The sequence below is a fragment of the Sardina pilchardus genome, chromosome 21 (genome assembly GCF_963854185.1).
Source record: "Sardina pilchardus chromosome 21, fSarPil1.1, whole genome shotgun sequence".
NCBI classification, from domain to species: Eukaryota; Metazoa; Chordata; class Actinopteri; order Clupeiformes; family Clupeidae; genus Sardina; species Sardina pilchardus.
In genome coordinates this window covers 21,490,679-21,562,767 of record NC_085014.1, presented here as the reverse complement: position 1 = coordinate 21,562,767, position 72,089 = coordinate 21,490,679, and the positions used below count along the sequence as shown (strand labels likewise).

Below are 72,089 nucleotides of genomic sequence, written 5' to 3'. Positions count from 1 at the left end.
GTGAAAATGCACACCACATTGGTCTGTCTCAAACTTATTTATTTTCTATGAGAAAGATTATGCTGATTCTGTGAATAGACATGATACACAATAAAAACATGTCATGCAATACCATGACATGCAAAATGCAGAGTTTACTTTTATAAAAAGCTAGTGTAATTTGACCGTAATTATAAAGCTATTTGTTTGCTATTGAATAGCATGTACAGACCCAACCGTTGATAAATCATCTTAATGCCTCAAATGCCACACAGCTTTACTTCATGCACAAGATACTTTGTTCATTGCACACAGACAGACAGGTGGACAAACAGACAAACCACACAACGTAGTGGAAGGAGATCATTTCTGACAAACTCACTCAGCCATGCAGTGCAGCAGTGGGCATAAATGACATAAGCAACGTGTACGTGAGTACACATTGTTTCCTTTATGTCAAGGGTCATATTGCCTAACACACATATCCTCCTGCATAACATCTCAGATTATCTCCAATCCTGCACAGAAACAAAACAAAAGATTGCTTTTTCTCATAGCCTTGACCGGCAAGGTATAATAGATTAATTGAAGACATGTCATGCACTTGGCCTCAGAAAGTTCAAAGAAATTGTTTAATTGACATTTTACTACTATGTGCCGCCTATAGGCCCTTCAGGAAACCCTCTGTTTACAGTATAAACTTTATGCATGAACTCAAAAACTTTCCACGCATCAGTGTACTGTAGGTTATAGGTACCATGTATATAAAGAAAGACTTCAATACCCAATTCAATTTAATATTGTCATCCGACATTCAGAGTGGGTAGTGTGACTTCTGCCACAGAGCTATACAGAATATCTATCACCACCGAGGGCAGCCAAGACTAACATAATTGTGTGCAAAGACTTGAAATTCTCAGGTCTGGCTTCTAACACTACTACCAATATTGGCTCATAACCAGTGTGGCTCACCACTGACTGATGATAAAAATCAAACAAAATAGATACCATAGTATTTCACATCTCTCAGAATACTTGCTCATCAGCTTTCTTTAATCCATATGCAGTATGCTTCACAGATTGTTCCCCTTCCTTACAGCCGGAGATCCATAAACCTTCACTGTCTTCAAAGGGCAATAATAAATGGAAAAACTCAATTTGGTACATGATGGCACTCTATTTCATAGAAGAAGGACTTCACAAGGTTCATGAGAGGAACTGAACATTTATCACATGCAATTTGTTTATCACGGACAGTTTGTGTGCTACTACTGAATGAGTGAACAACCTTTTCTGTGATACACTGTGGTTGGAGAGCAATGGCAGCAGCTCTTCAGAACTGTACCGGTTTTATTTTCGTTTTTCAAATGTAGAAAGGTAAAATGATGGTGGCATGTAACTGTTGTCAGTGAAACCACCATTGGAAATATTTTTCTATTTGGCTTGCAGCCTGATGCTTTGATACTGACTTAACATATTTGAAAGGAGAAACTACTTGTCAGGGCCGTAGAGTATTCAAAGTAAAAGTTGCTGATTTACTTTGCAATGCCTCTGGAGTCTGGACATTATCAATATATCACAGACCATGTATTTTGTGTTTTGCATTTAGGCCTACACCTGGAGTCCTGGAAACAATCAAAAGACAAGAGTATCACAAAGTAAGTTTTTTGCCCAAAGACACTTTAATTTGAAAAAAATAAATATATGTACAAGATTTAAACCAGAGAAGGTTGAAGTGGAACTGTTTAAACCAAATAAACAGAATTAACAGAATAAGCAGGATCACATAAATGGCTAATTTTGCAGAGTACAATTAATGAGCGTAGAATATGTGGTTACACTTTAGTTGAAGGCAGGTTGAAAAAGGGTTTTTAAGGATCTTTGCTGAAAGTACTGTATCTACAAAAGAGTGACACTGTCATGAATGTGTCATAGGCTAAACATTAAACAAGTCATACACGTTTATGACACACTTCTGTCATTAAGTGTCATACTGTTTTTATTATGACAGGTTAGGGTTAGGGATCATGAGTCATGACAGTGTCACTCTTATGCCGATATCTTCAAGTACATTTTTATCGAATATGTTTTGCAGTTTAAAATAGCAACAAAGTATTGTGTATCTAATATCTGAAAAAAATAAACAGGTTGTCTCATAAACAAAACAAAAACAGAATAACTTGCATGGTCATGTTTCAAATGTATACCGGTAGCCATTTTCACATAAAGGAAAGCAGAAGCTTAACCTGAGCCAGGACCATGCATGCATGGGAGACCCCCGAATCCTTTCTCACTCTCCAAGTCGAACATTAGTATACACAACATCCTCTAGCTCCATATGAGTCATCTCCTCCTGACGACTATCCTGTTCTGGTAGTCTTTTCAGAGACACATCAGCGTACTCCAGTTCAATAGTCTCAGCTAAAGAGGGAGAGGGGGTAACAGTAAAAAAGAAGTAGAAACAGCTTAAACGTTTTCAAACCATGTCCAAATCAGCTGGTATTGCCTAGAATATATAAAGCCATAATTACAGGAAAAAATCATGCCAATAATTGATTGTCTGATATTTGGTTTCTTTTTTCCTTTTTTTTCTGGTATAGTTAGAAAAGTCAATGTTCTGGTATAGTTGGAAACGTCAAACTTCTTTACCCTTTCTTGGGTCTAAGTCATTGCACGTTGTTGTCTGACCGGGTCTGTGTGTGTGTGTTCTCCTCCAGAGGACATAGAGCACTCCCACAGCTCCACTCAGCAGGATCACGGCAATAAAAGCTGATGCTGTATTCAGGTTAGTGGATGTTGCATTCTGTGCATCTAGAAATATTTACATGAGCTGTGAAGGTGCATGGTGGATAAATGTACAGACACTTTCACAATGTATAAATGCTACATGATAATATGATAATGATTTTTGCACATTTGTTCTTTATCATGTCCTTTATATATTGTGTTATAAAATCACAACTGTAAAAAAAAAGTTGAAATCATCATTACTATTTGAAAATTATTTGCTTCTTAATGCTTAAAAAGAAAGGGTGGAAAATTACCTTGAATAATAATCTGAATTGTGATGTTTGCCACATTTACCCCTGAGTCATCATTGACGATCTCTACTCCATATGTTCCTGAGTCTGCTTTTGTTGATGGGTTTATAGATATAGTCCCATTCATAGCAGTAAAGTTCCATCTCTGCATTATAGATGAACTGAAGGGTTCACTGGAGAACATAATCGTGTTTTTGCTATATCTAAATATCAATTTTTCAACATTCTGGGTTATTTCTTTAAAAAGTAACCGATTTCCAGTGACAAAAGTCTTCAGTTGTAGATAAAGAGGTTCTCCTTGAACTCCTTTACATGTGCCAGACTCGATAACTTCACAGACAGAATTGTTTCCTGTCAGTGAAGGCAAACAAAGAGATACATTTTTAGAAAAGCTGCAGGGGATTATGACAGACAATATCAGAATGATCCATTTATCCTTAAGCAGAGATATGATTAATATATATTCTACGTCACATTTTTGGTTCGACAGAGACAGTAATCTATGGTTCTTAGTGCAGATTCAGCAACATACCGACAACCAAATTCATGCACTTACTGTGAATAAAGAAAGAAAAAAGGTAATTACAACATATTTAATTGCCTATTCTGTTTTTGTTCTGAACCAAAGAAGCCATATTCTACATCAGCACCACAGTGATAAAAAAAAACTTCATCTCAAGTTTAGTGAAATATTAATATGATAAAATATTTGAGACAGATTTTGAGATTTCTAGAGACAGACGAAAACTGATTCAAACTGTATTTAATATTGATGAAAGATGTACATATTCCCATGAATTCTTACCATCTGAAACTCCCGATAACATCAAAATGAGAAAAACACACATCATTTCTGCTGCCAGGCCATTAGCTTTCTCATTTCTGTTTGCAGCCTTTCACAGAGATGTGCTATTTTAGGAAATAGAAACCTTCATAACTTTTTTTTATTATGGTCAACCCCCTACCCACAATGCAACTGCACTATTCCACTTTACAGGTTGCAGGGGTGCAGATGGGGCTTTCATCAGGCCCAGCTCTGAAGGCTTCAGCTGAAAAGATCTTGTGATATGTTCTTGAAAATAGTTGCCAGTTGAAATAGTTGTCAGTTGACAAACGTTCATATCTGGTGTCCAAGAACCAAAAAACTTGTCATTGAGCCTGGCCACCTAAATCAGGTCTTTCACAGTTAACCCATGTTATGCGCCCATCACCATCTGTTGGAAACGTCTCCACATTTCACAAAGTTTGAGTCTGGTTTTAACCAGGCTAGTTGATCTGGGCATGCAATGATTACATTTTGATTTGTTTGATGTCTGGTGGTGTTCTACTAACCACTTCAGTAACACACCATTAATACCTCCTGACTTGGGAAGAGTTTGGTATGTGTGTGCATGTGTGTGTGCTGTTACTTTGTCCTACAAGTTGGTCTCAAACATGACACGCACGATTTGAGTTGGCCAAATTCTCTATTCATGGATTTCATCAGGTCCCTTACCACTGGTATAAAATCAAGCTTCTATGAATGCAGACTGCATGGTGCTTGATTACTGTAATACATGTTGTAATGATTCACTCTCCACTTACTGTAAATGTCCACTCAGTGGCGCTGTGTCCATTGGAGCAGTGCAGATGTTTTTAAACTGATCACAGTTTGGATCCCCCGTTCTGTACATTATTTCATCAGTTGTTTATGCTCTATGAAGATTCTATAGTCATTTTCACAGTAATGTTTGTATCACAAATTTCAAAAGGCCAAATTTAAAATTCCACGTTTATTATTAAACTGAGAAAAGCTGCGAATGTAGAAATTGTTTGAATAGAAATCATATGACAGAAGAAGAACATGACATGCAGTGACATTCACACTACAGTCTTTTATACTGATCGATTAACCTCCCTACAGTTTTCAAGGTTTACCAAGAGGAGCACATGTTCAACACGGTTAGGTCTGGTCTCAAAATAAGACATGGCCTCTCCTATGTGCCAAAACCTGCATATGACGAGTAGAGTAAGTGGTAGCTTTGGATGGCACACCTATGCTGTTGTTTCAAGTAGGCTAGGCTATGCATATTGTGAAACATTTCATGCATATTGTGAAACATTTCATTCGAGAGGGAATTTAGAATGACAGTTTCTTTAAGAGTAATTTCATCAACAACAAAAAACAGCAATAGACATCATACAAATACATACAGAAAAAAAATATTTTAAAAAAAGATAAGAGAGAGTTTACTACCCCCTCCCAGGATCCCCTTTCCCATTGCCCACCCCAAGGGGTTGCTGCACTTTTCTTTCTTTTTTTGTTATCAGCTGCATATGAGTCAGCGGTACCGACTACAAAATATCACCCCTCCAGAGTGCAGCCTCTCCCTCTGATCTGATGCATTCAAATTTGCCAACATACACAAAACTTTGCAAACGTTTTTGTTTGCTGTGAGTTCTATAAAAAACGTTTGCAAACCCTCACAACCATTTGAGGAGGTAGTTCTCCAGAGAGATAAGGGTTAGATCAGATCATGGCCTTCACACTGATATTTTTACATCTCCTAAAAGCAAGTACTCAATAATAATGAGTGTTAAACACTTGCAAGATGTGTGGATGTGGTTGCTCTGATAGGCTCTAAAAGTAGCTCCCTGGTCAGGCAAGCGCAAGTTAAGAAAAGCTCAACTTGCGCTTTATGCTCTTAGGTGGTGCTTTCAGCTTGCACTTCACTCATATAAACGTGAGGTAGGTTACAGCCAATTACAGTGCATAGTATATGGCTTATTTCTATACAGCCATTTGTTGCAACGCCAGTCACATTGTTCCATAGCCTGGGGTGAAAATAGTAAGTCAGTGTGATTGACCCCTTACCACTGAAACAAAATGTTTACTGTTACACCCCACTATAAATATGGCCCTTTAGGGGTGAACAAGAACCCACCACTGACCCCAAATCCTAATAAACAAAGAATGCCTTTTTAAAATTACCCAACAAGTGGGATTTATTAACATTAAGACATACAGTCACAAGACACTAAATAACAACATGACAAAAGTCCAAATCAAGATGACAAGACAGAATCCCAGACGAGAGGCAGTAAGACAGTCAGCAGTCCCCATGCAAAAAGCCTCTCCTGAGGAACTGGATCCTGGAGCCTTTAACTCCCAGTCAATCACCAGGTCAGGTGCTGCCAATTAAGGTCGTTGCCAGCATGAGCACCTGAGCAGAGATAGAGAACGGAAGAGGAACAGGGACAAACAGTACTGGGAACACACACAACACAAGAAACGCATACAGTCGTAACACCCCCACCCTTAAAACAATGAATAAATAGTTTGTCATGCACACACAATTACAGAACATTACTACATAACTATTCTGTGCAATATGCAAAGCAAAAGACAAAAACACCATCACTATTTATTCATTGCAGTCTTCACCACAATTTAACAATTTCATAATGGGCGTACTCAAGACTGTATGGTTAAAATCACACTAAACTGATAACAGCATGGCAGTTACAATTACAAAGACTTCTTTACTTAGGTATTAAACATCTTACCTCACTCCCGAAAAAGAAAAAAAGCGTGAGTCTTCCGGGTCCACTTCCTAAACCTGCACTAACTAAACCTAAGCTACAAAAGTGCAGGAAACATGCCACCACAACCAGTATGAAGGACAAACAGACAGATGACCTACTGAGTCCCATCAAGGAACTTCACATTGTGCAAAAACTAGTCAAGGCTATATGCTACTAATTTGTTTAACGAACAGACCAAAAATGTCCACCAAACAAATCACACCACAACTTGCAATGTGGACTACTGCAGAGAACAAATAGTCTGACATTCAACATTAGAAGACATAAGCCTAATAGCCATAGAAAGGAGACTAACCTCCAGCAAAGAATTTGCAATAAAAAGCAACATAATTTGGGACTGCTGCTGACAAAAAGGCATTGACTTAGGGTCAAGGTGGTTCAAAAAGATCTTGCAACAAAATGGGCCAATTAATGTACTGCTACTAGATTTAGAACTGAGCAGCCAAACAAGTAGCCATATCAGTGAGTGCCACTCCCACTAGACAAAATGGCTACCTACCATGAGGTGAACAGAATTGAACAGGTTCAAACAAAACAAAGTTCACTGCATTCTATTAACATACACAGCAACACAGGTGACCATGACAAAAAGTGGACTGCAAGTCACAACCAAAAAGGGTCAACAAGTAGACCAACTACAATTGTTGCCACTGCAACACACACAGACCCAACAAAATGACTTGCCATTTCCACAGCAAAATGGACACCATGTGGTCTTCAACCACATCCGACAGCTACTGTATGGTGCATAGAATCAGTAACATGACTGGACACAAATTGGGAAGCCACACCCACTGCACAAAGATCCACTGATCTGTGGAGTGACTATCCTATCCCAAACGAAGAGTTTACAAAAACAAATTAGCTGTGACTAGACAAACACAGTAACACACAAGTGACCGAACCAAAAATGGACTGAAACTACCACGACAAAATGGGCCACAGTGTAGTCAACTGCTACACACAAATGTTGCCAACTCACACCTAAGCTGCAACCAACAGTGACCCAACACATGTGGAGTTCAGCTACCACAAGGTCACAACACTAGTTACTATACACTAAAGTCCATCACAGCTACACAAACTTAAGGACATTATACCTCACCTCATGGATGGTTCATCCCGGACGAGCCCCCATTTGTTACACCCCACTATAAATATGGCCCTTTAGGGGTGAACAAGAACCCACCACTGACCCCAAATCCTAATAAACAAAGAATGCCTTTTTAAAATTACCCAACCAGTGGGATTTATTAACATTAAGACATACAGTCACAAGACACTAAATAACAACATGACAAAAGTCCAAATCAAGATGACAAGACAGAATCCCAGACGAGAGGCAGTAAGACAGTCAGCAGTCCCCATGCAAAAAGCCTCTCCTGAGGAACTGGATCCTGGAGCCTTTAACTCCCAGTCAATCACCAGGTCAGGTGCTGCCAATTAAGGTCGTTGCCAGCATGAGCACCTGAGCAGAGATAGAGAACGGAAGAGGAACAGGGACAAACAGTACTGGGAACACACACAACACAAGAAATGCATACAGTCGTAACATTACACAAAATCGTTCAAATTGAGCTGTTTAGAAACAACATGTTTGTCAGAAATGTTTGCCATTGTTTGTTGAATTTCAATGTGTCTCCGGGTGCTCCTTCTGTCTTTCCAGTACATTAGACTACTCCAACACCTGAGATGAAGGCAAGCATTGAAAGAAGAGGGAGAGGCAGAGAAGAGATAAAGAAACGTGCCAAGTCAGTCAATGGAGTACAGCCACAGGAACAACACAAGTCTGTCATCAAATATTGTTTTGTTTTTCAGTATTTTTTTATTTGCCTATATACTTGTTATCACCAACATGTCTTTTTGGACGTATGTCTACTACCTCTATGTGCTTTCACTCTTTTGAGCAGATTAGCATAACATATGTGTTAAGCATCAGCTTAATTTGCACACAAGCCAAGCCAGGTGTTGAATGTTGTTTTAATGCTGTAAAATACTTAAGCTTACCTGCCCTGATCCTCTTTCGTTCTCTGTAGAAGAAGAATATTCCTCCTGATACAGTCAAACACAGAAAGAAGACTCCAAAAGTTCCTGATACAACCATTACGGCTAAAAAAAAAAGGGCAAAAAAAAAAAACATAAACACATACAGATCAGTGATACAGTATACATACAAATGTTGTCATTCAGCAACTGAAGGGTGACATCAGAAAAATGATGCAGTGGTCTCTTTTCTTTCCAGATCTACATACACACGCACACACACACACACACACACACACACACACACACACACACACACACACACACACACACCCACACCCACACACACACACAGAGATTGTAAGTGTGAGTGAAATTACAATGAACTGACTGATACACAAGCCAGAGGTGTATGACTACACATGAATACTAGGTCAATGGAAATACCACAATACCACAATAATATCACAAGTATCTTACTGTAGAAAAGCTTCTGTTGTTCCTTTGGTAGTGTCTGCATGTAATTATGTTGATGGGGTTTGTTGTTGGAGATTGACGGGTTGTTGGTGGAGTCTTGGTGTATTGTTAGTGGAATTTCTGCAGTCTTGATGGTGGTCGCCGAAAACACAGGTTGCACTGAGACAAAAGTAGCACAATGTACAGTAGGAATCTGATTACTCTTAAACAAACACCATAGTGCCATAGTGCAATACCAGGCATTCTGGGAATGCATTAGCAATGTCAAAGACTCTATTGTTCTTATTGTAAAGCAGTGTGGCATTAAAATTGATTTGAATTTCCAAAGCATCCTGAGACCATTGTGTCTTAAGTAAATAAAGTACTGTACCACAAATAAGTGCTATTGCTGTCAAAAGTGATCATTTACCATTCATCAGTGTCATGTTGGTACTTGCCATGAAGGTGCCATTTGTCCAGTGAATCTCTACTTTGTAATTTCCAAAATCAGTCTCCTTCACAGGGTTTATAATCAAGGTCCCATTGGCTGAACAAAATGTCCATCTTGACTTGGTCAGTGAGTTTTTCTTGAATCGGTGTATTTTGGATTCATTGCTGCTATTGCTGTGTATTTGCAATTTAAGTTCATACTCTTGTTGCATTCTCTGTGCCTTCTCTTCTGAGATCATCTGTAGATACAAAGGCTGTCCCACAGTCCCGTAACATGAAGCATCCTGCGTAGCATCGCAAGTGGCCTCTATTTCTGTGCAAGAATGCAACATAAATATTGTTTGATTGCTTTGCCCACATCAAAATACTATCAGATTTCTCAGCACTGTGACAAAATTAGGGTAATGATTAGATGAATAATGCAGAATACACTAAAGATGAGGTTGGTGAGAAGCTCTGTTGCCTGTAAATAGTGAGAAATCATTATTCACACTGTGAAGATGAACAACACTCCCTATTATATGGCATGTTGGAGTAAATCTCCAGAGAAAAATGCCTGTATAGCACCCAATATACTTCTGAATGTTGGCACGTTCCATGATACATCAACATCAAGTTGTGAAAATTTGACAGGATTATGCAAATGTATGCTAGTTATTAGTCTATAGTTTGTGTATTTTATTCTTATTTTATCACCTTTGTCAACCAGCATCACAATGTTATTTGGTGCAGACACTTGGTCTATTCCAGTACTGTTGCACTAGATTATGAAGATCATTAAAGGCACCATAGCATGGGTTATGACATTTGGTAGCAATCACCAAATGTCATAAGTCAGTAGGTGAACCACTGAATCTTGCTGTCAACACAATATTTTAGAAAAGGTGCAATGATCATTTAGACAGTGTGTTGGTACCTTAGTGTTGTTTCTCAGGCCACTTACCATGAATTGTCCCGGCAAACACCACAACCAAAGCTAGTATAGTTTGTATTCCCATGTTTCAGCAGGCTGTATACAGTAGCTCTTGGAGAAATGTCTAAATGTGTCTGATGAAACACTGAAAAAAAGACAAAAAAGAACTCAAACTATACAATAACTATACAACGCATCTTATAGCCTAGCACTGTGGAAGGGACTGTCCGCAGTGTTCTGTGGGCTCCCTTCTATAAGTGATTGTGGTTTCTGTGAGTTTCCGGAGGATTAACACAAATAAATGACCAAAGAGTTCAGCAACACAAAGCACAATAGAATAGTAAAAACAGAACCTTGACATACAAGACGGCTTCTATTGTTTTCTATTAAAAAAAGATGGTGAGCCTTATGTAAAATGTATCTTTTAGAGGTGAAAGAGGCCTCGCTTTAAGCACTACAGTACACTGTCAATACTGATTAATTTGGGGTTTGTTAACTGAACTACAGCAGAGTGAATGTGGATAAACTAGACAGGCTAGACTAAGTCTGAAATTATTTACACAGATGCTTTAAGCCAATAGCCGTCACTAATAAGTTCTCAGAAGGTTGACTTGCATGTTTATGGTGAACCTGCTAAGATTTCATTTCAATAGGCTATGTTCACTAATGCAACAAATGCACAGCAGCAGTATAGAACAGGCACAATTATCTGTCAGTATCAAGATCATCACATGTGCTCAGAAATGTGCCATATTTAGGAACCCTTCACCTTTGCTTCTTGTTAGCCACCTTCCCATCATGCAACAACGTATGCGTGTATGCGTGTATACATCAGAATGAGCCCTGCATGTCTATTTTGAGAGAGCTAGTCACAAAACAGCGCACAGTCATTTCGGACAATGGTTGAGCTATGAAAATGCACTCCACATTGGTCTGTTTCAAACTTTTTAAACTTTTTTTTATTGAGCAGAAAGACTAAATATACTGTCGGCCTACGCTTTAATCTTTCTCCTCAATAAAAAAAGTTTAAAAGATCTGTAGGCTGTATAGGGCCTACACAGTAAAAAAAAAGTATGTGCAACATGCAAAGCCTAAGCATGTGAGCAATAGCTAAGTAGCATATGCTAGACCCCAAGCACAAACAGCTCATCTTGATGCCTGATGCCTCTAATGCTTTACTTCATGCACACAATACTTTGTTCATTGTCTTTGCACCTTGTCTCTAATTATGGCCGTATGCAACAACTTGCAAATCTAGGTTTTTTTTTACTGAAAGACCATAGTTTATACAGTAGCTGGTGCCAACATGCCAACATACTGTAAGCATGCTACTGTGTAGGCTATAATGCTATGCTAACATGATATGGACAAAGCATTCAGACAAAGCATGACAGGACCAAATAAAACTAAAATAAAACTAGAAAAGCATTCAGAGAGCGCAGACCTCCGCCTCCGTTCTTCCTAGGTTGTCATACATTTGAACCTAAACCACAGGTGTCAAACTCAAGGCCCGCGGGCCAAATGCGGCCCGCCACGTCATTTCATATGGCCCACGAGAGCTTTAAGGGTCTGATACAGTATGTGGCCCGCGAGAGCTTAAAAGGTCCGATACAGTTTTTGCGTATAGGCAATACACTGCAATACAATGCACGCATGTGAGACTGACAGGGAGGCAACATCAACCGCCTTCCTCTATGATCAGTGCAACTGGCTACATCAGATGTGATAGCAACGTAGCAACGTGTACGTGTGAAAACAAAATAGACCACTATTCTAATCTAAACTATTTATAGCGAACGGAGCGCCTAAATTACGCGCTCGGTTTAGCCTGCCTGTGAAACGCATGATTGTTTGAAGTGCGTGTGCTTCTTTGAGAGGGGAATCGATGTAAGTTGTAAACTACGTGATACGTTTACGTCTACGTTTAAAAGGCAAGTATAATTGTGTGTATAGTCCTATTATCCAAAAAATCCAGCTCCAAATCCTTGCTAATCGAGCAAGTAATTGTTTGGCCAAAAGCGAAAATAAGCCTATTCTGACCGAGAAGAGGTGCATTCATATCAGGCAGGCAGAGGTATGCTAGAAGTTTGTAGTAATCGCCCTGTTGCTTTGTATTTTCATTTCAGTTTAAAACGAACAACATAGAATCCACACAACACCACAACAACTTTAAAACTTCAAAGAAAAAGTCCACCGGGACCGTTCGCTTCTACTGTATGTGTATGGAACGGTGTAGGCTAGTGACGCATTTCATATGGATGCACTTTTTGACATGACAGTTAGCCTACTCGTTTGCATCACTTGCTAGATGTAAAACTGCATTTCTTTACTGTTATTTCACTCGTGCAATGACAGTAAAGTTGAATATACTCGAATCTAAAAACTCAGAAATATGAAAAAAAAAGAATCCATGGCATGATCTCTTCCTGACTGACCAATGACCCTCATTGAAAAGTCAAACTGTATGGAACTGACAGTGGTATTTTGTTTTTACAAAACATAACAATAATAAAAAAGAACATGTCATGCTGATACCTTTTGCTCTTCTCGATTTTAGAAGTTTTACCGATGCTAAAGATTTTGTGGCTGGTGCTACAAATCTTAGAAGTTACATCTGGCCCTCTGAGGGCAACCATTGGGCTGATGTGGCCCTCGGTGAAAATGAGTTTGACACCCCTGACCTAAACTATTCAGATTGCCACCACGTGGCCATACCATGGCATTACACCACTAAGCGAAACACATAAACGGCTCTGGAATCCCGTCGGAATTACGGATCAATTTTCGTTTCTTCCTTGGGTCATGCCTGACATTCGCTGAAAATCTCATCGGAATTCATCCATTATTTTTGAGTTATCTTGCTAACAAACAGAAAGACAGACAAACAAACAGACAGACAAACAAACAAACAAACGCCTGTCCCCGATGAAAACATAACCTCCTTGGCGGAGGTAATAACACTTGAAAAGTGAGTAGCCTAAATATGTCCTACACATAGCCTACCCAATTTTGCAGTTGTTGAGAATTTTTTAAAGTATGTTTTTTGGGCTTTTATGCCTTTAATGATAGGATAGTGAGAGAGCGTTGGGGTGGAATCCAAAAAGGACCACAGGGTAGGAATCGAGCCCGGGTCGCCAGTGTGCAGTGCAGGTGCCCCAGACAGTCGCACCACGGCTGGGGCCATACATGTACAATTGTGTGGAGATTCTTGCATTTATGTCCTTCACTCTGTCATGACTCAAGTGATACATAATGAGATCGGATGATGTGGCGTGCCTACTAGAGGCCAGCATACAGTACAACACTTGCTGAATAATATTTGGTGTAACAGTTGTAGAATAATTGTGCAAAAAAGGCTTAGGGGCAGCTACCCAACTTCGGGCCTAGCTGTTCTGTTTGGGGAAACTCCCTCTGCGTTCTTTGGTGGGGAATTTACCTCAAGAGGCCTTGAACACTAGAAGACAAACCATGTGTGAATGTCATCTCATACTAGCAGTGAGGTTTTAGTGCAATCCTGCACACTGACAGACAGATGGACAAACAGACCAACCACACCACCTAGTGGAGGGGAATCATTTCTGACAAACTCTATACAGTCATGCAGTGCAGCAGTAGCCTGGCAAGCCAAACTACACAGAAATGTATAGTCTGGGGTCGGACCATTCACAGAACTGAAGCCTGTGGGTGGGATGAACAGTTGTCTTTCAAACTGCCTCTACACGTAATAGGCCAGCATTTGTGACCAATCGTAGCCGGTCGGCAAAACGGCAAATACATCCTTCTTTAAAACGAATGACTTGAGTGCTTCTTTCTGCTCAACCTTCAAAGAAAAGCCCAAGTCTAACTCTTCCAAATCCGATTAAAACGAGCACGCTTCGTTAGCCTCATCCATCTTTCGTTTTTCTCTATGGTTGTGCAACATGGGGTGCGTTCCATGTAACGATCTATCGGTCCTTCCTTCCTCCCTCGATCCTCGCCCCGGTCATAGCCCCTCCTACTAATGAATTTTGCGAAGGAAACGACGAAGGAATGAGCGGAGGATGGAGGAACGAAGCTTGATGAACTGCGCAAATGAGACGTCCTCGACTGCATATACACACCATTTAGCACGTGCGACGTCAGTGTAATAGGGCGGATCCAAAAGACGCGCCGACATCTGTGTGCATGCAACTGGTCAGCTCTTCTGCTGATAAAAAAGGACATTTACAACATTGTGTTTTGAACTCAACACATAACGCATAATTTAAAATCACTAGGTCCGACATGATGCTTTTTTGTGCAGATACACAAAATGTTTCAATGGCAAATGTTGATAAGGACGTTCAAATAATGAACTTATTGTTCGTTAGGCTACATTTATGTTTCTTCATGAGCCCCTAACATAATCCCACTATAGCTTTTAGCATCAACTTCACACGCCATAAATAACAGACAACATTTCTATATTTCTATATTTTTAAACGTTATAGGCTACAGGATACGTCATCCTAGCCTCGCGAGCCATCCACGTACTTCCGGCCAAGGATTGCCTCCACTACGAGTCTGGCCGTGCTCCTCTGTGGAGCATTCTGCTCGGTAGAATTGTAACAGAACGCCCCCCCTCCAGAAAGCAGCCAATAAACGAAGAGACGGGTTGGTGGGGGCGAAAGGGGGAGGGCGCTCGTGACGATGACGTTAAACGCCTGCGCTATGTTGTTATGAGTAACTATCGCCGATTGGGTGAGAGCTGTCCAATCAATTCAAACCAGAACTGGGCGTTACTTCCTGCTTCCTGCAAGCGCTTCAGAGCAAAGAAATTCCAGACCATAATACGAAATGAAATGGTAGTATTATGGGATGGTTAGGACCAGGCTAACGTCATCCATGCGTAGCCACAGAACGCCCATCTCCGAAATAACAGTTCCGCGTGGGATGGTCTTATGTTTCCTCTCGTATCGGGATTGCCACCTCCCTCCTCTGTCCTCGGTCTTGCCTCCTCTGGTTGCAATTACATGAATGAGATGTCCTCGTGCCCTCGACTGTGAGCGATTTCCGGTGAACGAGGATCGAGGAAGGAAGGAAGCCAGATAAATCGTTACATGGAAGGCACGTCTCACACCCAACTCGTTCAACGAGGACGCATGCGGAAGCCGAATGTGAGCTCAAGGCGGGCTCAAGGACTCCGTACACAGATAGAGCGTTCTGATTGGCTAGCACAGGCTTGGCCTCAACGGTGCGACCCTAGACCGTCCCGCTAGGCAAAAATATTTTTGGCCGCTTGGGTGCGTCTAGATTTCAAGGCTAGTGCAGCAGTGGTCTAGCCTAGAAATCTAGATGCACCATAGTTTGGCTTGCCAGGCTAGCAGGTCATAAATGACATAAACCATGAGTAAATGAGTACACATTGTTTAATTTATGACAAGGAATAAATCAAATGAAAAAAAGTGTAATGTACTTGGCCTCTGAAAACTCAAAGGAAGAGTTTAATTGGCAGTTTATAATACAGGTAGTATAATAGTATAATAGTTGATGTTTCTATACTTCACCCATTACAGAAATAGGCTCTAAAAAAACGCCCTCTCTTTTCAGTATAAACCTTAATCAACTTTAGGCATTGTTGCGTTTTGTATCGTATCTGATGGTTACAGGGCTCCGCTCCTATAATGTCTCAGCTGAGACCGCTACTCAGAGTGTGTGCATATATAAACCTGTTAGACTACCGTGAATCCCTCACTCTGCTAACCTGGTTGTGTGTGTGTATACTATCTTTAGACTCTGCATGGGATTTCTGCCTTGCTAAAGATAGTTTGTTTCCCCCTTTCTGACTCTTTGAGGCGACTGCTCAGCGAAAAAGGGGAAGTATATATCAGTGTCGTGTCTGTGGCAAAGGCCCCTTTTCAATGGGTTTAGGATGCACGAAAGGACTGATACATGAATCAAAATCCTTATTACCTGCAAACGTGCTTAATTATGTAATTCTCTTCTTATAGGGGGACTTGGCCATTTACTGCATAAACTAATCTGGGACAATGATTCTAAAAGTCTTCTTCCTATTACAAAGGCTGATGCCTGTCAGTGTAGGGACAATGGGGACCTATTCTTAGTGGTCACAGAAAGATTCATATATAACTGTTCTAGTGACAGATTTCTATGACATAGAAGACAACTATTAAATCTAATTTGGGATTGGGAATTCAGATATATTCTCCTATTCGTGATGAGGGTGAATGGTTGGGGTTAAAGGGGTTCTAGGTTCCTAATTAAAAGTTGTGTAACACGGCTGGGGGAAAACAGTTTCTCTCATCCCACCGTAAACATACAACAAAATTAATCTAATTCTAAAGTCTTGGCCAGGTGATCAACTATGGGGTTTCCTAGGACAAATCTGTATAGCACTCATTGGCATATAACAGATCTAAATTATAATTTGTACTCCGTTTTTACATACATTAGTTACTAAAAACAGATTTCCTTATCTTTGCTTGTATGGTGCAGGTTTCGGACCTTACAAAGGCCCCCGAACATTAATTTTTTTACGGAACCATGCCTGCTAAATGCAATCCAGTGTAATTTTTCTACAGATACATGTCTGCTAAATACAATCTGGTGTCATTTAATTACAGGACCATGTCGGCGAAATACAGTCCGGTTGGTTTTGTGACCGCGTTAGTGTCTAGGACTTTCCTTCCTAAATACACAGCTGAGTTCGCTACTCCAGTGTATGTCAATATATTGTGTAATAAGTGTTTGCCCATTAACAGTGTCTAGAAAGTAAGCCCTTCAAACGGACAACTCACCCCTTTCCAGCCGGGTCTCCTTGCAGGCGTGCGCCTCTCGCAAGAAAAAAGTATTCTTGCAAGGAGATCAATATTCTCGTTGACACAGGGGAGGCAAAAGAAAACTCGAAGAAGGACTCTGCTGCCTTTTAACAGAATCCCTAACCTAGGGTTAGGGCTCTGACTTTATTGAAATAATAAAAAAATCTTCTTGCGCTCAGTTGAGGAGGTCCAGAAGAGGTGATGGAGAGCGCCTCCAGTCCCGGTCCCGGGACCTTTTTATATTTGCCCAGCTGAACCTGAATCTATCACTGGTATTACAGTCAGCTGATTGGCTATTTGTTGTTCCTCTTTCTGGTAGCTACCCTCAACTCTTCATACTTAAAATACTGACACAGCACACCGATGTTGCCCATATGGCTCTATGCTGAAACTATTAAACTTAAAACTCTAACACAGCATTCGGATGTAACCCATATATGGGCCTAAGCAGGAACTACCAAACTTAAAACTCTAACACAGCATTACTCTATAAGCCTGACTAAAACACTTTAAGAGCTAAACATTTGTGTTCTAAAGGATTAAGCAAAACACATTCTAAAGCTAAACAAAACCACACTTTAAACTTCTAGTAAAAACACACTTCTACTCTAATTAAATATTCTTTTCATACCAGTTATCTATCATTGCTGCATTTGCACATTTTTATTTGGTTTAGAGCAAGCTGGAATCAAGTAGTTATATTAAGACTTCTATCTAGTGAACTATCTCATATAATCTTTTGTCTTTTCCACGGTTCACATTTTCTGCCACTTTCTACAGCATGAACTCAAAAATGTTCTACACATAAGGTTAGAGATATCATGTACTGTATGTAAAACATTCTACTCAATTAAATTCAATTCAATTCAATATAGTGTCATCTCACCCTCAGAGTCTTAATACTGTCTTCTAATGGTTGCACCCTTCTAATGTACTGTGTGAAAGTTGCTTACCTTCTGCCACAAAACTATAATGTCCCTCACCACCAGGGTGCAGCAGCCAAGACCATAATTTGTCGCTGAGAAACTGGAGTCTAACTTTCTGCTCTCCTTCATTGCTGTGCCAACTTCATTCTTGTTGTGGTAAACAAAGACTTGCTCGCCAGCTCTCTAATCTTGATGTACTCTGCTTCACAGATGGTCCGATTGTCCCCCTTCTTAACCATAAACCCTGGCTGGCTCCAATTTGGTACATGATGTCACTGTCACTCATAGAAGAAGGACTGCACGAGGTTCATGAAAGGAACTGAACATTTATCACATCTTCACTCAGACCTGACACCTCAGTTAAAAAAGACACATTGAGACAGAGAGCAGAGTCATTACATACAACGCACTTACTCAAAAGACTTGCATATTTCTGTAAGGGTCTTTTACATAATTTGACAAATGTTGATAATAGCATAATACTGTATGCCTGTTAATGGTGAAAATAAGCTATTTATTTCAACATAGCATTTTCGCCCCATAGGATTACACTGTCTGAAGTTGGTCTCCAACATGGCGCCCATGATTTGAGTTGGCCAAATTCTCTGTTCATGGGTTTCATCAGGTCCCTTGCCACAGGCGTATAAAATCAAGCTCCTATGAATGCAGACTGCATGCTGCTTGATTAATACACCTGTGGTGAGGAACCTGATCTGTGGGGGAAAACATGCTAACATCACACATGAAAGTCAATAGACCTCTGAAGTTCGGCTACAAAAAGGATCCAAAGCTGCCATCTTTGCCCATATAAGGAGATCCGGGAGTTAATTGAAGCTAACTGCCTATGGCAAGTTGCATGGTAAGTTAGCTCTGAGGTAGCAAAGATCAAAGTGTGCCGTCTTCACCTACCGAAGATCACAGTATCCACTAGACGGCAGTGGACAAAACTGTGTAGTGAAAAACGTCTGCATTTCCAATGTCATCATCCCCGCGAGAGTTTAACAGGTGCGATAATTGAAAATCCCCATGTTATTTTCCCATAGAAAAAATCTCAAGATACCGGATCTCCTTATTTGGGCAAAGATGGTGGCTTTTTTGTAGGCGAACTTCAGAGGTCTATTGGCTAACTTGCTAGCAGAACACAAATGTTTTCCCCCACGGGGGGGTTTCAGCCATGGTAACCACGGTAACTGGGGGCAGTAACCACTATTATGACGAGATGCCGTCTGTACGTATACGGCTCTGACTACAAGAAGAAGAAGGCAAAGTGAATTTATCACAGTCCACTGATTCACTCTCCACTTACTGTAAACATCCACTCAGTGGCGCTGTGTCCATTGAGCAGTGCAGATATTTTGAAACTGATCACAGTTTTGACCCCCTGTTCTGTGCATTACTTAATCAGTTGTGTATGCTGAAGATGCTATAGTCATTTGAAATTCCACGTTAATTTTTTGAACATTGTTGTTTCAATTGTTGCTGTTGTTTAAAGTAGGCTATGTATATTGTGAAACTTTTCATTCAAGAAGGAATTTAGCATGACAGTCTCTTTAAGAGTTTTATTTTTAAAAAGCAATATACACAAAAAAGGAACAATAAGATAAGAGAGATTCTACCACCCCTCCCAGGATCCCCTTTTCCCATTGTCCACCCATAGGGCACACCGATGCTGAACTTGAAATTGGGTTGCTGCACTTTTCTTTCTTTTTTTTGTTATCAGCTGCATATGAGTCAGCGGTACTGATGACTAAATGTCACCCCTCCAGAGTGCAGCCTCTCCCTCTGATCTGATGTGTTCAAATTTGCCAACATACACAAAACTTTGCAAACGTTTTTTGTTTGCTGTGAATTCTCTAAAACCATTTGCGAACTCTCCCACACAGTTAGCAGAGGGTTAGATCAGATCATTGCTTTCACACTGATATTTTCACCTCCAAAAGCGAGGTAGAGATTAAATGTGTGAATGTGGTTGCTATGATGTAGTTATATTTAGCTAAATGTAGCTCCCTGACTTAGGTCAGGCAAGTTGAAGCGCAAGTTCAGGCTGCTGGCCTGCAGGCTCAAACATTGAGTAGTTATTTTTTTGAAGGAGGTGGTTTCTGCTTGCACCTTGCTCATATAAACGTGAGTCAGGTTGCAATCAATTACTGTGCATAGTATATGGCCTATTTCTATACAAACATTCGTTGCAGCGCTATTCACATTGTTCCATAGCCTGGGGTGACAAAAATGAGTCAGTGTGATCAGCCCCTTACCACTAAAAAAAGAATGTTTGCACAAAAGCATTCAAATTGAGCTGTTTAGAAACAACATGTTTGTCACAAATGTTTGCCATTGTTTGTTGAATTTGAATGTGCCTCCAGATGCTCCTTCTGTCTTTCCAGTACATTAGACTACTCCAACACCTGAGATATGAAAGCAAGCATTGAAAGAAGAGGGAGAGGCAGAAAAGAGAAAAAGTATCAAGTCAGTCCGTGGAATACAGTCACAGCAATGACACAGCTCTATCATCAAATACAGTTGTCTTAATTTTTTTCTTCACTTTTTCTCAGTTTTTATTCCGTGTTATCACAAACATTTATTTTGAGACATACCTCGTCTGCGTGTGCTTTTACACTTCCAAGTAGGTTTGCATACAATATGCATTAAGCGTCAACTTAATTTGCACACTAGCAAACTCTTGTTGTTTTCTTGTTTAATACTTCAAAATCTATCCAGGCATAGCATACACGTGAGCCAGCAGTCAAAGACTTTTAAAAACTTACCTGCCTTGCTCTTTTGTTCTCTGTAGAAGTAAAATATTCCTCCTGACACAGTCAAACACATAAAGAAGACTCCGAAAGTTCCTGATACAACCATTACAGCTAAAAGAAAAACATGAACATATAGAGATCAGTGATATACATATAAATGTGTATAGAAACATATGTACACAGCTCTGGAAAAAAATAAGAGACCACTATGGATTTTAATATGTCAACTCATTTGATTGTCACTCAGCCACCATATCGAGGGCTGAGAACCAAAGAGGAGAGCCAAAACAAAACCTTTGGTTTTTGTTCAATAACTATATATTTATAAATATTTTATTTCTATAATTTTGTCAGCTAAGAGCTCATCAAGAGCTTTCAGGTGATATATATAAGGGCGTACTCACACTAGGCAATTCGTACCGTACCCGAGTACACCTTGGCCCCTAAAGTCCGGTTCGTTTGACCAGTGTGATCACTTCGTTCCGTACCGGGGTAAGGTATGCTAGTACGCTTGGAGGAGGTGGACTCTGGTACGGTACGCATGGAAGCACAGGACGTCATTAATGATGAAATAAACAATAACATTCCAATTACAATCACACGTTGCATAAAGATTCTAGAACACAGCAACTCAATCGTACCCAAGTACGGTTTGATTATATGCAGTGTGAGCGCAGACCAGGGACCAGAGGCAACCGTGCTCCAGTACGGTACGGGTGAAACGTACCTAGTGTGAGTGCGCCCTAAGTAAATTTTGACCAAAATGTCACTTACGCCCCTTTGGTTCTCAGCCCTCGATATGACATCAGAAAAATGTGTAGCAGTCTCTTGTATTTTGCCAGATCACACACACACACACACACAGACACACACACACGCACGCACGCACGCACACGCACGCACGCACGCACGCACGCACGCACGCACGCACGCACGCACGCACGCACGCACGCACGCACGCACACACACACACACACACACACACACACACACACACACTCTCTCTCTCACACACACACACACACACAGACACACACTGTGAGTGAAATTACAACAAACCGACGGATACATATACTAGAGGTATACTGTATGTTCATGACTACACATGAATGGTACTACTACAGCTACTACTGGTAATGGAGGGAAATGGAAATACCACAATACCACAATAATATCACAAGCATCTTACTGTAGTAAAAATGCTGTTGTTCCTTTGGTAGTGTCTGCATGTAATTCTGTGGATGGAGTTTGGTGTTGGAAATTGATGGGTTGTTGGTGGAGACTGGAATCGCTGTCTTGATCCCTGAAAACACGGGCTGCACTGAGACTGGTTATGGTTATGGTTATGGTTATGGTTATCGTAGCAGACGCCTTTGTCCAAAGCGAAGTAACACAATGTAGGAATCCAATTAGTCTAAAGCCAACAACAAAGTGCCATAGTGCAATGCCATTCTGGGCATGCATTAGCAATGTCAAGGTCCTTAATGTGGCATTAAAATGAATTTGAAGTTGCAGCAACAGCAACAGCAACACCTAAACAGAATATTGCTCCGGATAGTTAAACAAAGAGGATTCTAAGGCATCCTGAGACCATTTTGTCTAATGTTACTGTAAGTAAATAAGTAAATAAGTGCTGTCAGAAAGTGATTATTTACCATTCATCAGCGTCATGTTGGTACTTGCCACAAAGGTGCCGTTTGTCGAGTAGATCTCTGTTTTGTACATTCCAAAATCAGTCCCCTCCACAGGATTTATAATCAAGGTCCCATTGTCTGAACAAAATGTCCATCTTGACTTGATCAGTGAGTTTTTCTTAAATTTAAGTACTTTGGATTTACCGTTATTGTAGTTGATTTGCAATTTAAGTTCATACTCTTGTTGCATTCTCTGTGCATTCTCTTTTGAGATCATCTGTAGATACAAAGGCTGTCCCACAGTCCCGTAACATGAAGCATTCTGCGTAGCATCACAAGAAGCCTCTATTTCTGTGAAAGAAGTGCAAAACAATAAATATTGCCAAACTGCTTTGCTCACCTCAAACTACCATCATGATTCAATGAATAGGCCTAATGCAGAATACAAGATAAAGTTGGTGAGAAGCTCTGTAGCCTGTAAATAGTGAAAAAACATGAATCACGCTGTGAAGATGGTATGAACAACATTCTCTGGCATGTAGGAGTAAATCTCCAGAGAAAAATGCCTGTATGGCACCCAATACTACTTTCCGAATTTTGGCATGTTCCATAATACCAGTGAAAACTTGACAGGTTTGTGCAAATGTGCAGTTATGAGTTTTTTATTATTATGGTTTTACCATCTTTCCATGTCACTCAGCATCACAATGCTATTTAATGGTCACAGTTACACTTTAGTACAAGCTCTTGGTCTATTCCAGTTCTGTTGCACCAGGCCATGATCATTAACAGCACCATAGCATGGGTTGTGACATTTGGTAACAATCTCAAATGTGTTACTGAACCACTGAATCTTGCTGTCAGCACGTTTTCATGTCTTCTTTTTAGAAAAGGTGTAATGATCATTTAGACAGTGTGTTGGTACTGTACCTTGGTGTTGGTTCTCAGACTACTTACCATGAATTGTCCCAGCAAACACCACAGCTAAAGCTAGTATAGTTTGTATTTTCATGTTTCAGCAGGCTGTAGCTCTTATAGGTACAGTATGTCTAAATGTGTCTGATCAAACACTGAATGATGCAGAAAAAGACAAAAGAGACAGGGACTCATATGACACCTCTTATAGCACTGTGGAAGGGGCTGTCTGCAGTGCTGTGTGGGTTCACTATGGTGGATTCACTGTGGTTGCTGTGAGCTGACCGAGGATGAGCACAAATAAAGAGTTCAGCAACAGAAAGCTAGACGATAGAGTACACATTTCACAGGCTTGTTGTGCAAAATGGCCACAACAATGGCCATTTTCTGTAATAAAGAATATATTGAGGGGCACTGAAAATACTGATTAATTTATGGTGTGTTAACTGAACTGAAGCAGAGTGAATGCGGATAAATTAGACAGACTAGAAAAGTCTGAAATTATTTACAGAGGTACTTCAAGTCAGTAACCAGTCAATCATTAACAAGTTCTCAGAAAGGTGAAGCTGCTAAGATTTAGCTTCAACATCTTCACTTACTGTATACGACACATGCAGCAGCAGTGGAGGACAGGCATACTGTAGTTATCTGAAACCCTTCACATCTGCTTCTTGTCAGCCACCTTTCCATTATGCAAACACTTATTAAGGTCACATACAGTACATGAGAATGAGCCCTGCATTATTCTTGTGTGTCTATTTTGAGAGAGCTCCTCCGCAATCTTGATATACTGTGGTCATAACAGTGCACAGTCGTTGCAGACAACTGTTGAGCTGTGAAAATGCACACCACGTTGGTTTCAGACACATTTACAGTATTTTTTGTATTCCGGTGGAGGATTAATGCTACAGTATTAGGCCGATTCTGTAAATAAACATGATACACAGTTAACAAATGACTTGGCATGCATAGGCAAAGCCTAAACTCTAATAAAAGCTAACATAACTAATATTCAGCCAAATGTATTTGCTAATGTGATGGCACAGCATGAGCGAGACCCTTAGCACACACAGGTAAATCTTAATGCCTGATGCCTCTAATGCTTTACTTCATGCACAAGATACTTCATGTGTTCATTGTCTTTGCACCTTGTCTCTAATTATGGCCGTATGCAACAACTTGCCAATCTGGGGGGTTTATTACTGAGAAACAATAGTTGGTACCAGCATGCCACCGTACTATAAACATGCTATGCTATAACATGCTGACATGATATGGACAAAGTGACCATATCATGTGACCATTTTGTTGATTGATTGGACCAAACTTTGGGGAAACTCCGTCTGTGTTCGTTGGTGGGGAATTTACCTCAATAAGCCTTGAACACTACAAGACAAGCCATGTGTGAATGGCATCTCACACAAGGTAGTTTCAGAGGTGCAGCAGTGGTCATAAATGACAAAAGCAACGCAAATGAGTACACATTGTTTCCTTTATGCTGAGGAATAGATCAAATGAAAACGTGTCATGATGTACTTGGAAAGTGTTTAATTGGCATTTTTAAAAATATGTCTTGATGTTTCTGTACTCCTAATTGACACCTTTTACGGAAATAGGCCCTTCAGGACTGGACACCGTCTGTTTTCAGTATGAACCTTGGCATAAACTCAAACATGTTCAACACATTAATGTAGGTTATAGGTACCATATAAAAGAAGACTCATCTTAATACTGTCTTTTAGTACACTGCATGAAAGTTTCATACCTTCTGCCACAAAGCCACTCAACTGGAGCTGCTAATGAGAACAGTGTCCTGTGCTTTATTGTATTATTCACTCTTAAAATGAGTGTTGGAAACAACACAAACTGTGTTGTTCCTATCTGGGCACAGAGATCACAAGTTGTGTTGTTTTCAACACATTCATATTAAGACAGTATATGTTTATAGCCTAATATAATTGTGTTTAGCAAAGGTGAAGCTTATATCAATGATTACCCACAACTTAATACCGTAGGTATATGGTTGGGACTGTACTAGAATAATTTCCAAAACAGAGGGATTTGACTGTCCTGTCCTACTGTCCATCAGAATGATTTGCCGGTAATTTGTAGATAATCCTCATAAGAGAAAAGAGAAAACAGTGGTAGGCGTATGAGGACATGTCTGCCTGAGTGTAAGTGTACAGTATAATCTGGGCGTTTTGATATTCTCTGGTCGTGATGTTGCTACAATTAATTTAGGCAACATCACCACCTTCACCACTAGATGGTAGCATTGTACGGATCCAAAATTTACAAAAGCAGTCACATTTTATGATCCATACTCATCACATGACTCAGATTAAATATCTTGTTAATCATGGCACAGTTCATTCTTCACTGACTGGGATACCATGGGAATGCACACACCAAGGTTAGTCTCGGTCATTCCTTCACCCAGGCCTGAAAATGTACACAGAGCATGCATATGAGGAACAAAGGACTATATTTCAGTTGCAACAGAGAAATCAGATCACTTGTTATCATAGTTTGTAGATAGGGGAGACGGTTGTTGAAGGAACAATGTTTTTATAAGTGATTACCTCTTTGTTGACAGAATTGGACCCAGTTCAGAAGAATAACCACAGCAATTATGACCACTCCAATGGAACACAGTATCCGAATTAAGTTCTCATTCCAACGTGAAATCCGACCAGGCTCTAATACAAGAACAAGATTACTATTAAACAAGAGTTTAATAGTAAAAACACAGATATCCATTTTCAAAACAAATCTGACAAAATAAGTCTGTTAATAGCAGATTACAGTACCTGCAGTTCTTCTGGTTTGATTAAAGGGATGATCCTTAGATAACTGCCCTAAAGGGTTTCCAATTGAAATGTTCAAATTTAGCACCAAAACATTCCAATTGAAATGAATCTGTTTTTAGTTCAGCATTATCAAATTTGTTTTTGTTTGTCCCTATAAGTTACCATTTGCTCAGTGTTGTCTTTGCCACCATAAAAGCCTCAGCAACACACATTTTGACTATGCAGTTGAAAGGGGGTATACAGTATATGTGTACATGTGTCTTATTGTAGAAAATGTGCTGACGTTCCTCCATATGTAGAGTTTGGCGTTGTTGGTAGTCTGGTCTGGCTGCACTGATATCAAAGTGGCACAATGTATGAATCCGATTACCGGTAGTCTAAAACCAACAACAAAGTGCCATAGTGCAATACCAGACATTCTAGGCATGCATTCATTTGAATTGGCATCAACAGCAACACCACCTTAACAGAATGTTGCTCCTGAGGGAAACAAAAATGATTCCAAGCCATCCTGAGACCATTATGTCCAATTTTAGTAAATAAGTGATTATTTACCATTCACCAGCCTCATGTTGGTACTTGCCATGGAGGTGCCATTCGTCAGGTAGATGTGTACTCTGTAATTTCCAAAATCAGTCCCCTCCACAGGGTTAATAATCAAGGTCCCGTTGTCTGAGAAAAATGTCCATCTTGACTCGATTAGTGAGTTTTTCTTAAATCGAAGTGGTCTGGATTCACTGTTATTGTTTTTTTTGCGCAAATGCAGTTCAAACTCTTGTTGCATTCTCTGTGCATTCTCCTCTGAGATCATCTGTAGATACAAAGGCTGTCCCACAGTCCCGTAACATGAAGCATCCTGCGTAGCATCACAAGTGGCCTCTATTTCTGTGAAAGAAATGCAAAACAAACGCTGTTTGAATACTTTGCCCACCTCAAAATGAATAATTGAGTTGGTTAGACTCTATAGTGTTGTGGCCTCTAGTGGGAAAACAACATGAACAACACTCCCTTTGGCATGTGGATGTAATTCGGTGAAGAATGCCTCTGTGGCACCCGATACCACTTCTGAATTACGACACGTTCCATGTAAGCTCTGAAGCATCAGGTTGTGAATATTTGACAGGATTGTGCAAATGTACACTAATGAGTCTATATATTTAATGTATTTTTTTTAATTATTTAGTTTACCTTTCCATTTCATCCAGCATCACAATGCAAAGGTCACAGTTACACTTTAGTACAAACACTTCTGACAGCTGGTCCATTCCAGTTCTGTTGAAGATCATTAACGCCACCATACTGTAGCATGGGTTTTGACTTTTAGTGACAATCTCAAATGCCTTTGAGTCCCCTTATGAACATATGCCTAGAAAAGGTGTAATGGTCATTTAGATGTGGGTTGGTACTGTACCTTAGTGTTGGTTCTCAGGCTACTTACCATGAATTGTCCCAGCAAACACCACAACCAAAGCTAGTATAATTTGTGTTCTCATATTTCAGCAGGCTGTAGCTCCTAGAGAAATGTCTAAATGTGTCTGATCAAACACTGAACTATAGAACTGTAAAAGACAAAAGAGACTAGAACTCATGGCCTGTTATAGCACTGTGGATGGGGCTCGCTGCAGTGTTCTGTGCGTCACTTCTATAAGTGACTGCGGTTGCTTCAACCTACTGTACCTTGTCTTGCAAAATGGCATCAGGGGTAGGCCTGGGTAAAACTGATCTTTTGGAGGTGAATGAGGCCTCCCTGTAAGCAGGGACCACAGTGCACCTTGAATGCTGATTAATTTGCGGTATTTCAATTGAACCCAATTATTCCCAACTTCAAAAGGTTGTCAAGGACATATACTTTCATCAGAATGAGATCTGCATGATTCTTGTGTGTCTATTTTGAGAGAGCTGGTCGGCAATGTTGATATACTGTGGTATGGTTACATAATAGTGTGCCGTCGTTACTGTAAAGTTGTTGAGCTGTAAAAACAAAGGCACTACATTGGTCTGTCTCAGTCTTCTACAGTATTTACTTTTTTATTCTGTTGAAAGATAACAGCTTTTATGCTGATTCTGTAAATAAACATGATACAGAGTACAGTAAATACAATGTTTACTTGTAATGACATCCTCTTGCGCTATTAGGCCATTGCGCCTTTCTGCATTTTTTGTGCTCCTTTTACACGTATATCTATCTACTGGTATCTATCTTACAGTATCTATCTATATACCTATCTATCTATCTAATGTAACTAATACACTTTTGCTAATTTAATAGCATAGCATGAGCAAGAATAGAAACTTTGATTGCCACACAACAATATTGGTGGTATTTTTTGTAGCTGGGGATAAAATAACATAAATAAATAATAAATAGCGGGAGGGGATAAAATAACATACAGTATAATATTTTAGACACTTTTGATGAAGCATGTCATTCCAGTCCTCAGAGATCTATAGCATCTACCAGAGGGCAGAAGTTGGAAGAGATCATGGCTCGGATGTGAGACGTCCCTGATGATCTTGGTAGCTCGGTTAAAGCTGTGTTTAGCAAAGTGGACTGATGGAAGGTCACATCCAGTGATGTTGAAGGCTTTGGTGACAACTCTCCCTAATTTCCTCCTGGTGTGACTGTCAGAGCTTCCATATCAGACAGTGATTGAAGATGAGATGATGCTTTCAATGACTGTAGAAGAGCACCAAAAGGGTTTTGTTGACATGAAACTTGTTCAGTTGTCCTAGGAGATAAAGTCTCTGATTTGCCTTTTTGATAAGGTGGGTGGTGTTAATGTCCCATTTCAAATAATGGCTGATATGTGAGCCAAGACATTTAAAGGAGTCAGTCAAGGGTATAGGCTGTCCACATATGATAGGATTGGATATTTCCTCATCTTGCCTCAAGCCATTAAGATCAGTTTCCCTTTATTCCTGTTCCTCTTTCTGCAGTAAATCCAGTAAAAAATATTTGTTTCATGTTTAAGTCTAAGTATTTTTAGAAAAGGTCATGCAGCCTAACACACAGCCTCCAGCATAACATCTCAGATGATCTCCAAGTCTGCAGAGAAACTAACAAAAGATTGTTAGTTCAGGAAAGGATACTCTCTATTTTCATTAGTCTTCTACTGCACATTTCATACCTTCTTCCACCAAGCTATATGCTATTCACCATCAGGGGGCAGTCAAGACCAGCATAATGCAGAGCTGTATTTAGAGAGAGTTCGAACAACCAGGGAATAAAATGGTCGGAGCAGCTATATACTGTTATGCGATTGGATCCAAGGTGGTCACGTGGTTCGTAGACGGCATGTTTCAGACCAACATCAATCAGATTCCCTATATCATAGAGAAGTGAATAGAAACATCATAAATTATAAAAATAAATATACCCAACTGTTCCACTCATGGCTGCAGTGCAAGACCAGGAAGCAGGAAACTTTTTTAATCTTCTGAGAAACATAATAATTGATAAAGTAAATCATTCATGACAGAATTTTCTATCTCCCATAATCTCCTTCTTTTGACCCAAAAGAAGGAGATTATGGGAGAGCAGAGGGGCAGAAGAAAGCAAAAACAAGCACAGACGCTATAAACACACTACAAACAAACAAGTCAACAGGATTTCCAATAATGATTTACATGATCAATTATTATGCTTCTCAGAATATTTATGTTATTGTGGTGAAGCAGCTAAGAATGTAATATTGCTTGTGTGGTGTCAGAGAAACAACAAATTAAGCAGTAGAAAAAACACATGTGAAAAAAAGATTTTCTCTTCATGACGTTCTGTACGGACAGACTTCTTGAATTGCTGTAATAGAATTCATAGGGGTGGTGTGGGAGTTGTAAACAAACAATAATCAAAACCAGTCTCATCTAGTCTTCACCTCAGCATACAGAGCCAGGGAGAAACCCTACTCAGGGTCCACAGGTGTGTGACCTCTCTGGACGTTCACCTCCCCGTACTCCACCGTCTCCTCCTGCCTCTTCCTCTGATCCAACACTGTCGTCTGTCGTTTCCGTATGGACACTTCGGCATACACCAACTCCTCCGGCTCCGCTACAGAACAGAAGAATGAGAAGCAAAAAGCAGAAATATTAACCTATTATGCCAAGTTACCGGGACAACATTTATGGTTATTACTCTGTTTACCTCATTTGATTATGTTTACGTGATTAGTTGTTATCACCAAATACCTATGTCATTACACTTGCAAGTATATTAGTATTTGTATGCAATTATATGAAATGGCATAAGAGCCACGCCAGGCATGAACTTTACATTCATATATAGCAAATATATATACAAATATTAAAAAGTCATGTTATTTAATTGTGTATTTCACTTAATTTCAATAAAAATGCAGATGTTTTGTTTTGATTTAGTAAAGATAAATCCACTAAACATAATCCAATACACTTTCACTGAAATTACTTGAAAAACAAAATAAAAAAAAATGATTTGTGAAAATGTATTAAAATGGTGGATATAGCGTTTTGGAAAAGAACTCTTCATTTATTATAAGCTGCACATTGCTACTTGCAACCTTTGCTGCTGTGTAATGTATGTTACCAGTTTAGTAATAAACGGAGGAATATCCAAAGATACCCATCGTTGTATATTGCAGTTACTTTGTAGATACACAACATCCTGGACTTTGGATTTGTTTTTCTATAAAAATACAATTCATATTCTGTTGTTCTGGTCAGCTGTAGGTACAAAGGCTGGCCCAGAGTCCCATGATATGAAGCATTCTGTGTAGCATCACAAATGGACTCCATTGCTGTGAAAGTGGAAAAAATATTGCTAAATTGCTTATTATCGCTTTGCCCTTATCAAAATAGTTGCCGGGCAAAACAGTTGCCAGGCTACTTACCATAAATTGTCCCAGAAGACACCACAACCAAAGCTAGTATAGTCTGTATTCTCATGTTTCAGCATCTAAATGTGTTTGTTCTGTTCAAACACTGAATGATGAAGCTGCAGAATAAGCCAAAGGAGACAAGGACTCATAAGACACCTCATAGCACTATGGAAGCGGCTGTCGAGAATGTTGTAAGGGTTCACTTCTATAAGTGTTTGTGGTTGCTGCAACCTACCAGAGGATTAACACAAATTAACTGAAGACTCCTGCAGCACAAAGCTAGAGTACAAACAGAACGAGCCATGTCGTGCTAAATCACATTCTGTCATAAAGAATGGTGAGCCTGCAAAGTTGATCTCTTGGAGGTGAAAGAGGTGTCGCTTTAAGCACTACACTGTGAATACTGATTAATTTGTGGTATGTTAACTGAACTAAAGCAGAGTGAATGAGGATAAACTAGACTAAAACAAATCTGAAATTAAACAGGTGTATTTAAGTCAATAGTTGTCATTATGCATGTTTATGGTGAAGATTTAACACATCTATTACAATTATCTAGCATTACTGTGCTCGGAAATGTGTCGCATTTCAAAATAGAGTTCCTTTAGAAACCCTTCACCTTTGTTTCTTGTCAGCCACTTTCCCATCATTCAACAACTTATTTCCAACTGAAAAGGTTACAGACATACTGTATGCTCTCATGAGAATGAGCCCTGTTCTCATGAGAATGAGCCCTGCAGGATTCTCTTGTGTGTCTATTTTGAGAGAGCTAGTCAGCAATGTTGATATACTCCGTTCCCATAATGTGCAGTCGTTGCGGACAACTGTTCACCACATCATTCTGTTTCAGACTTATTTATTTTTATAATCAGGCATCTGATCACATAGGCTATCTTCACTCAAACTTGACACCTTAGTTTTTGAAATGACTGCAGACACATTGAGACAAAGCAGATTCATCAGATACAACACACTTACTCAAAATGTTTATTCTTGGTACTGTATTATCAACAGGTATTTGTATTGTACGTGGGAACTCACACAGGATAGAGAGGATTGCAACAGTAACATGGTGGATATAACAATAAGAGAATATAAAGAATTTATTCAGATGAGCAGTGACATCCAAAGCTGAAGGTTATTGGCAATAACCGTATGACAGACTCCTTCAGATAAACGTCTCCATTCCAGACTACAGTATACTGTTTGTCAGTGATTCACCAAACTATGCCAAATAATGTGTGAACTGTTGTTTTTAGTTTTTAGCATCTGACATGATACATCCTTTCTGAATAATAACCACTGAGTTTCTGACGCCAGGAGCTGTGGTGCATGAAACCAGAGTTATAGGTTAAAAGTTAAGATGCTGTACATTATAGTGACTGTAAGAATCTTAAGGTGCTGTACCAGTCAATTTAGAGCTGTGAGACTGTGGTGCTGTGAAGGTTACTATTAATTTCACTGAAGGCAGTGTTGATAATGCCATCATTGTGTGATAATAAACACGAATAAACGAATATTGCTGTTTATATAGCCTAGGTTATTCAGAGCAGAGAGGTGGACACAAAAACATGATCCATACTCATCACATGACTCAAATTAAATGTCTTGTTGAGCATGGCGCGGCTTTTTCTTCACTGAAGCTGGCTGGGATACCATGGGAATGCACACACTAGGGTTAGTCTCGGTCAGTCCTTCACCATCACCAACACCTGAAAATGTAAAAAGAACATGCATGAGGAATAAAGGATAGTTCAGTTGAAACAGTGAAATCAGATCACTTGTTGTCATGGAGGTTGTAAATAGGGGAGAAAGTTGTTGAAAGAGCAATGCTTTTATTTAAGTGTTTACCTCTTTGTTGACATAATTGGACACTGTTCAGAAGAATAGCCACAACAATTGTGACCACTCCAATGGAACACAGTATCCAAATTAAGTTCTCTTTTCAACGTGAAATTTTGGCAGGTTCTAGCACAATAGAAGATGACACAATAGAATAATTCAGTAGCACAAACAGCTATCCATTTACAGAAACAAATCAGACAAAATAAGGGTTTAGTTGCAATGATGTCTCCATTTTCAAGAAAATTCAGAAATGTTTGTATGAACAATGAAAATAGCTTCTTGACATCACATCAAAACAAATGACTGGTGGGACTGTGGAGATAGTCTACAGACAAAAGTAGGCTATTGAAACATGCATCACGTTAAGCCGGCACTGCATGAACTTGAATGAGCCTAATGTACTTTTTCTCAAGATGGTGATGGCCAGAAGATGATTTTAAGGTAATACACTGACTTCATGTACAGGTCTTTTGAAAACACTTTCTAGACATTTACAAATTTTTCAAAAATTACAATACTTCAATTTGTCTGTAGGGACCCTCTCCAGACTACCACTGAAGCGTAAAGGAATAATGCGGACTTAAAACAACCCGGGGTCTATTTATGGCTCATAACGAGTTTGTTAGGGAGCAAATATAAGTGTGGAGGTGACCACCATCATTTCAGACTGGAAACTCAAATTTAAGCGCCCAATAGTTAATCCACCCAACACAGAGCTTTGGTCGCCAAGACATAGGCCTAGTTGGATAACGGTGGCTACGCACATTTGTGAATCGCCTGGATGTGGTGAATAAATACGGACACTGACAATGTATAAAATACAATAAAACACAACATAAAACGTACAAATGTCAATAAAGATTTACCATTAATTACAAGCCGCACATTGCTACTTGCTACCATGGCGCCATCTGTCAGGAAGATTTGTACTGTATACGATCCTGAATCAGTCGACTCCACAGGGTTTATAATCAAGGTCCCATTGTCAGACAAAAACGTCCAACGTCCAAAATGTTCCAAAAAGGTGGATCTATTCAATTTGGTCGAAAATCGAAAAATCCTGGACTCTGGATTTGTTTTTCTATTAAAATACAATTGATCATATCCTGTTGTTCTGAACAGCTGTACATACAAAGGCTGGCCCAGAGTCCCATGACATGAAACATTCTGTGTAGCATCACAAATGGACTCCATTCCTGTGAAACAAAAGTGGAAAAAATATTGCTAAACGCTTTGCCCTTATCAAAATATCTATACATTGTGACAAAATGTGTTAAGTTACTCTCATTGATTAATGTAAAACAGTGGTCTAAAATTCAAGTTGTTAAGAGAAGACACTTCTTTTCTTTCTACTCTTCACAAATTGCTGGTCCTCCAAAAGCGTTTGGTCAGAATTACAACCTGTTCTGAATGGCTTGCTGCATCCCTTTATTTAAACTCAAAGAATGGCTAAATGAACGGGAAAAAGGTACATATCAATTGTTTTGCTCGAGGGGAGGTGAAAAATGAGCTTATTTCCAAAAATGGCGGAATATCCCTTAAAAGAACTTAAAATCCTTACTGTTTATGATATTAATGTACTTCAAACCTGTGTCTTTATTTATGAAACGGAGTGATTATTTGCACCCGGGTGTAAATAGTGGAATGGAGGCATTTTCTTATTTGCACCCAAACCGGAAATGCGTGCTATCCAACATAGCGGGACCATCTTGGCAGGAGATGGCCTACCTAAATCTAACAAGTTAGGATTAGTAAAACTATATTTGAGATGGTAAAGTGGTGCTAAATTTCCACAAACTTTATTCAGTGAACGGGTAAAGCCGTCCGTTTGCAAGCACAATCAAGAAACACGATCTTTTTGTTTTGTTTACCGTTACCTAGCAACCCCAACAAGTGAGTCAATAATTAGTATTCTCCCCTTCTTTTTCGACGGGGCGCAGTACAGCGGTAAAGTGACTGATTTACCATGCTCGAGGTGCTGGGTTCGAACCTCAGATTAATTTTTTTTTTTTTTGCCTGCCAAAGTACGCACCATGACTTCTTTTTTCTTAGATGACGTTACCTCGCGGCAAATAAGAGTTTGTGCTTTTTGAACCTGTCAAAGATTTACTGGTTTTATTTCAGTTATGAGTAGAGTTAAGTAGAAGTAGGCTTCAGTAGTTGTTAGAAAGGTTGTGTTTTGACTTTGAGCCCCCAACGCTGCCTGGAAGGCGCTTAGGCGTGGGTTAAGGTTAAGGTTAGGGTTAAGAGTTGTTTTCTGAGTTGTCTAAGGTTAGACAACTCAGAAAACAACTCTTTAAAGTAGCTTGTCTTTGATGAAGCTACCACATGACCACTCATTACCCTAATATTTGTATAATCACTTCCAAGTAACCCAGACATGGCAAAACAGCTAAAAACTGTTCAAAACTATTAGGCCTAGCCTACTGTAGAGCTGGTAAATACACAGGCCTATTGACAGAGAACATGGATGTTAGACATCGGGTGTAAATAGTATTGTTGATTATTACACTATTTACACCCGGGTGTAAATAGTAATGTTGATTATTAAACTATTTACACCCGGGTGTAAATAGTAATGTTGATTATTACACTATTTACACCCGGGTGTAAATAGTAATGTTGATTATTTGCACCCGGGTGTAAATAGTAATGTTCATTATTTACACCCGGGTGCAAATAGTCTCTGCCTTTATGAAATATACACATTTGTGAAATAGCCTATACACATTTTTAGGTGCAGGCTTCATATAAGCCAGCCTGGGCTTACTGCCTCTTCCTGCACTGAATTTGTCTTTGTTTTCTTCTTTGTACCCTCTGACTTTTAACAAGTGCTAAATAAAAAGGTAAAAAATTAAAGTAAAGTAAAGTAAAGTAAGGCAGCCTCTAAATCTCACAGAACTATACGCAGTGTTTTCAATAGTTCATGCTACAGCCTAAGCTGTACAAAGGGAACAGTCAGTTGCATCACAAGTGGCCTCTTTTTCTGTGAAAGAAATGTGACAAATACTGTTTAAATACTGCTTAAATCTCCTCAAAATGCTATCAGGTTTCGCAGCATTGTGACAAAATTAGGGTAATGATTTGATGAATAATACAGAATACACTAAAGATGAAGTTGGTGAGAAGCTCTGGCCTGTAAAAAACATTATTCACACTGTGAAGATGAATAACACTCTATATGGCATGGGTGTAAATATCCAGAGAATGCCTGTTTGGCACCCGACACCACTTCTGAATGTTGGCACACTCCATGATACTTACATCAAGTTGTCTATATAGTTTATGTGTGTTTTATTTATTATTATTTTACCACCTTACCATGTCACTCATCATTACAAAGCTATTTAAATATCACATATACACGTTAAACACTTGGTCTATTCACTCCTGTTGCACCAGGCTTTGAAGATCATTAACAGCAACATCACATGGGTTATGACATTTGGTAAAAATCTCAAACTAAACCACTGAATCTTGCTTTCAACATAATGTGTTAATATTTTAGAGAAGATGACATGATCAGATAGTGTGTTGGTAAGTTAGTGTTGGTTCTCAGTCTACATACCATTCATTGTCCCAGCAAACACCACAACCAAAGCTAGTATAGTTTGTGTTCTCATGTATCAGCAGTCTGTAAAGCTCCCAGGGGTATGTTTAAATGTGTCTGAATAAACACTGAGTGATAGAACTGCAGAAAAAGACAAAAGAGACAAGAACTCATACACGACACCTTTTATTATAGTACTGTGGATGGGGCTGTCGGGGGTGTTGTTCACTTCTATAAGTGACTGTGGTTTCTGCAATCTACCAGATGATTAACACAAAATAATAATAATAACTGAATAAGACTTGTCATGTAAACGAGCAGAGTGAATGCAGATAGACTTGCATGATTATGGTGAAGCTGACGATTTAATTTCAATATCTTCACTTATTACAATTGTCTGTCAGTGTGTGCTAAGAAATTCCTTTAGTTCCTTTAGAAACCCTTCACCTTTGCTTTTTGTCAGCCAATCATTCAACAACTTCTTTCCACAACTTCAAAAAGTTATAGAATATGCTTTCACGAGAATGAGCCGTGCAGGATTCTCTTGTGTGTCTATTTAGAGAGAGCTAGTCAGCAATTTTGATATACTGTAGCCTATATGTAACAGTGTGCAGTCATTGCGGACAACTGTTGAGCTGTGAAAATGCACACATTGGTCTTGTTGGTTTCAAACTCCTATTTTTTTTTCTTCAGGTGAAATAGTTAAAGTTAGTATGCTGATTCTGTGAATAAGTATGAATGATAACATGTAATGACAATGGCCGCGTCTCCCAAACACGTTAAGAAGCTCTTAACGCTAAGATCTTCTTTGGAGCGCTCTTAAGAGCGCTGTGAAAGAAGAACGTGTTTCCCAGGCTTTAGTGATCAAGCTGCGTCAGGGAAATGTATATCCTCCACTTTTTTAAACAATAAAACAATGTTCAATGTTGCAATGCACTCGTGGCTGTGGACCACTGGCGCAAGAAACATAGACTTAAAACTAGAAAAGGTCAGTTTTTCGGCTAAATGTATTCACGGCTGTACAGTGTAGACCTCCCACTGTTTCAAAACACACACAAAAAAAAATCCACGATTATGGCACAAGTGACTTATATGGTAATTTTTCTAAGAAACGTCTGTTGCGACAAGCGACTGGTTTTGCCGTGGAGAGTCACATATATGGTTTCAAGTAGTCTTGTAAAATGGCTATTGAGTTTATTTATTTTTTTAAATCAAAGTTGAATATATACTATTTTAACATCAGAGAACACAGAACAATACTCAATTCATCCATTCTACTGTATGTCCTCTTTAAGTATCATCAGCAGATTACAGACACATCCATGAATAATTAATAATTCAATCAGCATATTTCATTTAAATAAATCATAGTTTACTTAAGTATCATCAATGGTAAGACGTGATATGTAAATACTCTCTCAGTGTGGGTGTGTGAGAGAGAAAGAGAGTGCATGATGGGGGTGTAAGTGTGTACTGTAAGTGTGCATTATTGTCAGTGTCAGACAATTACAGCTCTATCCCAACATGCAGGTTAGTACACATGAATTCAGTCATACACAATACAAGATGTGAGGAAAGAAACGATCTGCAGTGACACTTGAAACTGGAAGGGTGTGATGGTGAGTAACCCCCCCAGGTGTACACGCATGCACGCACGGACGCGCACACACACACACACACACACACACACACACACACACACACACACACACACACACACACACACACACACACACACACACACACACACACACACACACACACACACACACACACACACACACACACACACACACACACACACACACACACACACACACACACACACACACACACACACACACACACACACACACACACACACACACACACACACACACACACACACACACACACACACACACACACACACACACACACCAAGAGCCAAGAGGAGGAACCCAAGTAAGACTCCCTGATCTGCAGTTTAAAGCCATAAACCCCTCAACAGGGTGGAGTTACTGCTGTTCAGCACATCAGGGACTGAATCAGGTTGTGCTCTATGACAACAGTTTCCAGCTGATTGTGACCCACCCAGAACAGGAACGAAGAATCCTTCCCTTCGCGACAATGGAAAAAATAGACACATCTTCTGAAATGGATTTTACGCGCCGCGAACAGAACACTTCAGTTACGCGCCTGGTGTAGCTCTCCTGTTAGTCATGTAATTTGGAACACATCTTCACAGCCTGGCTTGCAAACAAGATCACAGTCAAATTGATGATAAAATAAATGAAACTATCAAAATTATGTGAAATCACTGTCATTTTAAAAGGGATGAGGTAAAGTTGATGCATTCTGTCCATGGCCAGCCTACCAGAAATCCCTCAGATATTCTGTTATGGTTCACTGAGGGGTGGCATGTGCTGGTAGCATATCTGATAATGGTCGTTAGATGACTTAAAAAAAAATGTTAAAAAAATGGTGAAGAAATTACACACAAAATGGTTAATGCTTTTAATGTTTTATTGTCCTTATTCATTTACCAATCAATTTGTATTAAATACCATAATGTTACAGTAGTATAGAAATTAAACTAGGCACAGTGCAGTACATACTGTATACAGCAAGTTAAATGAGGTGGGCATTAGCATACCTTTAACATTTATATGCACACAATGAGACATATTTGTACTGTTTATTAAATGGCTTTGTTTCTTCATAGTCTCCTCTCTTATAGGTTTCCTTCTCAGTATGTCATCCCTGGTTCAGAGTCAGTATCAGCTCTAACTGTGCTGCTCTACTCTTACTGAGGCCTTCACTGGTAACATCCTCAGAGGAACATTTATGAAAGTCAGAAAGTATGGATACACTCTCTCAGTGAATGTGTGTGTGAAAGTGTGTAAGTGTGTGTTATTATTAGGGTCAGAGAACGACAGCTCTCCTCTGTCCCAGTCCAGCTGCACTCTGATCCTCTGGAGTTCCTGCTGCACTGTGAGGTCAGTGGGGTTATGAGGAGGAGCACGTGCTGAATATTCAACACTATTATACTCCACACACCAGCGTCCACTCATAGAGGATATGTGTCCCTTCCTCTGGAGAGACTCTGTCATCACACCCACCTGCCACCATATGTTCTCTCCAACCTCCACATCCCAGCAGTGAGTCCCTGAGTTAAAACCCTCAGAGCCCAGGACATCACCATACGTATCAAATCTCTCTGGGTTATCAGGAAGCTGCTGCCGCTCATAAGTAAGTCTCATACTGGTCAGATCCTCAGACAGGATGAGTTCTGGGTGTGCAGTGTTGGGATCCAGAGTCACAGGAGCTGCAGAGAGAAGGAACACACACATGAGCTGAACACTGAGTGGTGTGTGATGAGGATGTGAACGATGGTCATTAGTAATAGTGGTGTTACCAAGTGGAATGGCAGGAGAAGTAGTAACAGTGAAATGCTCTCTAGTCATCAGTATGAAGGTATCACAGCTGTACCGGAGTATACTCACAGGGGAGGGATGTTAGTGGAATGATGGGGCATATACAGTGCCTATAGAAAGTCATCATACCCTTTTGAAATAGTTACTTTTTTTGTCTTACAGCCTGAAATCAAAACCCATTTTTAAAAAAATGTTTTCCAGTTTTATTAACAAATGTAGCTGTACAACATCAAAATAATGAAAAAAAAGTAAACAGCTCTGAAAATTAATAAAAAATGAAAAACTAGAATAACAGGGTTGGAAAAGTCATCATACCCCTGACTTAATACTTTGTAAAGCTTCCTTTTGCTTTCATTACAGCCATCAATCTGTTTGGATATGTCTCTATTATAGCTTTGCACACCTAGACAGGGGAATATTTGCCCAATTTTCCGTACAGAAATGTTAAAATTTAGTCAAATTCTATAGGGAATGGCGATGGACTGCTCTCTTCAAGTCAATCCACATATTTTCTATAGGATTTAAGTCAGGGCTCTGACTTTGCCACTCAAGGATATTCACCATCCTATCCTTAAGCCACTGCTTTGTTCTTTTGGCAGTATGTTTAGGATTTTTGTTGTGTTGGAAGGCGAATGACCTCCCCATCCTCAGCTGTCTAGGAGAGGGACGCAGGTTTTCCTTAAGAATGTGGGTGTACTTGGCAGCCTCCATTTTTCCTTCTATCCTGACCAATTGCCCAGTTCCCGCTGAAAAGAAACATCCCCACAACATAATGTTGCCCCCACCATGCTTCAGACTAGGTATGGTGTGTTTTGGGTGGTGTACTGCGTTGGTTTTTGCCAAACATTGCGCTTGGAGTTCAGTGCAAAAACACATCTGGAATATTCTGCTACCATGTGGAAAAAGCTTATATGGTCAGATGAGACTAAGATCGAACTTTTTGGAGACTAAGATTGAAGTTTTTGGACTGAGCTCCAGGCGCTAACCAAACACAGTATACACACCCAAACACACCCAAAACACACCATACCTACTTTGAAGCATGGTGGGGGCAACATTATGTTCGGATGTTTCTCTTCGGCGGGGACTGGGCAATTGGTCAGGATAGAAGGGAAAACGGATGCTGCCAAGTACACCAAAATTCTTGAGGAAAACCTGCGTCCCTCTCCTAAACAGCTGAGGATGGGGAGGTCATTCGCCTTCCAACACGACAAAAATCCTAAACATACTGCCAAAAGAACAAAGCAGTGGCTTAAGGATAGGATGGTGAATATCCTTGAGTGGCAAAGTCAGAGCCCTGACTTAAATCCTATAGAAAATATGTGGATTGACTTGAAGAGAGCAGTCCATCGCCATTCCCTACAGAATTTGACTAAATTTTAACAATTCTGCACGGAAAATTGGGCAAATATTCCCCTGTCTAGGTGTGCAAAGCTATAATAGAGACATATCCAAACAGATTGATGGCTGTAATGAAAGCAAAAGGAAGCTTGACAAAGTATTAAGTCAGGGGTATGATGACTTTTCCAACCTTCTAGTTTTTAATTTTTTATTAATTTTCAGAACTGTTGACTTTTTTTTCATTATTTTGATGTTGTACAGCTACATTTGTAAATAAAACTGGAAAAGATTTTTTTTAAAATGGGTTTTGATTTCAGGCTGTAAGACAAAAAAAGTAACTATTTCAAAAGGGTATGATAATAGGGACTGTACAATACTCTGATTACACACACATGCACACACACACACACACACACACACACACACACACACACTGACACACACCACCACTCTCTCGTGTATACTAGCACTGATTACACAATGGACAAATGTAACTGTATCATCTATACCCCAGTAGCAGTCTCATTCCTAACATTGCTTATGTGTGGTTGGTGATGTGGAAACAGCAGACTACTCACTGTACTGAACAGTCTCCTGCATCTTCTCCCAGACTCTGAACTTCAGGTTGCCCAGGTGCTTTGCCACATTGATCAGAGCTCCTGAAACCCTCTCTGGATCCTGCAGTGTGCACTGGGCTCTGGAATAACATTCAGGAGTCAGTGCTGCTGTGGGTTTGGGTTCAGAATCACAGAGAAGAGAGAGACAGGAGGCAGATCACTCACCTTTTCACTGTGCTCTTGAAGTTCTGGAAAATAAGAAATGAGGGAATATGTCAGACACTATTGATATAATTAGGTCTTTTTCGAAATTGCAAAATGATTGACCCCCATTGTACAGCTAAGGTTTTTATTGTTGTTCAAGAGATTAGTATTTAACACAGTCGCCCTGGAGCCACTCAGGGTTAAGTGTCCTGCTCAGGGACACAACTGTAGTAACCAGGAATCAAACCCACCACCCTCTGACTTCTGATTGGCTGGGCCAAGTTCCCTGACCATCACCACCCTGTTGTTTATTTGCTGATTAAACATTTGACAGCTGACAGGATACTGACTACAAAGCTATTTTCCTCCTCCTCCTCCTCCTCCTCCTCAGATCAGACAGAGACCCCGCGCACGCGCACACACACACACACACACACACACACACACATACACACACACCAGACCAGACAGACCCGGCTCTAGAGAGACAGCCCTGCACTCTGACTACATCGCCCAAGAAATGGAGTCACTGAGACGGCAGTGAGAACACAAACTAAACCATCATGTCAGACTTCATGACGTTCTGAAGTCATCACTGATCATGTGATCAGATTCATATCCATTCAGCCTTCTGCTGCTCTCGTAGTGTTTCTCTCTCCAAAATAACACCAGCTGATTCCACAACCCATGATGTGGGTATGAATGTGAATGTCTGATGTTGAACTGTTGGACACTGATGCTCAAGAAAGAAAACTTCATATCTGACAGACAGGAGTTGAATCTGATCTCACTATCCAACATAATCACTCGATGTTTGATGCAATGATGTGAGTGGCATGAGCAGGTCAACAATGTATTGCAGCCTGAGCTTTTATTTATCATTAAAGCAAATCTAACACACTTCATTATACAGACTGTGGATGGTCAATACCTGCAGGAATGTGATGTCATCAGCTCCCATCTCCTTCTCTATGGCTCTGATGGTGTCTGAAAGACATGAGATCTCTCTGCTCATCTTCTCAATCTTCTCCTTCATCATCTGACTCTTCTGCTCCTCTTCCTTCCTCAGTGCAGCTATCCTGGTTGCCTCTTCAACTCGTAGAAACTGGTGAAGCTTCTCCAACTCCTCCTTGATCTGCCTCTCTGTCTGTTGAGCCTGAGTCTAAACAAACAAAACATTTAAAACAAAACACACCACTATTTGCTTTCCTGAGATGACATTAAAAATACAGTTGCTTTATTAAATAATCCAGATGTATAGTAATATCTCACCTTAATATGTGCTGCTGTTTGGTCACAGATGAGTTTAACTTCTTCAAAGGTCTCCAATTTCTTCTGTAAGGGCTGCAGTTGTATCTTCAGCTCCTCCTGGAATGAATGAGCACAATTTTCAGTCTACAAATGCACTTACAATACACTATGAAACCAAGTAGCAGCATGTGTAGGGATTAGGGAATGTGTGAGTGAGAATATGTAGATACTGTATGCGTGTGTAGACTCAGGACTGATATGGTGATACATGTAGCATGGGGGCAGCAACACAACATGTAGTAGAACTTATAGTATGGGTGCTACACATCAAAGGACATTAGAGATGTGAATTCTTAGAGTGACAGAGTGGGAGTCAAGAAGAGAATCAGGGTATCTCAGCTCAGAGGTCTGGATGTTGTGCAACACATCAGTTTACAGCAGGGTGTAGAGTCCCATCTACTGGTGCATTAAAGGCATTGCTATACCCTCTGCCATGACTGTCTCACTTATGGGTGATCATAGATCAAGTATTTTTAGAGCCCTCTTCCAATATTACTAGAGTAGATTAGAGTAGATTCTTACCTTATGGTCTTGTGTTGCTTCATCTATGGGACTAAAAGTGTGATTTTTATGTTTCTTTGATGCCTGACACACCAAACACACAGGCTGTTTATCCTCCAGACAGAAGAGCTTGAGTTTCTCACTGTGCAAACTGCATAACACTTCAAGCCCTGCTGAAGATCTCTGACTTCTCTCTTGTAAGAACGTCTCACACAAGTTCCTTAGAGCCAAGTTAGGTTGATAGATATGTTTAGAGCACTTCCTCCTGCAGTAGGGACATTCTCTGTGTCCTTTACTCTCCCAGAACTGCTGCAGACAGGCTTTGCACACACTGTGAGAGCAGGTCAAAATGACAGGATCCTTGTAGATGTCACAGCACACAGGGCAGCAGAAATCCTCTTCCAGTTTAGAAGCCATTTTGTCTGTACAGTACACTCTCTCCTCTGTTTGTTGTCCTCTCCTCAGTCTAATTTACCAGGTTCACTTTCACTTTTAGCAGCCAGAGCAGATGTGTCAGTATCAAACTCAGATTCTTCTGTTTCACTCTTAATTCAAAATATGTTCAGCCACACCATGCAGCTTCAAGGAGTTCTCCTCAGTGGTCCAAACATTGTTGTGAAGAGGGTTCTAAGTGTCCTGTTTCCCACATGAGAGCGTCTAGAACAGAGAATCAATCTGCCACACGACTTCAGGGTTTCCCCCAGAAAATTTGTTAGTTAAGGTGGTGTCTGTCCAGGGGAAGGGGGCGTCGCCGTAGCGTCCCCACCGCATCGCCGCCACTGCCCTACGATGGGGGGGGGGGGGGGGAGTCGAGACCGTTGGTTGAACTGCAGCCGAGACCGAGTGACAACGACCGAGTCTTTTAGGAAGCAAGTCTGAGTCGAGACCGAGTCTTAAAGGAGTCAAGGCCACATCAAGACCAACCAAATAAAGGGGTTTTCATAATTTACATCACCAAGGATCATATAACAGTTCAATTCCCAAAGGGTAGAGAGGGGATTGTTGGCTACAGGAGCAGTCTAGCACACACTTATCTAAATAACTTCTTTTCTGATTTACTTAAAGACAAGGAGGTCAGCTGAAGTAAAAAATTAGTAGGCTGTCAGCATGTTGAAAATGTTGAATTTTGACACTAATGACAGCAATATACCTGAATTTCACATTCATTGTATCAGATTTAATTGAATCATGATTAAACATCATTAACACAATTTAGACAATATTATACCTTAAAAGTCTAAGTTTATAACTCCAATGCAGGGCCTTTTGTATCTTTCAAAACCTTTGCACTGCTCAGCATAGCACCATAGGATATATTTTAAAGCCAGTCAATATTATAATATTCTATTAAAACCAAGAATATCTGTAATGGTGGATATTTTAGAATATATCATGAAATAAAGATGAAACTGTATGAACATGTAACATTGCGACTGTATGGTAAAGTATGGCAAAGTTAGTGAATTGTGATTTAGTAGCCTAAAGCTGCAATTCTTTGATTGGAGCTGTATTTGTGCCTGTTGCTCATATAGCCTAAGAGAGCCGGAACGTTTTTAATGCTTTTAAAAACATAATTAGCGAGATCGTACCGCATTGAACGCTAATATTTTGTCACTAGCAACCAAATCTGTCATCTGTCATATACAGTTGCATGTTCAGCTCTGAACAAAAACATTCAGGAATTATTTCTACAAAACGGAAACGTGCGTCCCGCCCGGTCGGGATGAATGAAACTGGCATGAGACAAGAGGCTATGTTTAAAGTTTAAACTAGCCTGTGTAAACCTCAGACAATTTCAGTATTGTACAACACGTGAATGAATAGCCGTCACAAGTTGTTGTTAGCTGTAGGCTAGATGGCACAATTGTTTGTCACAACAAATTACAAGATGCAGTGGGCTATGCATTCATAGTAGACGAGTGATTAAAAAAAAAAGATAAAGCGCTCAAAAGTGTTATGCCGCTCATCCCACACATTTGGTTGATTCAACGGAGAACCATTCCTGTGAGAGTCGTCAAATCTAGCAAGGTTTAGGCTATTTGTGTTCGCAGTCACTCTGAGATATGCGTGGCAGTTGCACCTGATCTGATATCAAATACTCATGCTGAATGAGCGCGTCGCCTGTGCGCATAGGCCAACTCGATTTGAAAAAGTTTATTTTCTTTATGCGTTCTACAGAGAAGGGAGACTAGCGGCTACGGTTTGGAATGACATGGAGAAAACATGACAGAGTAATACGGCGAATATCACTATACATAATATAGTTATTTATTTATTTATTTCTTGAAGACGCTAGTTAAGGCGGCAGCCCTGTGTTGTTAAGGCGGCCGCCTTAGCAGGAAAGCGCTGCGGGAAACCCTGGACTTCCCTTCCTGTGCTGGCTGCAGCCAGTAAAAGGGAGGGACTAAGGTAAACTATGCAACTTTTTCATAGTCATAAAATCGCTCAGAAATCGTTATTTTGCTTGACCAGTTTCATCGAAAACAGTAATATTTCCTCCCGCCCCCAGTGTCCCTAGTCGCTATTGCAACCTTGGAGTTTCTGCAGGAGACGATCGTTCCTTGTTTACATCTGAAAGTATGAGATGCGTAAGGAACAAGAAGAACCACGCTTGCAATTTATATATTTATATATATCCTATATATGTATAAATATACACGCTAAAGCTGTCGGGGAAGCTCTGCAGAGAAATATGCAAGCATAAAACGAGCGAAAACGAAAAACGAAACCGAAACTAGAGATGAAAACGCCAATCCTGCATAGTTCCTCTTTAACGGCCCACCGGGAATCCTCCCGAATCTCCCGATTAGCCGCCCGGGCGTGCACATACGCACACACACACACGCGTGCGAACGCACACACGATACATGCGTAGCCTAATTGCACCTGTAGGGGGAACACAGGGCGGTGACTTGTGCACTGATAAAGGGGTGGGTGATCGATTTGCCTGGCATCGATTGATTCAGTTTCAGCACCACTGTGGTGAACAGCTCTCGTTAAGAGCTTCTTAAGAAGCTTCTTTGGCTTGATCTTAAGGTTCTCCTAAGAAGGCAGTTAAGAACGCGTCTGGGAAACAGCTGTATCTTAGCGCTCCTTCTTAGCGATTCCTTCTTTGGAGCCTTCTTAAGTCCTTAAGAAAGATCGAATCTGGGAAACGCAGCCTTTATTTGTTGTCTTTGCACCTTGTCTTATGGCCTTATGCAACAATTCACCAATCTGAGGTAGCCTTTTATTACTAGAAGTTAATAGCTGGTGCCAACTATACACATGCTATAAAATGCTAAAACATGCTAACATGATGGACAAAGTATAGGTCTGTCAAATACATGTAGGGTCTATCTCTTAGTTTAGATTATAAAGATGATGACGGTTAACTGACAATAGTATGACATTAATTGGAGTAGTTTTGGATAGCGGAATATGCATTTGCAGTGAAATAGCATCTGGCGATAGCCTAGGAAAGAAAAATGGCAAAATAAGTCATGCCTTTAAGCCATGTGCCTTTTGATACTGTGGGGAGGGTTCCTGCAGACAAACCAAAGTACTTTCAACTTTGTAAGCGTGAGAAACTAAGGATAGAATAAATCGATGTGATGTTCACATGCCACAAAAAAATCATGCAAATGAACCAAACTAGAAAATGAGGCCTTCAGGCTTACATAATATAGTTGTGTCATTGCTCTATTAGACCGTGAGCCAGGGCCTCAAATTATGGAAACCGTTACCGAAAAGGTGGCAAATGCTACCATACCTTTTCTGAAAGCCTGGAATCTCAGCTTTTCAATGATGTATGATGGCCATCTGACAAGAGTAGCTGTTTTGAGTTATGACACATAATGTAAACTAAGGTTAAAGAAATAATGTGTATAAATCAAGCAGAACACTGGAATATTTTATTTTGTTATGTTTGGTATCATTTTAAAGGGGAGACTCTGAGCTTTCATTTAAATCCTTTTGTGAACATTTTGGATAAGTACAGCCAACCCTGGAGCTCTTCAAACCTTTAATCACACACATTTCCCTACCATTTCCCTGCCATTTTTTGTCTTTTAATCCTGTGGCACCTGGGAGCATCAGAGAAACAAAATCCAAACACTGAAATACTGGCATGACCCTAAGGATTCAGGAAATGTATCATTTACCCATATTATCTGATTTGGAGGGGGTGATTTACAGTCTTGTATCAGAGATGGCGTTTTTTCAAAGACATAAACAGTAGTGTACTATTACCCTTGGCTAATTTGTTGATATGTCGAGTTGAAAGTCTGAGGTAAATATATTTTAGATAATAATTATTGATACAGATAATTTTGAAAAAGTTGTTATTCAGCATTCTCAGCATTTTTAGATAGTTAAAAAGGTCCTTAATACATATCCACCACATATCATTTATATCAGTGCACTTTCTTGGAATTTACATAACAAAATGAATGCCTTGTTCTCAGGCAAGAAAATACACGTATATACAGGCTGCGATACTGTAAGTGCATTTGCAGGCCAAGTGTCAGCCCTAAAACTTTTTCAGAAGAATGAAAACTTCTGTGAGACCTTTCAGAAGGTTGGGGCAGACTGGGCAATGACACCTGAGTTGTATGCATCCTTAAAGGAGTTCACATGTCAAATGTACAGCTCCAAGTCCAGAATCACCAACATCAATGAAATGAAGTATGCACTTTTTTTGTGCAAAGAAAGGCGTAGAATCCTGGCAGTTAACTCCATGCTCGGATTCTCTCAGGAAGCACGGTCTCAGAGCTAACTATCAAGGTGCTATCTGGAGAAGATGCCTCGAGATCAACCCTGAAGTTCCTTCCCCAGTTGAGCATGGGTGGTCTAGACTGGACCAAGATGGTGACTTTACAGCTCTCCATAGACTGGTTCAATGTCTCCATTGGTCCACAAGCAGTACTTGAGTTTCTGTCCTGCTCATGCAAGAGGGACTGTGTCACTCCTCATGTCAGTGTATTGCACTGTATAACAACTTTTTCAAAATTATCTGTATCAATAATTATTATTTCAAATATATTTACCTCAGATTTTCAACTCGACATATCAACAAATTAACCTTAAGGGTAATAGTACACTACTGTTTATGTCTTTGAAAAAACGCCATGTCTGATATAAGACGGAAAATCATCCCCTCCAAATCAGATAATATGGGTAAATGATACATTTTCTGAATCCTTAGGGTCAAGCCAGTATTTCAGTGTTTGGATTTTGTTTCTCTGATGCTCCCAGGTGCCACAGGATTAAAAGACAAAAGATGGCAGGGAAATGGCAGGAAAATGTGTGTGATTAAAGGTTTGAAGAGCTCCAGGGTTGGCTGTACTTATCCAAAATGTTCACAAAAGGATTTAAATGAGTCTCCCCTTTAAAATGATACCAAAAATAACAAAATAAAATATTTCAGTGTTCTGCTTGATTTATATGCATTATTTCTTCAACCTTAGTTTACATTATGCATCATAACTCAAAACATCTTTTGTCAGATGGCCATCATACATCATTGAAAAGCTGAGATTCCAGGCTTTCAGAAAAGGTATGGTAGCCTTTGCCACTTTTTCGGTAACGACCAACCCCTCTGGCTCACGGACTATATGGCTAATATAAGTCAATTGTCAGAAAGTTAGCTTTTTGTTATGTCTGATTTGTATGATCTGCTGATGTTATTCAAATACTTCTTATGACATTAATTGTTGGCAAGATAAGCATTTTTTATTTCTATTTTATTTTAAATAACATGTCTATTCCTATGCAAAAGAGTACATTTCAAGAAACAATTATATGTTTGTAAATTACAGAACTGTGTAATTAATCATGTTTTATCTAAAAAAGAATAATAAAAAAAACCAGAGCAAAATTCAATCCAGTGACTTCAGCAGTGACTCTGTGACTTTCAAATATACTCCATTCTGTTCAGGTTGTAGTTGACATTGTTCTGTGTAAATGGGAGAGACTATGTTAGCACATTGCAATACGTTAGAGTATGAAAATAGAACCCCTACTCAGTGAAGTTAGTTTTAGATGGATGCTTTGCTCATGTCCTCACCTTTAACTCTGTGTCTATGCACATGTGGTTAAGTCAATACAGTGGTCACATGATAGAGAAGAAGACATCCCAAACAGAGCGACAAAAATAACACAACTGTACGCACCTCTGCTATTCGGAGTAGAATAAAGAGCACTGTTGTCAATGCTGTGGAGAGAGAGAGAGAGAGAGAGAGAGAAGTAATAGTATTACAATTCATGGTTTGATGTCTTTTGACTACATTTTGGAGGTATACATCACATTTAAGGTATATATCACCAAATGCCATGCTAAAACACTTACAGTTCAGTATCTGGTTCTGTGTTGGCTGAGGGGGAAAACACCTGAATTAGAACTTGACTAATCAGATTCTGCGTAGTTTAGTAATAGAACAACCAATGCTTACGTGGATCGTAATATGCAATTTCAGAATACACTCCAAATACACCATCACTGGAAGGAGACCTAGAAGATATCACATCATGTAATAATGCTGCATTTTGTAATAATTAGTGATAATGCAATATTAATTTCTCCACATCTCATAATCAGGGCCATATATGCTAGAAACTGTTCACATGCCTTTCTAAACTCAGCCACTGACTGACAACAAGTCTAAAGTAAATCATTGTAAACATGTACTCCTTTTGGGCAAGAGACCTGGACCTTGGTAACCTCATAGTTCGATGACAACCTGCTTGTAAAAGGTTATTTTTCAATTAAAAGGTTAACTTAAAAATGTGTGTGTTGTTGGCTACAGGGTATTTTGTACTACCACAATACACAATACATTAGTGGCAAAGGATGCACTGATATTGTGTTGATGCACTGATGCACAAATATTGCATTGTTGAATGTACAAGGGAAATCTTGAACAAGTGTAATTCATGAACTTTACCTTACTGGTGTTTTTTCCTTTGGACCTGGAATGAAGAACAACATCAGGACAGCAGGACAAACACATCATGAGCAGGCCAGCAAGCTGAGAGAATAGTCAGTACGACCTGGAACCTTTAAGTCCTTAAGTTGAGGCACTCTGGCCACTTCACCTGTCACTCAAAGTCAGGCTAGTTTGGGGAACTGCTGCTATACTACTAGTCCCCCTACTACTTGGGGTAAAAGCTAAAGCTGCATGCTCAAATGACCACAGTGACAAAACAAAAAGTGACTAGAACAGTTGTGGCTATATTGAAATTGTATGCAGGGTTGATGTGGTACGATCCCTCTTTCGGAATGCATTAAGCCTACATTTGGAAGCTGTATATAATTAACATGCATTGACCCAATGAATGTTTATTCTGTGTCAATACAAGTCCCTTTTGCAGAATTAAACATGTACTTTCAAAACAATGTTAGCTTAACTAGCCACGACAGGGTTAATACTTACGCTTTGTGCGTGAGATTCTAAGGTAGCATATGCCCAGTGATGACATCAATGCTAACAAGCTAGCAACCGAGAGAAGAGCTGACTCCAATGAAGACATCCATTGAGCTAGGAAAGAAACAACATGCTCTTCTATACAAATATCTTAATTACACATGTTACTATTGGCTTTATATCTATCAACCAGAATATTAGGATGCGTATACCTGACAGAGAATGGATGTGGATCTGAGAATGGATTTGGATGAATAGAGAATTTGCTCCTGTTGTGTTGACCTCACCAACCATGACTTTTCTGTCTGAATAGACACAGCTGTAGTTGCCCGAATCTTGTTGTTTAACATCGAGGAAGACAAATATAACATCATCCTGGCCAGTCAGTTGTTCCATAAACAACCCAATTCCATCTTTGCAAAGGTACATATTAATATCCTTGTGTAGAATGGAGGATGTTAGACCAATGAGACTGCATTTTATAGTCACATTTTGCCCTTCACTCGCATTTGTTGTTGTTGCATAAATTTTTGCTGGGTAAAAAGAAACATTCTGCACTGGTGGTACTGAAATAAGACAAAAGGTAGTGTAAGTGGGTTATACACTAATGGTATAAACATAACATAGTATAGGCCTAAAATAACATAACGTAACATAAATTATTAACATTACTCTAATTGACTGACATGAAAGAAACAATGGCAATTTATACAAATACCTAAAATATGCATTGATTTCTATTAAAAAGGATTTTATCATATACCTGACTCTGGCAGAGAATGGATCTTGATGAATACCGGATTGTTGCCTGTTGCTTTGACCTCACCAGCTTTGACTTTTCTGTCTGAATAGACACAGCTGTAGTTGCCTGAATCTTGTTGTTTTATATAAGGGAGAATAAATATAAAATCAATCTTGGTATCTGGTCGTCCTATGAGCACCCCAATTCCATCTCTACAGAGATACATATTTATATCTTTGTGTGTAGTGGAGGATGTAAGACCGTAAAGGCTGCAATTTATAGTCAAGCTCTCCCCTTCTCTTGCATATCTCCTTGCACAAATGTTTGCTGGGTGAAAGATTGCTGGGTGAAAGTATTAAAAAAAGAAATAATCAATTATAAACTGTATAAACATAACATAACGTATATAACATGATACAATTGCTCTCATTGACTTACAGACATGAAAGAAATGAAATGCTCATTTCTAAAAACACCTCTATTATTGCCTTCATTTGTATAAATCAGGATTTTATCATACGCATACCTGACTCTGGCTGAGGATGGATCTTGATGAATACAGGATTGCTGCCTGTTGCTTTAACTTGAACAGCTATGACTTTCATGTCTGAATAGACACAGCTGTAATGTCCTGAATCTTGTTGTTTAACATTAGGGAAGGTAAAGACAACAGCAAGCTTGGAACTTAGTCGCTCCAGAAACACCCCAATTCCATCTCTACAAAGGTACATATTTATATCTTTGCGTGTAATGGAGGATGGTAGACCATCAAGGCTGCAACTTATAGTCAAGATATCCCCTTCTGTTGCATTTGTTGATGTTGCATAAATGTTTGCAGGGTGAAAAGTAGAAGAGCCAGAGGAAACATTCTGCCCTGGTAGTATTTAAAAAAAGAGAATATGTAAATGATAAACTAAATGTATAAACATAACCACCAAATTTGCACAGGAAAATTCACTTGCCTGTCTGACATGACAATTCTACAATCCATGCAGCTGCAGAGTTAAAAGAGAGAACACTGATGAGATCACTTATTTCTGTATCTACTGTAAGTGATACAGTACGTGGAGATAACACATGAATGACATATCTATAAAAGGGGGGATGACAAATGCTTGAATATAGTATTGCTTACAGTTCAGTGAACTTAAACTGATCATCATGTATCAAATCCAACAGCACAAAACACTCATGATCTCCATTGATGTACTCACATATAAGAATGAGTTGCAGCCCCATTGCTGTGTCTGTCTGTTTGACCACTTTGTGCTGGGGTGGTGTGTGACCATGTGGATTCAAGAAGCCGCACAGCAGAATGAACATCCTCTTTCATATCTCTGAATTCTGTTGGCTTGGCTGTAACAAGGCGGGGCATAAGCACTACAGTGAATTCAGAGTACAACTAAGCTGCAGTCAAGTGTTTTTTTTTTACCCGTACCACGTTTAGCTACACTGCAGCAACGTTACAAGTTCCATAAGTACCTACATGGTAGAACGTTTGTGTTGTTGACTGATCACAAGCCGCTTCTGACAATTATAGGCTCCAAATCTGCAGTTCCAACTCTCGCTGCACTCTGAATGCAGTGTTGGGCCTTAAACCTGTTGGCATACGATTATGACATTCAGATGATCCCGTGACCACGGCAATGCAGATACGTTGTCACGTCTCCCATGCAAGCACGACAAGGCACAGCCCTGATGATGTTACAGACAAAGGTGGAGTACTCACATGTTGATGATGGCCAAAGTTTGTAGCAGATCCAAAGCTTAAACCATTTCATCTGAAAAAGGACCAGTTGTCTAAAGACCAGAGATTTCTCTGGGGGTCAAGGGTCATTATACCACCAGAAGTTCAGACGGAGACGGAGTTGTCTGATGTACATAATGGATATCCTGAATGATGGCGTTAGCCCAAAGTTTCCTATGGTGGCCTGGGCTGGATCAAGATGGAGAACTTTGTAGGTCAGTGTGCTGCTTGTGAAATCACACTGAACAGGCCTGCAGTTGCACCCCTTCATCCTTGGGCTACATTACCGTAGGAAAGAATTCATGTTGATTTTCAATACGCAGCACTACATGCAAGTCACAGATGTCTATTTGAAGTTGCTAGAAGTCCTGGCTACTCAGTAGACAACACCTGAGAAGACTGTGAATCTTCTTAGGAACCACTTTGCATATGGCCTGCCAAAGGTCTTTGTGTCAGCAATGGCTCTCCATTTACATCAGCAGAGTTTGAGCAGTTTCTCTAGAATAATGGGATCCGCCATGTTCTATCACCACCCTACCATCCTGCATCCAATGGAGCAGTTGCGCGAGCACGAGCAGTGCAGACGTCCAAGAAAGCCTAGACTCAACGGGAAGCACAGTCTGTATCGCCCCATCAATGACTTGCTCATACAAGAAACACTCCTCACACAGTCACTGAGCGCACCCCGGCTGAAATGGTTCTAAAGAGACAACCACACACTCGCCTGTCATTTTGATTTCCATTTCTGAGGAAACATTTAGTTCATGAACTTTTTTTTTTCCTCATGAGGCGTGCATAGCAATCAATTGACCAAATGTTTATTTGTGTAGTTTGACTATAAATGGCAAAAACGGGGGAGACTCAGCGGTCAGTGGTGTTCACCCAATCTGTTCCTCAAACAAATGGCATCCCCTACCCCCTAAACTACTTTCATGAAGTCACCCCGCCAGGGGGCACAGTTGAACATAAACGTTTATACACACCTTTATCTCCTCCAGACTGGACTATTCCAACACACTTCTCATCGGGATCCCGATCAAGAGCCTCCATATGCTTCAATACATCCAAACCTCTGCAGCTAGGATCCTGAGAGTGCAGAAATATGAGACTACTTACCCAACAAAACACAATACCAGGGCTGCCAAGTCTCACACTTTAAGCGTGACAGTCACTTGACTTATTACAGTGACTTATTCAAATCAAAAGTTTCAAAACTTATTATGCAAATCAAACCAGCTACAACTGAAATAAAGCCATGCCAATCTGATGAGCCATGCCAATCTGGTGAAAGGCATGTGATGATGTGGGGCTATTTTAATTCCAAAGGCCAAGGCTAGTTATCAGGATGCATAGTTTCCTGGATCCATAAAATAACTAGCCTGGTCCTACCATACTCTTGTACAGAGAGTCTGGTCTGCAGTATATTCACAGGTTTTCTCAAGACAAAAATATGCAGTTCCAATCAGCGAACAGAGGGAGTAGCTGAGAATGATGATGTTGAGGTTGTGTGCTAGTTTGAGCATGTCACGTCACGACCAAATGTTAGTAATTGGTCATGGCAGATCTGAGTGGCTCTGGGCAGATCCAAGTTTTAAACATCAACAGAGTATCCACACTCAAGGAAGTTCACGCTTGGCAATGGCCAGACTCTGTACATTATGAATGTATGAGAGTAGGACCAGGCTATCAAATAATTGGCCTTTAAGAGTAAAAATCTGCTTGTCTATATGTCCACTGTATTTTAAAGGGATAATCCGGAGTGAAATGCACTTTAGATCAATTTTTCGGACTATTGGGAGTACATAAGTTGGGTTGACACCAAAATCATGTCATTCGGATGTATTTTGAGAAAGTTCGAGCTCACCGTTTTTAGCCAAAACTCGTTAGCCTGGAAGTGACGCGGGCATGTCTTTCGCCGCCACAAAACGCTATTTTTATACCTCTTCTACTGTTCCAAACAACACTACACTTACGTGGTAGTGAGTAGAGGGTCCCTAAAGCCAAACCGAAGTATCCCCACGTCTTTATGTGGTCGGATAGAGAGTCAAGAATAAATTTAATCGAGTCAGTACCTTTCCGGAAATGTCGCTGCTGCAGCTGGCAACGCTTGTTCAACACTTTATTAACATTTCCGGAAAGGTACAGACTCGATTAAATTCCTTCTGGACACTGTACAAGTACACTGTATTCACACTGGCCCAAAACGTTAATGGCCCACCGGGAATCCTCCCGAATCTCCCAATTAGCCACCCGGGCCTGCACACACACACACACACACGCACACACGATACATGCGTAGCCTAATTGCACCTGTAGGGGGAACACGGGGCGCTGTGTGTGACTTGTGCGCTGCAAAGGGGTGGGTGATCGATTTGCCTGGCATCGATTGATTCAGTTTCAGCACCACCGTGGTGAACAGCTCTCGTTAAGAGCTTCTTCAGAAGCTTCTCTGGCTTGATCTTAAGGTTCTCCTAAGAAGGCAGTTAAGAACGCGTCTGGGAAACACCTGTATCTTAGCGCTCCTTCTTAGCGATTCCTTCTTTGGAGCCTTCTTCAGTCCTTAAGAAAGATCGCTTTTGGGAAACGCGGCCAATGTCATTTTGAGAAAATCCACAATAAACAAACTTCCAGGTTAAAATGTTGAATTTCACGCTTTCGCATAATTCGACAGTATACAGTTTCATGTTGTGAACAAATTTCACGGAAAAACATAAGTTGACTGTTAAACCCAGTGAAGATTCAACACATTAGCGGTCATTCCCGTTGTCCACGCCGCTTAAAAAGGTGATTTCCTCCTCTTCTGGTATATCGTGACAGCTACCATGTCAACTTTGGATGCGGTTATCATAGCGATAGTTTTTGTATTACCCTCGATATACATATCGTTGGAAAGCTTAGTGTATGCCCGTTCATGTGAGCACAATAACTTAATTTTGTAAATTTTACCAAAGCGACTGGTTTCGCTTTGCAAGGTCACATATCATAGAATATTACAATCGTGCAGAAAACTTAGTAGCCTAAAGCTGACAATGTCACTCTACAGCATCATGGTCCGTACTCTGTCTTTCTCATCACCAATATTGTTAACAGGAAGTGGCATCAGAAGAGATGAGACTGCTATTTTTAGTTTGGTTGTATGTTTGTTTTTCCTGTACCGGTAAGGCACTTGGTGTCCTATGCATATAAAGGAATTAAATATTACATGTGCAGTATGGACAGGTTCATAAGGATGACACAGGACACAGAAACAAATCCTTTAATGTTGTTGTTTTACTCCCCAAAGTACAGTAGCTGCCTTCAAATAATGTTTTTTCCAAAATAACCAAACAGGAAACACAAAAACAAGAAGCAACAGTGAGAAATCTAACTGCTGTTCAGGTTTGCTTGACATTGTTCTGTGAATGTAGGGCGGATGAGCACTTTGCAAAAGGTTATGCATGAAAATAGAAACCTTATTTGTGGGTTATGCATCCACATGATAACCCTGAACTCTGTGTCTACGCACATGTGGTTAAGTCAACATATAGTGTTCACATAGCGAAGGAAACAAACAGAGAACACAAAAATAACACAACTGCACATTCACACCTCTGCAATGCGTAGTAAAGAGCACTGTTGCGGAGAGAGATAGAGAAAGACAGAGAGACAGAGAGACATACAGAGTATTGAAATATTATCACAACATTTTGGATAGCTGTTCATCTATAAGGTATACATGTACATCACCACATGTGATGATAAAACACATACAGTTCAATATGTTGTTATGTGTTGGTGGAAAGGATAAAACACCTGAATTGGAACTTGACCTTAGCATGTCATCAGATTCTGCAGTTATAGTGCTGCTAAGTGCTTACTAATGTCAAATCTTCAATTTCATAGTACACTGGAAAGGTGTCATCACTGGTTGGAGACCTAGAAGATATGTAGAAACACATTATGCAATAATGCTGCATTATTTAATGATTGGTGATAATGCAAAATTAATTTCCCCATATTTCATAATCACGGCCATGGGTGCTATTAGGAGTTGTTCACACACTTTTCTCAGAACTCAAAACGGAAACCGATTGACAACAAGTCTAAAGTGAATCACTGTGCACTCGTCTTGGGAAAGATGTTCTCAGCCACATATTTGTTATGTTACTTTCAGCTATAAACAAACATGAATGTCCTGACCTCAGTGACCTCATAGTTGGCTATGGGCCTATTTGTAAAAGGTTAGTATTTAATTTAAAGGTTATCACAAAACGTGGGTGTTGTACTATGTATTTTGTACTACCACTACAATACATCAATGATAAAAGATGCACTGATGTTGCATTGTTGTAGGTACAATGAAAATCCTCAACAGTTGTAATTCATGAACTTTACCTTACTGGCGGTTTTTCCTTTGGACCTGAAATGGAGAACAAAATCAGGAGAGCAGGACAAGTACATCATGAGCAGGCCAGCAAGCCGAGAGAATAGTCAGTACAACCTGGAACAGTGTTTCCCACAGATTAGAAGCCAATGTGTGGTGGTCGCCCCATGTCTGACGGGGGGGGGGGGGGGGGGGTTGGGGGGGTGCACCCATATTTTTCATTGCATCGCCTTTTTATCGCTCTCCTTTCATATAATGTAATTTTTTTTACCAAGATGTGAAGCTTGTCTTTATTTGAAACACACACACATTATGTAATTATTTACATTATAGGCCTATACTGACATTTCTGATATTCATAACAGCAAACGTTATGCAGATTATAGCCTACTATTCATATTACAACTCCACTTCTTAAATTCAGCTGACTGGTCTCAAAACATTGTAAACATAGCAGGCTAAGCTTATCATACTCTACTGGTTGGACTGTTCAGTTTCCCCACATGTGTTTAAGTTTCAAGGTAAGCTAATACTTTTTCTCCTTGGGACAGGCCCTTTTAAGTCTTGGAGTTGAAAAACATTGTTGGTCAGTCAACTTGAATGCAAGAGTTGTAATCAAATGTCTGAAGCATAGCCTACTAATGATGCTAACCGAATATAACAGTAATTTAGCTAGTCGTCTTCTGTGCTTCAATGCGTCCACGATTGTGAATGTTTTATTTGGATTAAATGTGCATGTGGAGGGCAGCTGTCCATTGAGCGCGCACGAGAGCGGGCCAAGGAGAATGAGTTTACTTCTACTGTTTGGTAATTAAGTTGCACGCATAGACTACAAAAGTTGCGGGAGAACTTTATGCTTCTACCCGAGCAGCGTCAGGTGCATCAGTACGACCACCTACCACGCTTCCAGGGATGATCTCGTTGGTTTTCATGGAGACAGACAGCCGTGGTGTGCACGGAGGGTAGCGGCTGTGCGTGTGTGTGTGTATGAGAGACAGATGCGCGAGTGACAGAGAGGGAGCGCAGGGAAAGGAAATTCATCTTTACGAATGCTGCGTGTTTTTCAATAGCGTTTCAAAATAAGAATAAATAAATAAATAAAAGAATAACGAAACGCAATATGTGGCGGCCTGTGTTGAATCTGTGGCGCACCGCCACACATTTGTCTATGTGTGGGAAACACTGCTGGAATCTTTAAGTCCTTTAAGTTGAGCAGGCAAGCTTGAAGTACAAGCCATGCTGTACGTATATTCTAATCAAGTGGAAATGTTATCTTGCCCCCACACACAGCACGGTGAGAGAGGCACATTCTATAAGAACCACTGTTGGAATCTGAACACTCTGTGGAGATTTTGTAAAGACAAATTGGTATGTAAGCTGTTTTATGGTCAAAGGGAGGCATAAGAAGGTAATACAAACAGGGGTGGCATGATTTGTTAGTTACATGATTTCTGAAAATTATTTATTTCTTCATGAGATTTTCTTTAAGGTTGAATTCAATTAAGGTCCTCATATAGTGAGATTACAATGAATCACCAAAATAGTATTTCTATACATGTTTTTAGTCAACTTTACCAAAGGTGCCGACAATTCTGGAGGGTGTAATTACAAAAGTCTCTATGCAGAATTAAAACTATGTTAGCAGCTAGTCCCAACAAGGTTTGGACAAAAGCTTCTGCTTAGCCCCATAACTGTAACTGTAAGGTCAATACTTACGCTTTCTGCATGAGTTTCTACAGCAAATGTAGCACATGCCCAGTGTTGATACAAATGCTAACAGGCCAGCAATCAAGATGAGAATGAATTCAAATGCAGGCATCCATGGAGCTAAGAAACAAAATGCTACTATTCAAATAGCTCAAATACATTCATCAAAGAAATAGGATTATAGTGTAAAGTTGAACACTTAAAATAAGAAATTCACTCTTAAAACAAGATAAGTTATCTAACACTTCTAAATCATTTTTTTTATCTTGTAAAAGTAAACAGGATTTTAGGATGCATACCTGACTCTGGTTGGGTCTGGATCTGAGAATGGATTTGGATGAATACAGGATTGTTGCCTGTTGCTTTGACCACACTAGTTATGACTTTTCTATCTGATTCTGAATAGACACAGCTGTAGTTGCCTGAATCTTCTTGTGTAACATTAGAGAGGATAAATGTAAAATCATCTTGACCACTGATGTGTTCCAGAAGCACCCCAATTCCATCTTTACATACGTACATATTTATATCCTTGGGTATAATGGAGGATGTTTGTCCAAGAAGGCTGCATTTTATAGTCACATTCTGCCCTTCGCGTGCATTTCTCTGTTTTACATAAATGTCTGCAGGGTGAAAAGTAGTAGAATCGGGAAAAACATTCTGACCTGCAAATATTGAAATAAAAATACAAATTAGTTATAAAAAAATTGTAAGAACATAATCAACAACATCAGGGGAATTCACTTACCTGTCTGGCATGACAATTCCACAACCCATGCAGCTGGAGGGTTAAAAAGAGAGAACATGATGAAGTCATCACTCATCGTACCTTTATGTATTTAAATTTGTGCATGTAGATAGGTGGTATGGAAGCCCATTTCAGCCACTAAATTAAAAAATATATTACATTGCTAACTTTATTCATCATAATTCTGACTTTCGTCTTCTCAATTGCATCATTATTTATCACAATTTTGACTTAATTTCTCACAATGATAAACTCTACTACTGTATGATCCGGGGTTCAATGAAACACCAGAGCTGTCTGGTCACCAGAGCTGTCTGCATTTGGAAGCGTCTTGGAGATATTACTTCATTTCGTTACAACAGCATCAGACATGGAAATGTAAATATGCATGACTATCATGCAGATCAGCAATAATAATGTGATGTTAATGTTCACAAACGGCAGCAGGGGTGGCCTTCTTACAAGGAAGTCACAATTGTGAGAGAAAAAGTCAGAATAGCAAGAAATAAAGCCCCAATATGAGAATTGTGAAAAATTAAGTCACAATTTAGGATATATTTTTGTATGTAGTCGTGGAAATGTGCTTTCGAATTACATATCTTTACAATTTGCACTGTGTGTCTCTGTCGGAGAGAAAGAGAGATGGAGGATGACCAATGCTTGAATATCACAATTATAATATCGCTTTTTATATTTCGTTGTAATCATTACAGTCAGTAAAGTGAAACTGGCACTGATCATCATGTATCAAATCCAACAGCATGAAACACTCATGATCTCCATTGATGTACTCACATGTAAGAATGAGTTGCAGCCCCATTGCTGTGTCTGCCTGTTTGACCACTTTGTGCTGGGGTGGTGTGTGACCATGTGGATTCAAGAAACAGCACAGCTGAATGATCATATTTTTTCATATCTCTGAATTCTATTGGCCGGCTGTAACAAGGCGGGGCATAAGCACTCCAGTGACTCATCTGACATTTTCTGCAGAGTACAATCAAGCTGCAGTGAAGTTCTTTTTAACTGTATGGTGTTTAGGTACACTGTAGCACTTTTTTTTTTTAAGTGTCTGCATCTGAGTTCAGAAAGCCTCTAACAGATGCACAGGTGAAGAAGGTTGTGATAATATATTGTAATACAGTATAGTGAGTTCGACTTGAGGGAACAAGTCTACTTTACATTTTGTTGTCAAGACATGTTTTAGTAATTTTGTCATTTACACTCTTGTTTGACCGTCCAGCCAACACATCACCCTCCAACTGAAACATTACTAATGCATTTCTTTCGTTGTCAGGATAGTCACTTGGCAGGTGTCAGAATGTCTATGTTGATGACTGGATCAGTCCTTTACTGTAAACTAGATGTACCGCATAACGGTACAACATATGACCGCCGCTCAGTTATGCACATTCTCTCCACACAACTAAATGATGCTCGTCAACTTGTCTGTATCTCCTATTTGTGCAATTTATATGGATATATCTTGTAATCGTGCAAGTCATATAAATGAGTGTGTGCATGTGTGAGTTTGCTTTTGTGTAGAAGAGTATGTGTGTGTGTGTGTGTGTGTATGTGTGTTTGTTTGTGTGTGCACACATGTGTGTGTGTCTGTACGTGGGTGTATGTGTGTGTGTAATGTGGATGTGTGTGTCTGTACGTGGGTGTATGTGTGTGCCTATGTGTATAGTGTGGATATGTGTGTCTGCATGTGTGTGTGTGTGTGTATGTGTGCATGCGTACGTGTGTGTGTGTGTGTGTGTGTGTGCCTGCGCATGTGTGTGACTGACAGTACCAGTAACCCTTCACTCAAAAGCACCATCTACAGGCCATCTACAGGGTGTACAGTGCATGGATGAAATTCCAGAAAACTTGGCATACTCCCAGAGTATGTCAGGTTGATCATACATTGGGTGCAGATCATAACATTTCATCTGAAGATAGCAGTGTTTCCCACACATAGACAAATTTGTGGCGGTGCGCCACAGATTCAGCACCGGCCGCCACATATTGCGTTTCGTTATTTTTTTATTTTTTTTATTTATTTATTTTGCGCTATTGAAAAACGCGCAGCATTCGTTAAGCTGAATTTCCTTTCCTTGCGCTTCCTCTCTGTCACTCACGCGTCTGTCTCTCATACACACACACACAGGCGCACACACAGCCCATCCCCTCCGTGCACACCGCGACTATCTCCATGAAAACCAACAAGATCATCCCAGCGTGGTCGGTGGTCGCACGGATGAACATGACGCTGGTAGAAGCATAAAGTTCTCCCGCAAATTTTGTAGACTATGCGTGCAACTTTACCAAACAGTAGAAGTCAACTCATTCTCCTTGGCCGGCTCTCGTGCGCGCTCAATGGATACCATCGACATGCATATTTAATCCAAATAAAACATTCACAATCGTGAACGCATTGACGCACAGAACTAGCTAAATTACTGTCAAATTCGGTTAGCATCATTAGTAGGCTATGCTGCAGGCATTTGATTAAAACTTGCATTCAAGTTGACTGACCATCTCACTACCAATATTTTCAACTCCAAGACCCAAGGAGAAAAAGTATTAGCTTACCTTGAAACTTAAACACGTGGGGAAACTGTTACTGAACAGTCCAACCAGTAGAGTATGATAAGCTTAGCCTGCTACTTTGTTTACAATATTCTGAGGCTTCAACCAGACAGCTGAATTTAAGAAGTGAAGTTGTAATATGAATAGTAGGCTATAATCTGCATAAAGTTTGCTGTTATGAATATCAGAAATGTCAGTATATAGAATGTAAATAATTACATAATGTGTGTGTTTCAAATAAAGTCAAGCTTTACATCTTGTTAAAAACATAATTTACATTATATGAAAGGAGAGCGATAAAAAGGCGATGCAATGAAAATATGGGTGCCCCCCCCCCCCCCCCCCGTCGGACATGGGGCGACCACCACACATTGCCTTCCAATCTGTGGGAAACACTGGATAGGGACGATTAAAGCAATATAATATTGCATTTTCATTTTTTATGGGGGTGCAAATCACAAATGACTGGTTATAAACTAAGTTGATACGGGCTCTTGAGACCAACATACCAGAAATATTTCGGCATCCTCAGTGCCACGGTTCAGGTAGTTATTTACCAAAAACTTTCGGGGTTGGAGTGGCCCCTGGGTACCAAACAAAAGTCTACTGGGGCTATATGTCAGAACCCTGTCGGGTTTGTGCGTTCTGCACCAGCCCCGCCCTTTTTCAACTCTGTCTGTTCAGGTGACTGAGTGGCTGAAGGCGCGCAGGTGTTTGAAGTTGGGCTCGATTGACCTGCCGTCCTGCCCATAACAAGGCTCTGCTCCATGGGGCAGACAAGTGGGGTATACTACGAATCTCGTTGAACATAACCAGGTTTTCTTTGGATAACCTGGATTGCTAAAAACGAAAGTCGCAATCAGAGTTGAGTGGTACTACGAAACTCACTCAAGGATGAATGTGTCCAACTAGGCTTTCAGCTCAGATCTGTGCGCGTTCTCGTGGTTGGGGTGTCTTTGACCAATCGGGAAACGTGGAGACGCACAAGACAGCCTAGGTTAACCAACGATTACTTCCGCATTTATGAGCGGCTGAGAAATCTAGGGTGGTCTTTTTTAGTGTCTAACCCATAACATCAAAAAATCGATGGTCATCAAATATTGCATGGTATGCACGTCCATAGTAGCGATATATCTGCATGCGCAACATAGTTAAAAGCGCCGTCGAGTTTCAAAATGTTTGCAGAGGCGGGGCTGAACCTGTTCTAAGTATGACAGATTAGCACACGTGAAATAACTTCGTTTTTCAAGATAATGGATTGGTTAGAAGTGGCCAGAGGGCGGTCGTTTTTCACGATTTGAGCTATAACTTAGCACATAACCTGTGGGGTGTCCTACGAAGCAAGTTAGACAAATCTAGGTTATCTAGACATATCGAGGCTGCACAAAGCCTCAACTCGGGTATTAAGTTAAGTGATCCTACGACAGCAGTGGGGTGTCCTACGAAGCAAGTTAGACAAATCTAGGTTATCTAGACATATCGAGGCTGCACAAAGCCTTAACTCGGGTATTAAGTTAAGTGATCCTACGACAGCAGGTGTGTGATAAATTTGTCAAACTAGGCTTTCAGCTCAGATCTGTGCGCGTTCTCGTGGTTGGGGTGATTTTGACCAATCGGGAAACGTGGAGACGCACAAGACAGCCTAGGTTTAAAAACGATTACTTCCGCATTTATGAGCGGTAGCGAAATCTAGGGTGGTCTTTTTTAGTGTCTAACCTATAACATCAAAAAGTCGATGGTCATCAGATATTGTATGGCATGCATGTCCATAGTAGTGACATATTTGCACGCACAACATAGTTAAAAGCGCCTTCGAGATTCAAAATGTTTGCAAAGGCGGGGCCGAACCTGTTCAAAGTATGACAGATTAGCACACGTGAGATAACTTCGTTGTTCAAGATAATGGATTGGTTAGAATTGGTCAGAGGGCGGTGATATTTCACGATTTGAGCTATAACTAAGCACATAACCCGCTCCCGAGCAGGTTTGGTTGCGAGCATAAGATACCATGGTGATACAGCGACACTAAAACAAATCCACTTTCGTATGACAGCATACCCTGGTTTTGAGCGCAACATACCTCGCTAAGCCACTAATCGAGCTTCGTAGGACACCCCACCGGTATGTGATAAATTTGTCAAACTAGGCTTTCAGCTCAGATCTGTGCGCGTTCTCGTGGTTGGGGTGATTTTGACCAATCGGGAAACGTGGAGACGCACAAGACAGCCTAGGTTTAAAAACGATTACTTCCGCATTTATGAGCGGTAGCGAAATCTAGGGTGGTCTTTTTTAGTGTCTAACCTATAACATCAAAAAATCGATGGTCATCAGATATTGTATGGTATGCACGTCCATAGTAGCGATATATCTGCATGCGCAACATAGTTAAAAGCGCCGTCGAGTTTCAAAATGTTTGAAGAGGCGGAGTTGCTCCAGTAGATTCTCACACGTGAGATGACTTCGTTTTTCAAGATAATTGATTGGTCAGTAGTCAGTAGGATTAGTCAGAGGGCGGTGATTTTTCACGATTTGAGCTATAAGTTAGCACATAACCAGCTCCCGACCAGGTTTGGTTGCGAGCATGAGATACCATGGTGATACAGCGACGCTAAAACAAATCCACTTTCGTATGACAGCTTACCCTGGCTTTGAGCGCAACATACCTCGCTAACCCACTAATCGAGATTCGTAGTATACCCCAAAGCTCCCTCTCCGCTCCGCGTTGACGTTTAGTTTGACTCATACCCTCCACATACATTGCACAACATTTTGCTTTCAATTCACTAAACTGATATTTATTGATTACTTTAGTAAACATTATTAATTTATGACTATCTGCGCGTGAACCTCCCCTATGTTCCTCATGCTTTTAGCCAAGCGTGTGTGACAGCACACATAGGCTACTTATTTGTGATCACAATTAAGGCCTGTTTACACAACAACGTTTTTTTCAAAAACTGTTTTTTTTTTCATCAGTTAGGCCTTTCGTTTACACGACAACGCCGTTTTGGAGGCTGAAAACGATGGTTTTTGAAAACTGCTTCTAAGGTGGAGGTTTTTGAAAACCCCGTTTTCGTTTTGCCGTGTAAAGGCACATCTGGGGTTTTTATGACAACATAGCCCCACCTCGAACCTCTAGTCCAGCCCCCGCGCTTGACTTCACCTGACTAGACCCTTGGCAGAACAACAACAATGCTGGATCACGGAGCCGTGTGTGTGCTGCTGCACTGCTGCATTTGTTGACAATGCTGAAACAAAACGTTGCAATTCTGCATGATTTCGACGACCAGCAACAACGCATTAACAATAACCTGCGCCAAAATAATTTGAAAGCCCGGTAAACAGGTACCACTTTCTATACAGTACAGGCCTACATAATGCATTATAAAGCTTTCATAATAAATGTTCCTTGCCTTTTTTTACATCAAAATACTGTAAGAGCGGTGTACACATGGAAGCTGTGGTAATATAGCAGAGTTGGCAATCCAGCTCTGATGCCGAAACACTATGACTTTGTGATTATAAGATAGTTGGAGGGTGGTGCATCAGGCCAAAATAATACATCAACATCAGTTGGGCTGCAACTTCACTTTTTTAAATGACAATATCCTGGCCGGATTACCGTTGTAGGTGATACAAGTATTTGAAATGAACATGATTTCTTATTGTCTAGTGACATATCAGTGCCATTTTATGAAATACATTTATATAAAATATCTACCTGTAAGCCTATAATCTTTGGGGTCCCCCAAACCTATTTTGGGGGGCTGTTTTTGTTTGAGAGCTAGCTGTTTCTGTTTTGACATTATATTGACATTTATACTATGTTGCTTATTTTTTCTGTGACAAGCAATGTTGGTAGTTTGCTGTATGTGATGTTGAATAAAAATTACTGAATAAAATAAAAAATAAAAATAAAAATAGCTGAATAAAAATTACAGAGGTTTGGACCTAAGTGACATCAAAGCTGGCAGAGAATCAAAGACTATCTTCCCTGAGATGAGTGACAAACATCAAGATATTCTGAGCTGCTGATTCACTTTTAAATTTCACCGCAAATGGTATTTTTAAGCTCTGAAAAATGACAGAGGTCTAGACCTCGGTGAACTCAGCTGGGCCTGATCTAACTTCTGTGGGTTTTTTAATGCTCAAAAGTGACTCTATAAAAGCTTTCTAATGAGTGGTTTGCTGATGCTATAGACAAAACGGGACAAATAAAACAGATTAAACATTTATTTGCATGAATAAAATTGTACACGTCCAGAAATCTAGAAACAATGAAAAGGCCCACAAAGCCAATCAATTTACTGTTTATAGTGCAGTATCACCATGAAACGTGGTCTCGATACACTGTACACTAACCAATGAATAAATAAGGTTTTTTTTTACAACGTCAGAGCAAGACAAGCCAATAAACAAATAAACAAAAAAAACATGATGCAGATGGAGCATTACCCACTGTACAAATAAACAATCAATAAAAAGTAGAACATAAAAAGTGATGATGGAGAGTATAGGCAGTAGTGTGCTGGACAGAGTGGTGTGAGTCGCCATGTATAACCCAGCACGACTATTAAAATAGATAATAATACAAATACATTTCACAAAACTATTTACAAAACACAAAAATGCTGGTGATGAACTGACGACGGCACAACGGATGTACGTCTTTAACTTCTTCCTCTTCTTTTTAAAACAGTACAAAACAGTGATGCTTATTTACAAAGTGCTGAGTTTGAACATTTATTTCTCAAGAGCTAGCATGGATTATTATACATCAACATAAACCTCTGTCTCTTCAATTGTATGGGATTCAATTGTATTGAATATACCTTTTCTCTCATGGGCAAATGAAAAGGTTATTATAAATACAGCTATTATCAGCACTCCAGCAGAGAGTAGTAGTCGTATGACATTCATTCCAAAGTACTCTTGTATAGCTCTTGTATCAAATTCTGAAACAAGAACATAAAGTAAATAAATATACTGTACAAAAACCAGCCAAGCAGCAACAAATGAGAACAAATACATTCATTTGCTAGTGAATGGAATAGCCCCAATGGTCCATTGGTCAATTTAACAAATACAGCACAGTACTGAAAACACTTTTGACACTCTATTGTTTAGACAAATTATGTGATCTTATAGAAATAAAGCAGCCAAATAAGAAAATCTATTGGCCATCAACTCAGAAATACTATTGTCGCTTGAGATTACGTAACAAAAGAATGAGCTAAATGAGCTAACAAAGTCTACATCTACAAAAGAATAACAAGTTCTCAGAAATTCTCGAAACTATAAAAACTACTATTACCTGCAAATTACCTTAAAGTAAGACAATGTAAGAATTCCTTTTTTCATAAATGTTCTATGTGCTGGGCACCCATTCAGTTTTAAAGCAACACTACAGTATGTACTTCTTTTATCTTAAAATGCTAGCTTCAAACATATTTGGATGCTACTCTGACAGAGGAAGGATAACAGAGCCCCTGAAATTGCCTGGAAAGCCTGGTAGTGCACAATGTGATGTTGCTGCAGGTTGCGCTAAATGTGCCCAGTCTGTTGAGAGAGTAAAACTTCTCAAGTCTTTATTTTAGAATTCAAGTGCCTAAATCTACTGTAATACTTGTCATTTAAAAACTGTGCTGTTTATGTCAATTAATCGTAAGAGGCATTTATTAATAAATACCATGTTTACCTGACTGAGGAAGGATTTGGATGAATATAGGATTTTTGCCTGTTGCTTTGACCTCATCAGATTTGACTTTTCTGTCTGTATAAACACAACTGTAGCTGCCCGAGTCTTGTTGTGCAACATTGAGGAGAGTAAATATGAAATCTTCTGAGTCAACCAGTTGTCTCATATGGATTCCAATTCCATCTTTGCAGAGGTAGATTATCACATTCTTAGGGGCTGTAATACCAACGATGCTGCACTTTAACTGCAAGCTTTCCCCTTCTCTTACTTTGCTTGTTGCAAAAATGGTTGCAGGGTTAAAAGAAGGGAGACCTGAAGAATCATGTTGTCCTGGCAATACTAAATCAATGCAAAAAGTGAATAAAGTATAATCCATTGATATAAAACGAAACAATAAAATGAACATACAAAAATATTTACATACCTGTTTGTTTATCTGACAGAGGAAGGATTTGGATGAATATAGAATCTTTGCCTGTTGCTCTGATCTCACCAGATATGACTTTTCTGTCTGCATAAACACAACTGTAGCTGCCTGAATCTTGTTGTGCAACATTATGGAGGGTAAATGTGAAATCCTCTGAGTCATCCAGTTGTCTCATACGGATTCCAATTCCATCTTTGCAGAGGTAGACTATCATACCCTTATGGGGTGTAATACCAGCAATGCTGCACGTTAAATGCAAACTTTCCCCTTTTCTTACTTTGCTTGTTGTTGCAAAAATGGTTGCCGGGTTAAAAGTGGGGAGACCTGAAGAATCATGTTGCCCTGGCAATATTAAATCAATGTGAAAAGTAAATAAAGTATAATCCACTGTAATACTAAACAAGAAAATGAGTATACACAAACGATATACTGTACATACCTGTATGTTTACCTGACAGAGGAAGGATATGGATGAATATAGAATTTTTGCCTGTTGCATTGACCTCACCAGCTTTGACTTTTCTGTCTGCATAAACACAACTGTAGCTGCCTGAATCTTGTTGTGCAACATTGGGGAGGGTAAATATGAAATCTTCTGAGTCACCCAGTTGTCTCATACGCATTCCAATTCCATCTTTGCAGAGGTAGACTATCACATCCTTAGGGGCTGTAATACCAACAATGCTGCACTTTAACGGCAAGTTTTCACCTTCTCTTGCTGTTGTTGTTTTTGCAAAAATGGTTGCCGGGCTAAAAGAAGGGAGACCTGAAGAATCATGTTGCCCTGGCAATATTAAATTAATGCAAAAAGTAAATAAAGTATAATCCACTGATGTAATACGAAACCATAAATGTAACATAAACACAAATTATTTACACACCTGCCTGACAAGACAATTCAACAATCCATGTAGCTACAAATTTAAAAGAGAGAAAACACTGATGAGATTGTTGAATGTTGTGATAGAAAAACACATTAAGGACATACAACAACAATTAAGTGTCTGTGAGAGCAAGGAACAATGCAGAATGAGAACAGATTGAGTATTACAATCATAGGATCCAGTATCTCTTCTAGAACTTCAGTAAACTCAAATAAACAATAATATCTCCCATGTAAAACTGCCCTTTAGTTCAAAGAAAGACATGTACTCACATATAAGAATCACTTGCAGCCCCATCGCTGTTTCAAAAACTGTTATAGCACTGACACATATTGGTTAAGTGGGGATAAGTATAACAAGGGGGTGGGGTGTATACTTTTCTGTGACCTACATTCTCTATTTCCCTGAAATGTCTACATTAAACCAGAGAGGGTTAAAGCGGAGCGAGTGGTGCAAACGTTCGATCATTTCCGTGTTCTGTCTTCGCAAAGGGGAGGGGGGGCTAAATCTCCCTTTAAGCAGACCTGTTAACATTCGAACTGAACTGCTTGCCAATCTGACAGAGATCGATATCCCACTGACGTCTTTGCAACGCGCCTCTTTAAGCAGACAGGAACTGTTCGAATTTTTCTTCCATTGAGATGCATTATGTTGCTCTATCTTGTCAATAATTAAGGATCTTTGATTAAACCTTCTCAATGCATTCAAATTCAAAGAACTCTCCATTTGGAACTTTGTGAAAAGAGTCAGTGCATGCATACACAACAAGACTATTTGAATTCCTTTTAGTGTATCTGTTAGGATTAATATGTGCTAATAAGTGATTCCTGCTCCAATCCAATTATTTTACTGCTCGTTGTTATAACTTTGATTAATGGGTTGCGATGAACATTGCACCAAACCAGACTGATATATTATGATACTGATTGGTGGACCTGCAGTTTGTGCATTTTCCTCAGGAGTAAGAGGGGTTGCTGACTCTTTGCATAAATTGCTTGTGAGTTTGTGGTCAATTATTGACCCGAGGTATCTGTATGTCTCCACCTGACAGAGTGGGAATGCTAGGTGGTTCCTTATGGAAGTCGATGGCCAGCTGTTTTGTCTAGGAGGTGTTGAGGTCGAGGAAGTTATGCCTGCACCAATCAGCAAAAGAGTCTCAGCCTGTAGTTGTCCTGTGACATACACACCGCCGACGACTTGAGGTTCCAAAAAGCTCTGGACGCCCTGCTAAGGACGCCGTAGGAAGCTTTGGCCACTCTGACGTTCTATGACATGTTGGATCATGTTTGTTGCTGGTCGTTTGACACTGAACCGCTTCATAGCTCATTACCATAAAGAGGCCAATTTCAACTTTCTGCTTGACGCTCAAGACGCCCAAAACACGACGCAGGCGGATTTGCCGCTGCTCGCAGCTGAGAGAAGCCGGCTTCCATTAAAAATGAATGACTTCCTGAATCTTTGGAAGCTCAAGTCGGCGGCGGTGTGAAGGTACAGTGAGTGAGTGGTGTCCATGATCACAGTGTCTGTGGAACCAATCCCAAATACGAAACAATAGCTGATCAAATGGCCCATCACCACCAGCCCACTGATAACCAATGATTAAGATATCCAATCTGGCTAAGCCACATGGCAGAGAGAAAGGATTGAATAGACTCAAAAGCCTTGTCCCAGTATTTCTTAGGTGTCTACTAATGAGCCGCAGATCACAACAGTTCACATGTTCCAGCTCGCATGCTCCAGTAAAAACGGTCTAGTGATGTCCCTGCTCCATACCTGACACTTGCACACCTTAAGGTATTTTAGCATTTTAGGTTTGTCAAAGACATGCTAAGGAGTTGAGGGACAGTAATACTGTAAGCAAACAGAAATAAAGAGCCCGTCTGCTGTGTGGTTAGCATGTCACGTCAGACTCAGTCACTCTGCTTTATTTAAGGCTCACTTCTCGTCTTGATGTCTGAGGTCTCCCTGTCAGTTCAACT

The 72,089-nt window shown here is 40.0% G+C and overlaps 1 protein-coding gene across 1 annotated transcript; it reads right to left on the bottom strand.

The window, feature by feature from the left end:
- Window positions 1-30,144: 30,144 nt before the first annotated feature.
- Window positions 30,145-44,275, bottom strand: LOC134068581 (E3 ubiquitin-protein ligase TRIM35-like). The gene is made up of 6 exons (XM_062524264.1): window positions 43,842-44,275; window positions 43,281-43,376; window positions 42,940-43,170; window positions 42,030-42,052; window positions 31,262-31,326; window positions 30,145-30,290 (listed from the first exon to the last, which is right to left on the bottom strand). Exons 1-6 carry the CDS (start codon window positions 44,235-44,237, stop codon window positions 30,145-30,147), a joined length of 957 nt encoding a protein of 318 aa, XP_062380248.1. The 5' UTR covers window positions 44,238-44,275.
- Between the last annotated feature and the right edge of the window lie 27,814 nt (window positions 44,276-72,089).

What these genes read in the sequence shown, in the direction of transcription:
- LOC134068581 (XM_062524264.1), bottom strand. Translation starts at nt 44,237, where the DNA reads ATGGCTTCTAAACTGGAAGAGGATTTCTGCTGCCCTGTGTGCTGTGAC. An exon ending in ATGACATCACATTCCTGCAG is followed by an intron (nt 42,053 to 42,939) that starts GTATTGACCATC and finishes CTTATTTTCCAG; the next exon opens with AACTTCAAGAGCACAGTGAA. An exon ending in TCTCGACAGCCGCTTCCATA is followed by an intron (nt 30,291 to 31,261) that starts GTGCTATGAGGT and finishes TCTGTTCTGTAG; the next exon opens with CGGAGCCGGAGGAGTTGGTG.